Genomic DNA, 72,089 nt, shown 5'->3' on the forward strand with positions numbered 1-72,089 from the left:
GAATATTGAAGAAACTAGATATTGCCTCTTTGAGAATAAGTATAGTTTGATGCAAGCCGTGGATGCACTGACTTGCTTTGATGCAAACTTGCTTCTCGCGAATTATGCAACTGCTCCTGGCAACTATCTGTAGCTGAATTTATATGCTCTGTTAAACATCCAATCACCAAGACAGCTACTGCTACCCCTGCCATCAGAAAACTATATTTCCCTCTCCTTATATTTAGTATGTGCTTTAAAACCTCACATTTATTCAAGCTTGCTCAGGCCAAGTTTTATATTTCCTCTTAGTGCTGTGCTGATTATTCACCCATGTAACTACGCTCAGAATTAGCATCAAAATGGAGATATGAGGACCAACCATAATAAAGATGTTATGAATACTCAAATCTTCAGATCTGAAACTTTCTGCTTTAAGAGTCTAGCACATAAATGTCAGAGAAAAGCACTAACCTTTGGATTTATGAAGAGAACTCTGATGCCATCCTGTGGGCAGTTAAGGAAACTCTCAAGTTTTCCTTTTACTAGGGCAGCTATATTTAGTAGCATGCAGACTGAAAAGGTCACAAATGCATCTTCTCTAAGAAACAAACTTCTACATGTACAAACGTAGTCTAAACAATATATATTTCAAATGACAGTCATTATTAAGGTATACAGCTCTCTCTCTCTCTTCAACCACAGCCAAGGACCACTCTCCAAATTGGGTCTTTGAATTCCTGGGATAATTTGAAAGATGACAAACAAGTTTGAGTCTAAAATTAGTGTCATTCTGGGAAGAGGGGTTGGGATGGTCAAGCCTATTCCTGGATAAATACTGTGACATAGGCTTAAGATAAGAAGAGATAAATTCCTCTTTCTTTGTATTACAATCCCCTTCCAGTTTCCACAGTCTCCACCCCCAACCCATACTCTAAATGTGATAAGGTTTGGATAAATCACTGTTGAAGGAAATCAACCTCCCAAGTGATCTAGCTTTCAATTCAAAGATCTTTACTTTGGAAAAAGCTACTTTTTAATTGTGTAATAAATTCTTTTTGTGAACTATCAGTGTCATAAAGTGTTTACGTTGAACCTGGATACCTGAATTGTTCTGTGAAGAGAGGTATCAATAGATGAAAATTGCCAGAAAAGGAGGAAATGCATCCTTTGAATAACTCCCAGGGTAGGGCTGAACTAACCACTAAGTCATCTAAAAAAAAAAAAAGAAAAGAAAAAGGAAAAAAAGAAATCAGTAATATATTTTCTATTTTCAACAAAGAGAATAGATTCCTAATTTGAACAGAAGAGAATGGTATCAAGATTCTTAAACTTTTCAGGCTAGCTATATGAATTAGTCTAGAAATTTTACACAAGGGACACAAACCCATCTCATGGAAAGGGAGAGATTTATAGGCCCTTACAATCCAAGAAAGATTAACAGCCTGCTTGGTAAAGTACAGACATGCAGCTCAACCTCAGAAACTCACGGAACAAGGATATTCAATGCTGTCAGAACCCTCTACATCTGTCTACCTTTGTATATTATTTCATCACAAAACTGATTTTTTTCTACAAAGTGAGGAACAATGGCCACCAATTGCTCCTGAATCTCAAACCGACAGCAATCATCAGTGGAAAAAGACTGACTTTCTCAATTCCAATTTAAAAAAATCACAGGCATATGTAATGTTCTCAGGCTTTGTCAGTTGGGTTTTAGATTTTGTAAAAATTCAGGATTTGGGTTAGAGTAGCTGATGTCAAATCCTAGAGGCAACACTAGAGTTACCTTAGCTGAGTTACTTAATTATTGTTTTCTCAGGTTCCTTATCTATAAAGTAGACACCTCTGCCTTATATACTTACAGCACTCTGAAAATTAAAAAGCACCATGGAAATGAATAACATTGTTACTAGTATTAAATGTTAAAGAGATAGAAATTATTAATGTTTTGTGCATTACCCTTCCTTGCTTTTCAAGGGGTCCTTCTAAAGAGTGTGTCTTCATCATGTCTGAGGACTACCAATATAGTCATGTCTAAGTAATTAATGGGACATTTTAGTTCAACTCAACAATTGTTAACTGTCTGTATGCAAAGATGTAGAAGGCCCAGTAAGTAGTAATACTAAGGAAATACTTACAGGTTAGTGTTACCCTTTCAAGGTGTCTCTTTAGGAGGCCCCATGTTCATCATTTCAGCCATGCTGCTAATATTCCAAATATTTCTGGTACTTCTGTTTGGAACTATATTCAGTCAGTTTACAAACCAATACAAAAATTATAGTTTATATTATGATATATTGTATTATTTTATATTAAAGTTTATAGTTAGTACACACACACACACACACACACACACACAAAAGAGTGTGTCTTGGCCCAAAGCTGTGGAAACTTTAGACAGCTGGAAAAGAAATCTTGACCTTTTAGTACTTTTATATTGTGTCTAGAGGAAATTTCTTATAACCCTGTATGAAACCCTGTCTTTCGTTATGGTTTCTGAGGCAAAGTCTATATACTTTACTAATACGGAAGCTCAATTATGTAGAATTTTAGACTTTTAAATGAAAAAAATCTAAAAGCCAAAATGAAGACATATTATGAACCTCCCAGGAAACATATATTCAGATATTAATTAACTGGTTCTTTAAAGCACTTGTCAATTGCATCAATTCAATAATTCTTTCAAAGCCCTTTTGGAAACATAAAAGGAATAGTCAGTAAAGATGTGTCCAGAATGTCATTTGAATTTCATTATATTTGTAAATATGTGTGAATGTGTGTGTGTGTAATGTAGACACTAAAATCAGATACAAGAATCACTGTAAAGTGGATAATGGATCTGTCAAGGAAACCTAGAGGTCTATTGTGCATTCAGTCATATGGTGGGCATGGATTACATACAGCTAGAACAACAAAAGGCCTGCACGGCCATTAAGCCATAACCTAGAGTCCAACATGGAACCCAGGGGCCAGCACTAAATAACCATCCAGGGTTGTAGCAAGGACAGGTTATACCCACCATCATGAACTCAATGGCCAGGAATAGAACAACATAAGCATCATCATAAGAGGCAAGATAAGTCAAATTTTTCCATTATCTGCCAAGCTGTAGTCCACCTAAACCTGGAGTCCTGAGTGATTTTAGTATTAATAGGTGCTTCTAGAAAATTTTATTTATCCATTTATATGTTAATATGTTACTGTGCCTATTACCTATTTTACTTTAAGCACCTTTCATTTTGGAGATTATCTATTAATATATCAAGGGATATGAATGTTCTGTGGAACATAGTTTAAGATTGTTACCTATCAGATTTAGAGGTCAGCTTAACACATTTTGTGTTCTTTTTCTCATGTTTGAGTTGTTCTGAGATTAGGGGAGAAGGGGTAAGAGGTGAGATAGGTGGAGTAAGTGCCAGGAAAATATTATGCCTGATACTATGAAACTAAGGAAACTGAGGCAAGAACAATGAAAAAGTGAATCATTGGTTACTTACACATGACAGTGAGTTTTTCTAATCAGATAAAAGAATAAAAATTTAAAGCATGAGAAATGGAAGTTTCAAAATAAGTTACTAGGACTATTTTGAACAAAACTATGAGCAACTGAGAACAACAAAGAGTTTTGGGTATCTCGTGGATGTATATCATGGTGGAGCAGAGGGCAACCATGAAGATGTGAACTGTCAAGTCTGTTCTTTTGAAATTTTGTTTAGCAATATTCTTGGTGGTAACAACCCTAGTGTGTCCCTGGGGGGAAAAAATAATCTGTTTTCTTTGGCTCACTTTCTCCAACTGTCAGTGAGTAACGCCTGTTATGTTTTGGGAAGGTACAGATGAAACATTACTTACCCTCTATAAAACTTTTATACATGAATTGGTAACTACAAATCATTAATAGTTTTAGCTCTAAGTTACACAAATCAGGATCCTCCACATTGGAAATCAATTAAATTTTAGATTTTCACAGGCTTTACCAACATTACAATTGCACTTTTCTCCTTTCCCATTGGGGGTCCTATAAGTGAACATGATATACAATGTAATTATATACATGTCTCTATATGCCCATGCATATAAGATGGGGTCAATAGTTGAATGAAGCATAGTCACTGGAATATCAATACTGTATTTCTAAATGTAAGTTGAAAGATTGATTCTCAGATCACAAGACCCAAAATGTAGGGGTAGACTGAATTTAGAAAGATCCTCTCTTTGTTTCCCTCTCCCTCTCTCGCTGTTAATCCTGTGTACATTCTCCTTGTCTGTAAAAGTCAGAACCTAACCACTGCCACAGAGGTTCAGGTCTTTTGTAGCCTGCTCCTCAGCTACCCATTAAATCAATGGATTTACCCAGATCAAATCGTATGTTGTATACCTTAAACTTATAAAATGTTACATGCCAATTATGTCTCAGTAAAATAGGGGAAAAAAACTTAAAAAAATTAATCTACGTATACAAATAGACACTTGGGAATGGAGGGGTCATCCACCCACAAGTTCTTCCCTTAGTACCCTAACTCTATAGCCCTGTATAACTGTAACCATCTATATCTCTACGTAGCTAATTACCTGTGTTGAAGGGATTGCATTTACCGACTAGAATTTTATGTCACCTCTTTTAATTTTGAAGAGTGGTGATTTTTTTAATTTGTTAGTTTAAATAAAAATTCTAATGATATAATAATCAACTATTAAACTTTCTAATGTGAAGTTGCACACATAAGACAAATGCATAAAGCATGAATATATAGTTTGATTTGTGATTATATACCAAAGTTCATGTAACCAACATGCAGGTCAAGAGATTAAGATTGACAGCATCCTACGAGCCCCACATGTGTCCCTTCCTGATACCTGTCTCCCAACTAGAGATAACTGTCGCTTCCTTTTGTAGGTTTACAACCTAGGTATGCATTGTTAAGTATTAAGGGTTTTTTTCTTTCCCCCCTACTTAAACTTAATAAAAATTTACTTAATCTCTTTGTGGATTTTTTTACTTACTATTCATGTTTTTGTGATCCATCCAAGATGTTATATGCATAAAAATTAGGAAGATTAATTATTTAATACATGTTATTTCTTTGTAAAATAATTTTGAAAATGGAAGCTAACTATAGAAAAAAAGACTGTGGTTGCCCTTGGCAACTGTATGAGAGGATGTTGGTCTTTTTTTTCTCTCTACATTAATCTTCCAAACCAGAATATAGTCTACTTCCATATACTAGTTGGCTTGCACAGCTCACATGTCCTTTCCCCCTTTTTGTTATCCTTTGAGGATGAGGGCCATATTCTAGGTCTTGTGCAGCCAACTGGCTTCTGGTACAACTCACTGGCAAGAACGAATACCATGGAACACAAGCCTAGAAACAAACTTTGAAGTAGGTCTCTTAGCTCTGAAAGGTAAAAATCAAAGCTGGCTTGGTTGGTAACCCAGAAACAAAGAATTTCACCAAGGTTCTCACATAAGGATGAGAGTCTATTTTATTTTGATATCTAATATCTCCTACCTTGGTCTGAGAGAAAAGGAGAAATATTGCAATCAATATTATCAGCATAAAAATATTTTAGTATTTGTAAACAGTGGAAGTAAAAATTAAAAATAGATTTCATATTCTCTCTCTGATAATAAGTCCCAGGTGTTTGATTTTTTTAAGATGTATTCATTTATTTGAGGGGGGGGGATGGGGAGAAGGAGGGCGGTGCAGAGGGAGAGGGAGAGAGAGAGAATCCTAGGCAAGCTCCATGCTCAGCACAGAGCCCAATGCAGGGCTCATCTCAGGACTCCGAGATCATGACCTGAGCCAAATTCAAGAGTTTGACGCTTCACCAGCTGAGCCACCCGGGCGCCCCAGTCCCCAGGTGTTTTGATGACAATTTTGATACAGTAAACAAATGGTCTATGAGATTCAGCCAAGTAAAATGTTTTGTACTATGAAAAATCTGTACTGTAAGTATTTCTGGACCAATATTATGGACACAAGACAGAGCATGAGACAGTCAATTTGTCTTACTTTTCTAATGAATATGCACATGAGGTATGTGTATATAGGTATCTGAATCAGGAAGATAAGTCAGCTTTAAGTTTGCTCTGAGTTGTTTCTTTTCTGGTTTTGCCTCATGTCTTATTTCCCTTTTCAAAAGGAGCAATCCATTAAAAGTAATCCTCATTTCTGCAGGCATGCAGTAAGTTTTTTGTTCATCTTTAGCTAAGTGTGTGATGACTAAGTAAAAGAGAAAAAACAGCTAAACCTATTGAGGGATGAAGCAAAAACATGCAGATAATTAAAATACTATCACTGGGCAATACATTTTGAATGTGTAGTTTTAAAGAGAAAGGTATTGTTAACTTGAAATCATAATGCACTTCTAAATCTTGAAATATATGCTCTCAAGTTTGCACTGGGTTTTGCATATATTTTAATAACATTTCCTTAATGCATTAGCATTAGTTCATTTTTTCCTTTGGCCCTACTCACATGTACAATAAAAATAAAGTTTTCAAGCTATCATTAATTTATTATTTACAAAGGAATTTCCTATGCACATTTCTTTTGATCTCCCAAACAACCCTATCACTTGGAGATTTAGTCAACAAACATTTACTGGATATTCTCCAACTGTATATTTCACAATCTGGCAGAGAGCTGGTACAGTGTGTAAGCAAACACAGTCCATGTTCTCATGAAGTTTGCCCTTTGGGGGAAGCCAAAGGACAAATTATTCCAATTAATTATAAGTGACTGGATAATTATAAGTGTCAAATATTGTAAAGGAGAAGACTGCTGTCACATGGTGGAGAAAGGGAAAAGAACTTCTACCAAGTTTTGAAAGTAATATGTTGGGCGCCTGGGTGGCTCAGTTGGTTAAGCAACTGCCTTCGGCTCAGGTCATGATCCTGGAGTCCCGGGATCGAGTCCCGCATCGGGCTCCCTGCTCGGCAGGGAGTCTGCTTCTCCCTCTGACCCTCCTCCCTCTCATGCTCTCTGTCTCTCATTCTCTCTGTCTCTCATTCTCTCTGTCTCAAATAAATAAATAAAATCTTTAAAAAAAAAAAAAAAGAAAGAAAGTAATATGTCTCTTTTCCTTCCTTCTTTCAACCTCTCCACTGTGTTGTTATTTTTGGATACATGTTATACTTTCTTCTTTTTTCCTAAAAGTCATACCATCTTCCCCTCTTTCGAGACAATTTTGTAATTTTTATAAGAACAGGTTAGATTTTTTTCACTTGTTGTATTCACAGATAGTTTAAACCACCCAAGAAAGTGGCATATAGCTTTCTCAACAATGTCTTCAACGACTATATAATAATGTTATTTTGTGTTTTTTTTGTCATTGATGTCATCATTGTTTTCCTAGTTCTCCCCCTCACCCCAAGAATAAGGAAAGGAATATTGGAGTCATAATGATTTTAATCTTTTGAGCCTTCAGGGGATTTATAAAAGCTTATTATTCTCTCCTTATCCACTGTGACATTTATCTCATGGGTTTAATTATCATGGTTTTTTTTGTTGGTTTGTTTTGTGCTTAAAGGGGAGTGAAGTTGTGAATGTAGGCTTCTCTAATTTTTGAAGAAAAGAGAGGAACAAATTTAAGCATAACATCCAGTAATTGCTAACCAAACCTAATAGCCTGCTTTGAGCCCTATATAGAGGAACCATTCTCAGTAGATAAAATTGAAAGTTTGAGCCCATCTTGATAGTGTTGATAAAAAGTTGCATTAAGTGTTCTAGCTCATTATAATTTTCACATGAAGTTTTATCATCTGATCATCTTGATTTCATATGAAACAAATGTATTACCACCCTACATTAAATGAGTATCTGAGGCTCTCAGTTTCTGTGGCTTGTCCAAGGACAATGAATGGTGAACATGATACATCAAAGAGGCAGACGAGCAAAGCAAAAAATACTTAGAGGGATGATTTTAAATTCTAAAGTTTTCTTCCTACCAATGAGAGAACCATATATTAGGAGAGCAAGAAATCTCATATGAAAGCATACAGCAACCACTGATGTTTTAACTGAATCAAGGAAATTTTCATTATGTATTTTGCAGTAGAATCTAAGGACATTCACCTTTATATGCATACCTTACTTCCTTAAGGTAGCAATGCTCGTTGATTGCTGCAGTTAATGGAAAAGCTTGCCAGGATGTCCAGGGGCCTTCAGAGCTGCACTGTTTCCTAAGAGAAAAATGTACAGTGGTACAGAGAAGATAGTAACCTGTTGGAATAAAAAGTCACAGCACACTGTCATTTATCCCATAGTTACTTATACCAAGAATGGGAGGCTTCCTTAGGACTAAATCTATGGCTGTGGCTTGGAACAATAAAGGAAAGATCTAAGAGGTCAGAGTCACAAGAGAAAATATCTCTATATTACAGAACTGAAGAATTCCATTTTTATCCACAATAGCTGATGCTGTCCAGAAACCTCTCAGGCAAGCCAGAAAAGGAAAAAAAAAAAAAAAAAAAGTCAAGCTGGCTACAGATGTCCAGAATATGCACCTTCATTTATTGTGCAGTCACATAAGAGAAATGACCTCTCCAGAGGGTGCAATATGAATGATTAAAGCTTCCTTTAATGCTCCAAACTACTTCCAAAGCTCAGTGGGAACTCTACATTATATTTCTGAAAAAAAAATTGAGTAAATATAAATACACCATTTTTCTTCCTTAGACCTTATCCCTGACTTTTTCCTTTATATTTTCTCCAGTATAGAAAAGACTATTTTATTTCCTTTCTTCTCCCAAATATTATAGATGTTATAGCTATATAATTTAAAACAATGAGTGCTCAGTTTTAATTGTATAATAGCATTTCACCTATTCTAAATATACAGTGTATTGGCTTTGTTAGTGGAAAGTAGTGGAAAGCAGAATTTTTTTGTTGCTGTTAAATTAAATATATCTTTAGCTAAATGAATTCTGTTGCCTTTCCTGTACTGCATCAAAACTAAGTGTAAGAATTGCTCAGGATAGGGACACCTGAGCGGCTCAGTCAGTTAAGTGTCTGCCTTCAGCTCAGGTCATGATCCTAAGATCCTGGGATTGAGCCCCACTGTGGGCTCCTTATTCAGTGGGGAGCCTGCTTCTTCCCCTGCCTGCCGCTCCCCCTGCTTGCTCAGTCTCTCTCTCTCTCTCTCTGACTAATAAATAAATAAAATATTAAAAAAAATAATTGCTCAGGATAAATAAACTTTAAGAACATCTTTGAGAGTGAAGTGGTTAGTCTCTTTTCTAGAAGATGAACACCAGAAAAAAATTTTATCCAAAGAACTGAAAGTAAATGCATGACATGAAAGCCAACTCTGAAAAGTTTGAGAAGTTGGATAAAACCAGTGAATATTTGAGGTTATATACTTATCATGGAATAAAATAATGATACCTGGGGATAAGGACAAGGAATGAAAAAACAAAAAAATTTGAGTACTTATGAATATAAAAATACACTATCCCAAGCATGAAGTTTTTCTCAATTAAAGCAAATTCTTTTATTTGAATGTTATTTTCATAGTGATCACCTAACTCACTATAGACAGTCAATAAATAATTATGGAGAGAGAGGAGGAGGGTATGGGGAGAGAGTGAGACAGAAATGAAATTTTATTTTTTTAAATTTTTTTTAAAGATTTTATTTATTTATTTGACAGAGAGATAGAGAGCACAAGCAGGCAGAATGTCAGGCAGAGGGAGAGGGAGAAGCAGGCTCTCCGCTGAGCAGGGAGCCCGATGCGGGGCTCGATCCCAGGACCCTGGGATCATGACCTGAGCCAAAGGCAGACACTTAACCAACTGAGCCACCCAGGTGCCCCAGAAATGAAATTTTGAATTGAATTGAATTAAAATTAAATCTCCATCTTCTCCCACTTATATTTGTCCATCTTCTTGTAAAGTACTCCAAGTTGGACAATTCAGTAAAGAATAAATTCTTGTTTATTTCTGACCAGGTCTAAGGCAGAAGCCATCGATAGACTTTATGACCCTCCTACTTTGCAAATGAAGAGGTAACAACTATATTTCCAGGTAATTTAACCAGGTCATACAATGAATAGAGGAAGTGTCCCTTATGAATGGAAGCACTGAACTAAGAAAAGATCTCAAGAACTGAGAGATTTTTTTTTTTGGTAGTTATCAAATTATAACTCTTAATCAATAGAGAGCCAAACTCTAATATGAGTAAAATTCCAGAAACAAATCTGATTGTATATCATATCTAGTCAATGGATCCAGTGACAGAGTAATGAGTCACCATGCTGGTGTCCTCCATAAAGAACTTTCATAGACACCATGCTGGTGTCTTTCATAAAGAACTTTTTTGTTTTTGTTTTTTTCCAAGAGAAGGGGCTTCCATGTTAAAATTTTCTTTCTGATAAGCCAGGATGAAATTATTTTTATGGTCTAGAGAGATAAGCTACTCAAGAGCCATAATATTCATAGGATTGAGTGTGAAAATCTTGTCATCTTATGACCCTGTGAATGATTTATATATAATTCAGATCCCTGAACCAGCAGTTTGTTGTCTACTAGTCAGTTTCATCTAGCAGAGCCATACCTCCACACCCTTAATTAGCAATTGCTAAAGAAGACAGATACCCAGTGCTCTCTAAGACATGAACCACCTTAAGAAAAGGTGAACTGAGTGCATTAGCTTGCTATGAATTTAGGCTTCCTCTAAAGAAAATTGGAGAACTTGTTATGCCCTCTTTGACTTACCCATCTATATGGCCATAGGCAGAAGCAATGTTTACTCATAGCAGATAGAAAGAACAGACATTCATATTAATTTGTATCAGGTTCTGTTCTATGCAATAATTCAGTATATATGCATGACAATCTAATTCTAACAGCAACCATGAAAAAATTTTTTGCAAAAGAAAAATACTTCACAAAGTTAGTAATTTTCCTATGATCACATAATTAAAGATTTGAACTCAGCTCTGTTTGATTCAAAATCTCATGCTATTTCAATGCTAGCATACCATGAGTGTTTTTGTTTTTTGGTTTTTGTTTTTTTTGCATACAGAATGTTGTAAATACTATATACAACTTGATGAGTTTGGAAATAAATATATGTCTGTGAAATGATCACCATAATCTATGTTATAAACCTGTCCATTATATCCAAAAGTTTATTTCTGCTCCCTTATTTTATCATCTGCAACAGTAGTAGTCATAAGAATATTTAACATAAGATCTATTCTCATAGCAAAAATTTTAGTATACAATACAGTATTGTTAATTATAGACACTATATTGTACAATAGATCTCTAGAAATTACTTACCTTGTAAAACCATAACAGTATCCTTTGACTAATACCTGCTTATACCCCCCTTCCTCTGGTCCCTGGCAACCACCATTCCCCTCTCTATTTCCATGAGTTTTACTATTTTAGATTGCTCATATAAATGGTACCATGGCATATTTGCTCTTCTGGATTATTTTAGCATGTCCTCCAGGTTCAACCATGTTGTAGCAAATAAAAGGATTCCCTTTTTTAAACCTAGATAATATTCCATTTTATGTATATACCACATTTTCTTTATCCATTCATCCATTGATGAATATTTAGGGTGCTTCTATGTCTTAACTATTTTGAATAATGCTGTAATAAATATGAAAGTGCAGACAACTCTTCTAGATATTAATTTAAATTCCTTTGGCTCTATATACAAAATTCGTATTGCTAGATCATATGACAGTTCTATTTTTAGTTTTTTGAGGAATCTCCATACCCTTTTCCATAGTGGCTGAATCAACATTCCCACCAACAGTGTATGAAAGTTCCATTTCTCCACATCTTCTTTATAACATTTTTAATCTTTTTCTTTTTAATGAAAGCCATTCTAATAAGTTTGAGCTAATATTGCATTGTGGTTTTGATTTTCATGTCCCTGATGATTAGTAATTTTTTTTTCCATATACCTATTGTACATTTGTATCACTTTGGAGAAATGTATATTTAGCTCCTTCGACCATTTTTTAAATCAGATCATTTTGTTTTTGATATTCAGTTGTATGAGTTTCTTATGTGTTTTGGGCATTAACCCTTTATGAGACATATGGTTTGCAAACATTTTCTCCTATTCTGTTGATTGTCTTTTCATTTTGTCGGTGGTTTCCTCTGCTGGACAGAAGGGTTTTTTGGTGTGAGGCAGTCCCAGTTGTTTATTTTTGCTTTTGTTACATTTGTTTTTGGTGTCATATCCAAATATTTATTGCCAAGAAAATGTCAAGAGGTTTTTTCTCTGTTTTCTTCTAGAGTTTTATGATTTCTTATCGTACACTTAAATCTTTAATTCACTTTGATTTGATTTTTATGTGTCCGATTTCATTCTTTTGTATGTAAATATCCAGTGTTCTCAGCATCATTTATTAAAGAGACATTGCATATTCTTGACTCGTCTGTCATAAATTAATTGTCCATATTTTCAGGGTTAATTTCTGGGCTTTCTTTTTTTTTTTTTTTATGTTATGTTAGTCACCATACAATACATCATTAGTTTTTGATGTAGTGATCCACGATTCATTGTTTTCATATAACACCCAGTGCCCCATGCAGTACGTGCCCTCCTTAATATCTTATACACTAACAACACAACTATGGAAAGAGAAATTAGAGAAACGATCCATTTACAATAGCACCAAAAACCATAAGATACCTCGGAATAAACCTAACCAAAGATATAAAGGATCTATACTCTAGGAACTAAAGAACACTCATGAAAGAAATTGAGGAAGACACAAAAAGATGGAAAAACATTCCATGCTCATGGATCGGAGGAATAAACATTGTTAAAATGTCTATGCTCATACCCTCCTCAATGTCATTCTATGGTGAGCGCTGTGAATTGTGTAAGACTGTTGAATCACAGACCTGTACCTCTGAAACAAATAATACAGCATATGTTATTAAAAAAAAAAAAAAAAGAAGCTAGTAGGAAGGGTAAAATGAAGGGGGGGAAATTGGAGGGAGAGAAGAACCATGAGAGACTATGGACTCTAAAAAACAAACTGAGGGTTCTAGAGGAGAGGGGTATGGGAGGATGGGTTAGCCTGGTGATGGGTATTAAAGAGGGCATGTTCTGCATGGAGCACTGGGTATTATGCACAAACAATGAATCATGGAACACTACATCAAAAACTAATAATGTAATGTATGATGATTAACATAACATAATAAAAAAAAGAAAACAAAAAACAAAAAACTAATGATGTGATGTATGGTGATTAACATAATAAAATAAAATAAAATAAAATAAAATAAAATAAAATAAAATAAAATAAATGTCTATGCTACCCAGAGAAAACTATACCTTCAATGCCATCCCGATCAAAATTCCAATGACATTTTTCAAAGTGCTGGACAACAATCCTAAAATCTGTATGGAATCAGAAAAGACCCCGAATTGCCAAGGAAAAGTTGAAAAAGAAAAACAAAGCTGGAGGCATCATGTTGCCGGATTTCAAGCTATATTACAAAGCCGTGATCACCAAGACAGCATGGTAGGTGTCACAAAAACAGACATATAGACCAATGGAACAGAATAGAGAGCCCAGATATGGACCATAACTCTATGGTCAAATAATCTTTGACAAAGCAGGAAAAAATATGCAATGGAAAAAAAGACAGTCTCTTCAATAAGTGGTGCTGGGAAAATGGGACAGCTATATACAGAAGAATGAAACTGGACTATTCTCTAACACCATACACAAAGATAAACTCAAAATGGATGAAAAGCCTCAGTGCGAGACAGGAATCCATCAAAATCCTAAAGAAGAATATAGGCAGTAACCTCTTTAACATTGGCCATAGCAACTTGTTTCAAGATACATCTCCAAAGGCTAGTGAAACAAAAGCAAAAATGAACTTTTAGGACTTCATCAAGATAAAAAGCTTCTGCACAGCAAAGGAAACAGTCAACAAAACAAAGAGACAACCCACGGAATGGGAGAAGGTATTTGCAAATGATATTACAGATAAAGGGATGGTATCCAATTTCTGGGCTTTCTATTTTGTTCCATTGGTCTGTATATCTGTTTTCATGCCAATATCACAGTGGTTTCATTACTATGGCTTTGTAATATATTTTTAAACAAGAAACTGTGATGCCTTCAGCTTTGTTCTTTTTTGCTCTAAACTACATTAGCTTTTTGGGATATTTTGTGGTTCTACATACATTTTAGAATTGTTGTTGTTCTTTTTTTTCTATTTATATCAAAATTGACACAGCGAATTTGATAGAGATTGCATTGAATTTGTAAATCACTTTGGGTAGTACGGATATTTTAACAATATTAATTCTTCCAAGCCATGAACATGGAATGTCTTTCCTTTTATTTGTGTCTGCTTTAACCCCCTTCATCACTGTTTTATAGTTTTCAGCATACATTCATTGGCTAAGTTTATTCTTAAGTGTTTTTTGATGCTATTATAAATTGAATGTTTTCTTAAGTTCTTTTCCAGATAAATTGTTGGTGTATACAAGTTCAACTGGTGATTGCATGTTGATTTTGTATCTTGCAACTTTGCTGAACTCATTTATTTTTTCTAATAGTTTTTTGGTTTTTCGTTTTGTTTTGTGTTTGTTTTGTGGAAACTTTAAGGAATATATATAAGAGCATGTCATCTGCAAACAGAGATAATTTTACTCCTTTCCCAATTTGGATGCCTTTTAATTCCTTTTCTTGCCTAATTGCTCTGGCAAGGACTTCCAGTACAATGATTGAATAAAAGTTGAAAGAGTAAGCATCCTTGCTTTGTTTCAGATCTTACAGGAAAAGTTTTCAGTATTTCATCCTTGAGTATAATGTTAGCTGTGGGCTTTTCATATATGGCCTCTATCACATTAAAGTAAGGTCCTTCATTCCTAATTTTTTGAAAATTTTTATTATGAAAGGATATTGGATTTTGTAAAATGCTTTTTCTACATCTATTAAAATAATAATGTTATTTTATTCTTCATTCTCTTAATGTCATATATCACATTAATTGATTTGCATATGTTGGACCATTCTTGCATTTCAGGGATAAATCCCACTTGATCATGGTGTATGATCCTTTTAATGTGTTACTGAATTTAATTTGCTAATATCTTATTGAGGATTTTTGCATCCATGTTCATTAGGTATATATGCCTATAGTTTGTTTGTTTGTTTATTTTTCTCATGGTGTCCTTTTCTGGCTTTGATATCAGGGTGATGCTGGCCTCACAGAAAGAGAGTGGGCATGTTCCCTCTTCTATTTTTTAAGAGTTCCCTCTTCTATTTTTTAAAAGAGTTTAATATTAATTCTTTAAATGTTTGGTAGAACTCACCTGTAAAGTCATTTGGTCCTAGTTTTTCTTTGTTGGAAAGCTTCTGATTACTGACTCTATTTTGATCATACTGTCTTTATCCAGAAAAGAAATATGGTTTGAAGTACTGTGAAGAATGTATCTATCTACCATTCTATTAAATATCAACTAAGGACAGAACAGTATACAATCATTAAATTTTATGAAGAGAAATGCAGTCATTTTTTCTAATTTAAGAGAGAATACACTCGTGCTTGCTTTGGCAGCACATATACTAAAAAAAAAAGAGATAATACACTAAATAAAATTTTTAAAACAATCTATTTTTTTATAATTCATTCATTCAGCAAGTATGTGTGGGTTTTTAAGATTTTTTTTTTTTTTTAGAGAGAGAGAGAGCACAAGCAGGAGGGGCAGAGGGAGAGAGAATCCCAAGTAGACTCTGTGCTGAGCATGGAGCTGGATGCAGGGCTCAATCTCACAACCCTGAGATCAAAACATGAGCCAAAACCAAGAGTGAGACGCTCACCCGACTGCACCACCCAGGTGCCCCAGCAAGTATGTATTTAGTATTACTAAATGCTAGGTTCTGTTCTAGGGACCAGGGATGGAGCTATATGCAAAGCAAACCAAGTCCTTCTTTGTCATCATGGAGCTTACCCTCAATTTTATTTTTTTGTGAATATTTTTGTATTGCCCACAAATGCCAAGAAGTGATTTACAAATAGATATTTGTAGGAAAAGAGTGAAAGATAAGGCAGATAAAAGGTTTAGGTAAACCATAACAAACCAGAAATTTAACAACATATAATGATCATTTAAGCCCTAGTCACATAATGCAAACTAATAAGAAAAATATTTATTTTAGGCCAATCCAGTTTTGCTTAGGTTTGGAAACTTCAGGACTCATTTTTGCTTTGTGTAAAAATAACATGCTTGTCTTTAGCTTCACCAGTTTGGGGTGCAAATAACATATTTGAATCACACTGGTCTGCTAGCCCAGTCTAGCATAATATTTAAACTCAACCTACATCTCTCAGTATATCCTCAACAATTTGGAGGATTTCAGAGAGGGTTTCTAAAATGCACACATGTACTTATATTTTTCAACTAATACACCCCTCTTTTCTAGGTCTGCAACCTTCCTGAGAGGAGACCTATGTTGTTTCAAAACACAACTTCTCTCCCCACAGGTGCTCAACACCAATCTTGTGAGAGTCAGGGACAACTGTCATACCTGTCCCTTCATTTTCATTTCTCCCTTCCTCCTTCCAAGCATCTGTGCAACTATGTTCTCCTGCTTCCTTCAAAATTGGTCTCCCTAACTACTTTCTCACTTTTCTGATTCTCCTTATTCTTTCTTAAAAAATAAAATATCAAAACCCTTATGCATATCACCTCATGCCAATAGATGCTTGGAACCAGGATGTGTCACCAGATTACACACACAGTCTCCTAAATGAAATTTAATTTTCCATAACAAGATTGCAACAGTCACTGAACTTTTCTAGGCATCACATCCTTCATCTTTTAAATCTCTGTGGTTTTTCTCCATACTCTTCAACATAATCTTAAAAAAAAAATCATAAAAAGTCCTGGTTTTTCTTAGAAAAAGAAAATTAAATGAGTGTTTTAGAGAGTCTACTTTTGTTTCCAATTTTTAAAAATATTTTTAAAATGTTAAATCTTATTTCTACTTATAAATCTCCTTATGATTTCTCTCAAAGTGTTTATATTGCATGAATATTTAATCTGTAAGCAGGACTAAGATAATAGTATCCTATTATAAAGTATCCTTGTAGAATGATATAGATAGAGAAGGTATTCTGGAAAATAAAGAAAATATATGTATGTCAAGGCTATACATTTAGAGAAAGCAAATATCTCCTCACACATTTATGAGTTCCCCCCCGCCAAGGAAGATTGCTGTTCTTGTCCAAGGAAGCAAAATAACTGGCATATTTACTAAAAAATTAATTTGTCACTGGGGCAAATGGGGCTGTGAATGCTGGAAATGAAACAATATTTATGTAACTAAAATATGAAGTATACAACTAAGAAAAACAATAAAGAACTACTAATCATCATGAAACTTTGTCCTTAAATATTTATTTCTAAGAAGCTATGACCACTTCTGTGGTCCCATGCAATGCCACCCACTCATGGACCCTTAGAAATACCATGTAGAAATCTAGTACTCTACCCTATAGAACAGACTTAAAAAATGTTCTTTGATCAAATCTCATGGTACATCTATACTTCCTTGAAACTCTAATTTATTGTTTTTAGGCCAGTAAAAATTTATGGCCTCTAGTCATTATTCAAACAAAAATATAAGCCTATATATATATATTTTTTTTCAAATTGAAAAAAAAAAGTTTGGTTTCTGTTTTATCCATTTAATTTTACTAATAAAATTCCAGTGGGATGGTAAGCTGTAAACAACCACAATTTCAGGTTTTTCCCCTTGGATGCTACATTGTTTTATTGCTTTTCCAATAAAAGAGAACAAAATATATTTAACATATTTTGTAAATATATTTTCAAGTTAAATTTATCAAAATTCCAATTAACTTATTATCTTGAAAGTGAATAAACATTATAGAGAATAAATGCCTTATCTTTGTAAATATTCATACATCTAAAGAAATTAGAAACTACTGAATGAAATATAATAGGTTATATTATTGTCTGCAGCTTCGGGCAGTCACATATTTTCTTTTTCTTCCTTTACCATTACTGCTTATTGTCAAAAGGAAATCAGTTATGTATCATTGGAAAACATGTGAAATAAGAAAGATCATGTAATGCGAAAGGAGATGCTGGAGTCTATGCTATTTGAGAGGTTAGTGCACATGAAACACCTTTAGGGGCTTTTTTTAACAGCTCTGTGATGCCGTGGCACATCATTCTGGGGTATTATTCTGTGGGTGGGTTATCTGACTATCAGAGTAGACTTTAAAGTGGAGCTCTGTCAGATGGAGGAGCTTGTGTAGAAAGAAATATCCCTCGAGCAACCCTTCACACCTTCTACCACCACCATACTGGGTCATCTTCATTCTGTGACTGAAGACATGCCTCAAAATCCTCTATAGGAAAGGATGAGCAGGTAATTGTAGCAGAAAATTTCAAAGTGAAATATTTTATAAATATATTGATCCTATGCTTTATAAAGAAAAATAGCTCCCAAATTTGATGTGATTTCTGCATGTTTTTCTCATTATTAATTTTTGGTGTACCATTTATAAAATCATGAACAATGTCTTTAACTGTTGAAGACAGAGACAAAGTAATAGTTAGCATTTTGGTTGTAAATATTAAGTACCATATATGGAAGAATAGTCTAATATAGTACAAAGTATAAGTAAATTACTAATAAATGTTATTTTAATTTTTGGATTATTAAATACAGCATATATTTATTCCAATTTCAAAATCAGAGCATCTTGTCTATTATGTTGGTAACATGACTGATTTTTTTAAACATTTGAGTTGATAAACATGATTTTTCTCGTTAGATAAATTAATAAACCATATTAAAACATTTCCTAATTTTGTGTTACCCTTGCATTTCTGAAATAACACCCATTGTTTAAAAATATATTACTATATTACTGTTTTAATCTACTTCTGGAGGCTGATACTTCATTTAGTGTTTTTACTTTCATATTCATAAGTAAGCTGTAGTTTTAATTTTTGTGAAAAATTGATTTTATACCCACATAATAGAAAGAATTAGAAATTTTCTTTCTTTTTTGATACTCTAGGAGAATTTTTAAATCATTTAAGTATTTTCTTTAAAAGATGGTAAAATTTCTCTGAAACACTCCATGTATTCTGCTTTGATTAAAGTAAAGGAATTGTTCTGAAACTTTCTTTGAAGTCATTCAGTTCAGATATTCTATTTCTAGTCCCTGTTTTTATAAATTATATATTCCTAGCTAAATAACTTTTTAATGATGTTTTCAAATTTACTTACATAAAGGTGATTCAAAAGGTCTCTTATTATTTTCTTAATTTACTAGCTTATCTCTTAGCTTTCACTATCCTGGATTAATTTTCCTTTTTTTTTTTTGCCCTTTAAAAATGTAGTTTCACATCTTCTACTTCAGAAAAGTTGCATTGAACCATATTAAATCATATTATTTAACTTTTGCTTTATATGACTACTGTGGTTTTCTCCTTTGAGGGGATGAATTATGCCATATTGACTGTTGTATTTGCTGTGATGTGCTGTCTCTCAGGAAGGTCAGTAGTTGATAGATCTCAGCAGTCAGTCCTCTCTGGGAATTTGCTTGGCTGAAAAGAGGTCCTTTACCCAAGCTTCATGCACCCATCCCAGTGTATCTTATCTCCGATTACTTGTGGATGCCAGTAAAGGTTTGATCCCCCACTCAAATTGTTCATTAATTTTGAATGGATATCCCAATTTCAGATTGCTCTATTGGTTCATCTGAAGCTTTCTTATGATTGCACCACAGGACAAATTCTCCTTTTGTTTGTTCCTGTTTCTTTTCCTTCTGTCCATAAGCTGATATCTTGACAGCACTCTCCAATAAACTTCCTGCATTCTAATCTCTATGTAAGGCTCAGTTTAGGACTGGCCAAAGTAAGCAGACACTACAATTTTTATCCTAGTCATGAATCACTGTATTAGTCATCAATTTCTGCATAACAAGTTACTCCAAAACTTGGCAGTTTGTAACAACAACAACAACAAAAATTGTTATCTCGCACAAATTCTGAGTGTTAGGAATCCAGAATCATCTTAGCAATGTAGTTCTGGATTAGAGTTATCTCCTAAGGTTGCAGTTGAGCTCTCAGGCAGGACTTCATTTATCTAGTCTTCACAGAGGCTAATGGATCTGCTTCCAAGTTTTGCCACATGCTTGTTGGCAGGCTTCAGTTCCTCAGTTCCTCACCACATGGGCCACTCCACAGACCTGCCTCAAGAAATGGCACCTAGTTCCCCCCTAAGCAAATGATCCAAGAGAGTGAGAGCTCAAGACCAAAGCCACACTCCTTTAAGAACATAATCTCAGAAGTGACATACTCAAAATTTCTGCCATAGGATATATAGATCCACAGTATATATGGATCTCTGAGAGCAATCCTCATACAATATGGAGGGGACTACACAAGGGTGTGAATAATAGAAGGTAGGGTTCATTTGGGGCCATCTTGTAGGCTGGCTATAACAATCGCTCACCACAGGGCGGGTGCATTAGTTGCATGTTGCTGTGCAACAAATTACCCCAAAACGTAGTGGCTTAAACAACTTTTATTATCTCACTGTTTCTGGTCAAGAATTCGGGCCCAGCTTAGCTGGATCTTCAGCCTCTGAGTCTCTTAAAAGTTCAAAGTTATCTCAAAGCTCTACTGGACAGGATTTGTTTCCTAGATCACTCACATGGCTGTTGGCAGGATTTAGTTCCTCACGGCTTATTGAACTAAGGTCTCAGTTCCTCGTAAACTGTTGGCTGGGATCCTTTCTTATTTCTGTGCCATGAGGGGGCTTCTCCATAGAATAGCTTGCTATTGGCATCACAGCAAGCGAAAGGGAAGGACGGAAAGAATGCCAGCAAAAGTCACAGTCTTCTGTAACTCAGTCATGGAAGTGACATCCCATCATCTTGCCATATTCTATTAGAAGCAATCAGTAGGTTTATCCCAACCTCAAGGGAAGGGGATTATACAAGTATAAATACCAGAGATGGGGATCTTTGGGAACCACACTACAGCTGGCAATGTATTACCCTATTAGAGCGGACGGGTGAAATAAAGTCAGCTACAAGCCCAAGGTAGTTGTAAAATTACAAAAACTCACTGCTGGTGAACTAGAAGGTATACCTGTAGAAGGTATAGACAATTATAAATCAGTCATTTGAAAAATACGGAAGATACAATAATAAAGATATGGAAATGAATGATCATTGCTGGAGACAACTGATACTTGGAAGAGAGACAATGTAAGGCTGAAAATGATTAACTGTCCATTAAAGACTATATATAGGAGCTGGTGGGCCTGCCTAGCAGCATATAAATCATATCTCCTGCAGCTAGAGGGCAAAGAAAATTGAGGGTCAGCTCTGTAACTTAAATCATAGCAGTAACAGAGCTCCAAAGATAGTCAAATACCCAACCTATACAGGCTTGTTAAGGGAACTTGAGGGGAAATAACTGAACCCTTTAACATGGGAGACGGTTATCTGGGTTGAATAACATTTGAGGATGTGTCTTTAAGCAAGTAATGTTGAGAGCCTGGATGTAACTGGAGGGATTTCTGAGCAGTGTCTCCCACAGAGTAGCAATCCCATTGCCTGCCATGTCAGCAGTAGGTCTTTAATACTATCAGCATCAAGTTGTCTTTTCCAATGCAGTGTCTCCAGGTGGTGTGCCATCTTCAGTAAGTCCTAGTCAGCAAGCATCACATTTAATAGTAAAAGCTTAGGAGTGATTGGCATGTCACCAGCTAAGAACAAGATAATATTCTCAAGAAGGAAATGGAGCAGGAATTCAAGGAGGAAAATGGGGTTATATTGAAGACAAACTATGTCAATCTTCTTCCCAATTTCACTAGCCATTACTGACAACCAGGGGCTGAGCAATGTCTAACAGGAAGTTCAGAAACTGGTTCAAATGTCACCATTGCCAAGTAATTGTATTTTTCTGGGTCTCAGTGACCTTGTCTATGAATCAGGATATTGTTTTCACCATGAACATTCTCAGAGGTTCAGAAAACCATTTGTTTAGTATAAAAGTTAGAGTCTTAGTATAGGAACAAAGAAAACTTGCTCAAATGTTCACTTACAGAAAATGGGGGCATGTGTCAGAGAAAGAGCGCAGTATCTGAGACAAGTTTTGGAACATGTTAAAATAAAGGTGAGCAAAGGTTACAGAAGAATGAACACAGGAACACTCTGAAGACCACCAGTGTTAACATTTTCTACCTGCTCACTAGGAGGATGCATTCACGTTTAAGAAACTTATTTGTACTGCCTTCATATTTTGTTGTAATAGAAGGAAAACATGCATAGAAACATAAGCTCCAAATAATCACTAGCTGCCTGCCCCCAGAAGCAGGCCCCAGAGCAATTCTCTAACCCTCTCCATTGAGCTGGGCAATGAGGCCCCATGATACTCATCTGTTCACTCTTATCAGGTCAGAAAGTCTTAACCTCACCAGAGAGTCTTTCCCCTAGGCTTCTCCTCAAGTTTCCTGGTCCAGGCATCCACAAAGTTGCACCTCTGGTCACCCAGCTCCTTCTCTTTCCTATCTCACTGGACTGCACAGTTATTCCCTAAACTTTTTCCACTCTCGTTATATACCATTAAATATTTCCTGCAAAGTAAATCTACTCGTAAAGGAAGCATTTCACCTTTTTTTGTAGTGTGGTGGTAAAAAAAAAAAAAAAAAAGGAAAGAAAAGAAAAGAAAAAGAAAGTGAGAAAAGAAAATTGACAGTTTCTGTAGTAGAAGGATCTGAATCACCCAGAACTATAGTAACTATTCTAATCAGAGCCATTAATTATGATAGATTATAAATGAATTCATCTGGCCTTGCACCTCTAAAGAGCTCTTAGAACCCCTAGGAATAAATCACTGGGGTTTAAAGAAACAAATACTTCTGAAAGAACATTCGTAATTTGTACCATTCCCTTTTTATTTCCAGAGAGTACAAGATGGAAGCCACCATCTTAATATCAAGTTCTTCCAAGGGTGAGGAGCCAATTTCTGGTTGAATCCCTCTTTGAAGGCTTCCCTTTTGGTGATTGTATTAGTTTGCTAGAGATGTCATAATAAAATACCTCAAATTGAGTGTCTTCGACAACAAAAACTTACGGTCTCAGAGTTCTGGAGGCTGGAAACCCAAAATCAAGGTGTCAGCAATGTTGGTATCCTCTGATGGCTATGAGAGAAAAATCTATTCCTGTGGATGTATAGATATGTATATCTCCCTGTAGATGTGTGATTTAATTTTTGAAAGTATCTGTCTACACAATAGATAAAACAATATCCATTTACTGTGGTGAGACAGACCTATGGCTGTAATAGAAAAAGATATTCAACAGGGCAAATGAAACTTCTGATTTTAATAGCTGAAACCTCATGAATACTCTGTTCTTTCGATATAACACATGAAAAATTATAAATTACTTTTATTAACTATTATTTTTTACTTTCATCAACCATTTGTTTAGATCAACTGATCAAGAGCCTATAGTGTTCTTCCTTTCTCACTGGCTTAATTAAACCAGTGAATTATGTGGATGCCACAAAATCATGCAAACCGAATGTATACATATATATTTAAAAGTAAAGCCTGCTTAGAAATTCAGTTTAATAAACAAAGCCATCCCCTTACATTTACACCCGCTTCATGTAAATTACCTAAAGAACAAAGTCAGGAACTGACTAATAGACGTCCAACTGATGAGTGTGTAACACATGAATTAAAGTTTTGATTTCAACTTAGGTGATACTCTGAGAATGCTGATAACACTGTGTTAAAAGTACTGGTAAATTAGATATTATTTTAAGATAGGAAAGTATAAGGGAATTCAATATAAGATGCGATCAAATTTAATTAATAAGAGGGTCCACTTTTAGCCACCGATTCTATTTGTTAAAATTTATCCTGATATTTAAATGTATAAAGCAAAACCTAGTATTTACTTTCCTCACTTCTCAGTTACACACATTTGTTCATTTAAATATTTAATATTTAAATATTTAAATATTTCATTCAACGTATTTGCTAGAGTGTGCTCTCTAACTTAATGGCAAAATGAGGTCAAACCTCATTTTTAAAAAAATTTTTAAAGATTTTATTTATTTGAGAGAGAGAGAAAGCACAAGCAAGGGAGGGGCAGAGGCAGACACAGACTTCCCACCGAGCAGGGAACCCGATGTGGGACTCAATCCCAGGACCTTGGGATCATGACCTGAGCTGAAGGCAGTCACTTAATCAACTGAGCCCCCCAGGCAACCCAAACTTCCTCTTTTTTACGTGGGCTCAAATAAACTGTTGCTTAAACTACATGCTCCCTAAACTACATTTCATAAACACCTGATTATTAATGAGGATATATTCTGTCTTATTCTTTTCCCTTAACACCATAGTTATAGAAGGATGCTACAACATTAAGAGTTATAGCTCTCATATGTAAAGTGGCTATTTTATCCTTGGAACAACCCTATCAGTTTAGGCTCTTGAATTAAAAGCAACAACTTAAATATTAGATGTCTTTAAAAAAACAAATAATAAGATAGTTGGTTTATGTAAACAAAAGTCCAGACATAGGTGTGAAAGTTTTGATCTGAAGATTAATAGTCATCAAGGAATCAAATGTAGTTTTTGTGGTTCTCTCATTTCTATACTTTTTCATGTGTTGGTCTCATTCACCCACTGGTCCTACTCAGCTTAACAAACACCAGTGTGGACTCCTTAGGCCTTATGTCTAGGCAAGTTATCCTCAACCCCATTATCTAGAGGCCTAGTGGACATCTCTTTTCACAACATCTATGGAAAAGAAAAGAAACTTTATTCCCAGATGTTCTGACACTGTCTCCTTATGCTTTATTGGCCAAATACAATCATCTACCCTTCTCCTACTGGCATAGTCTGGTTGGTTTAAAGTAGTCTGAGTTAGCCACACAACTAAAACTAGAGTCCATTTTGTCCAAACAACTTTTCTGAGAACAGAGGAGAGGATCTCAGGAGAAATCCAACAGCATCAGAATGAGTAAATGGATACTGAGTATGAAAACTATGAACATCTACTCACAGCAGGTATCATCACCTTCATTTAATAGATGAAAAAATGGAGATGTGGAGAGATTAAAGCTATCCTTGTAACTAGATATTAGCTAGTAAGTGACAATAGACTATGGTTTTGTAGCTGAAGATCTCTTCTAGAGAGATCTTTCTAGATTTTCAGCTACAAAACCACAATCTTACAAGAGGCTTAGAAATATTAAAGCTTATGAGACAGGAGGGCATGTGTTGTGATGAGCACTGGTTGTTATATGCAACTAAGGAATCGTTGAACACTACATAAAAAATTTAATTAATTATTGACTCTTATATGGTGCTGATAGTGGCCCAAATTAAGTATTTATGCCCAGACTACACAAAAGCACTACCATGATCATCATCCGACACCAGAAGCCAGGTACCAATTTCTGAATGTATTCAACATACACAGTATTTGTCATTTGTTACCAAGAACTTCAATCTGATAGTATAATGGTTCCACATAGGTTATATTCCTTAAAATGTTCTCTGCTGAAGTTTAGATGCATATGTGAAAATAACACAATTATGCTAAGAGAATATGTAGTCTTGTATATTTCATACGATGGCATCTTATGCTCCTTTTGTTAATAATTCTGCCATTATGGGCTCTACGTCATCCAGTTCCAAGTGATTCTACTAAAAGTTTCTACCATAAGCACCACTTTCATATCTTCACGAATTTAAAAAACTAAAATTTTTAGCCTCGTTGCCTCTGGAAACCCTGGGATTACAACACACTGGGTAGGAAGTCTGTTAGAAACACAGATGAGAGATTTACCTCACATAAAGCTTTCTGGTAAAGCAACATGAAATCAGAAGCACATTCTTTTAAGGTATCAGTTAATTACAACCCCTCTCCCCTTAGTATTCTGAAGCAACTGAGAAATTGACACAGGAACCACCTGGAAAGAAAAAAAAAAAAAAAAAAACTCCTTGATTAAAAGTAATCACATTGCAGAATGCAGCTTAAAACCAAGATTAAGATGTAACTTCTTGTGCCCAGTTCCCTTCTTTAATAATTGAAAAGCTGGAATTACAGTTTGGGGTCAACTAGACTTGCCCAACCAGCCACAGACAGAAAAAGCTTGAGGGTTCCTGTCTAGCAGAAGCAAGCTCTAACTCAGCTGCATAAAACATGGAGGAAACTGTCAAGAGGAACTCCCCTGGCTTTTTTTATGACCACGTATCAGGAAAGGGAAAGAGCTGAGAACAAACAGAAGAGACTCGTCCCCAAGTCTCATAACGAACAAGGGAGAAAAAGTTTTCTTTCTGAGAAGGGAAAAATCCCCTCCCCCTCTTTAAAAACAAAAACACGTGCCATCCCAAACTGCTACTTGTATCAGATCACCGAGAAAGTCTCTTGAGAAAGGCCTCCTGTGTAGGTCTTGCTTTCTGGAGATAGGAGTGTGACCACTAAGAGACCAGCTACAGGACCAAACTGTTCCTTTCTGTGTCTGGCGTCTGCCACTTATCAGCTATGTCACACTGAGCAAATAAACTGTCCATTCCTCAGTTTCCTCATCTGTAAAATGTTCATAGTCATAATACCTCCTTCACAGATTTGTTGGACTATTTAAACGAAGTAATCTGTGTAAGGCACATACTGGCATTACCTGTCAAGAGTAAACGCTCCAGAAATGTTGACTGTCTTCATTAATATAATACTCCTGTGGGTTCTATCAAAGAAAAACAAGTCAGGACTTAGTAAGGAGACAATTTTCTTCAAAAGGATTATTGCAAGGAAGAAAAGGGACTATTGCAGTGGGGAGATCACTGTGCCTACAATTCTGCAACTATCTCAAACCAAACCGAACATTTTTAATTTAAGAGGATAAAGAAAAAGCAGACATATGTAAGCAGAATCTTTGGAGGGGAAACTGAATAAACAAGGGGAAATGACCATTGGGGTCTGACAAGAAAAGGGTGTCTCTGTGTGGTTAGTTGACTCCCAGGGAAAGCTGATTAGAAGGCACTTAGTTCAGACAGCAATAACAAACTATCGTAGATGAGTACCTTAAACAAGAAACAAGTATTTTTCATAATTCTGGACGCTGGGAAGTCCAAGATTAAGGTGTCAAAAGATCCATTGTCTGGTGAGGAACCACTTCCTGGCTTGTAGATGGCTGTCTTCATGTTGTATCCTTACGTGGTAGAAAGCAGAGAGTGAGAGCAAGCTCTCAAGTCTCTTTTTATATGACATTAATCCCATTCATGAGGGCTCCATCCTCATGACTAATCACCTCCCAAAGGCTTCACCTCCTGTTACCGCCACACTGGGGATTAGAATTTCAATATATGAAGTGAGGGAGGGGGTTGGAAAAACCATTCAGTCCATAGCAGGCACCTTCTACTTTTTTGTGCAGAGTTCAGGACCTGTAGGAAAGAGAAGCCTAACTAAAATTTCATCAAGCAAAGCAGAGGATTAGAAATCATCCACTGTAATACTTGGTCAGCTCTAAGTTATCCAGTTCCAAGTGATTCTATTCATTCCGGCTTTATAACCTAAGCCTTTCTATTGTTCAGTTTGGGTACCCCCTTTGTATTGTAGAAGCTTTGTGCTTGTTTCTAGGACAAGCTGGGTATCCACTGGTTTTGTCCACGATTGTGGCAGCCATGTTGAAAACATTCTCCACTGGGTTTCCTACTGGATTGTGAACAACACACCTATACATGGCATACAAGTCATTTTCTGTCTTGACCATCCCACTGGAACTATATCCCTGCGCTTGTGGAATGATTATCTTCAGTGAGGTGTTCTATTTCAGTTCTAGTTTTGTGAGAAGTGAAGAAGTAACTTCGACTTGTCATACCCCAAAAGAGCATTGCAATAAATTAGGTTCTTCTCAGTTTTCTCTGAGTAGTCCCCTAGTGTTACATCTTTACTCTCTCTCAACTGGGATTCTCCTGCATATTCCACAGGATGAATGGAAGAGACAGCTTAGTGGAATATACATGTTCATAACACACACTTCATCTTTTCTTTGCCCTAATGTTGCAATCTCTTACTTTAGCCAGACACGTCAGTGTTCTTGTGAGAAACTAAATATACAAGTAGATAATGGCCAGACCATACATGGCAACAGAACTCTGACTCACAACTTTTCCAGCAATTAGTCCAGAAAATCAAACCATACCTCTGCAGCAATGTGCCCAAATGATAAGGATTTGGTCAATGACTGTCATCTTCCCTAATTTTTGCTTCCAACTCAGGACCAACGAGAGAAAACCAAATATACTCTTCAGACTAATCACATAGAATGTCCTAGCTTCTAGTTAGACTGCCTCCAGCTTCCTCAGTCTGTAAAGGAAAACCTGCACCAGACACTAGTTAAAATGTCAAGGAAGAATTTATTCAAGACTATTTCAATAGAGGTCAAGACTATTGAGAGAGAGGAGAGAGATTGAACTGAACTGTTGAAACAAAAGGTGTGAGGATTTTTAAATGGTAGAATGAGCTACAGGAAAAATATTGGAGGAATTGAATGGAACGTAGGCCAATGTGATTAGTCCATCTGTGTTTACTAATTCTTATCAAAGATAAGATCCTACTCTCCCACAGAAACTAGGAGATGGGGGCCCTGTCTTTCTTGATGATGATATTTAGAAGTGTTGGATCCCAGGTCTTTGAGAAAGACATTCTTGGGTTGTAGAAGATTTACATCTTAAAGAAGCAGAAAATTTACAATTCCAAGTTTTCTTTAAAAAAAGAAATGCTCTACAAAAAGAGAAGTTAGGAGCCTACAATCTGAAAGAATCCTCTCTAAAATGCAATCAAGCTGAAGGGAACTTGACCATGCTGGTCTTTGCCAACAACCTCCAATCAGAACATATCTAAAGTCTTCCCTATTTTTTACTTATTAAGCTTTCTCACTTCTGTGCTTGATTTTCAGTCTCTGCCAAACACAAGTGATGGTGCCTAGCTCCTTTACTATATAACAAGCTCCAAATAAAGAGCCTCTGTTTGTTTTCATTTGGGTTGTTTTCATTTATTTCCACATTTGAAAATAGGAAAATCTACCATAATGGAGATCTGGATTCTCAGACATTTTCATATATAGTGACTATTGGGATTTTTTTAAAGTTGGATCTAAGGACAATGACATGTCTTCATATTTAAATTTAATAGAAAAGGCATTCTACTGACGTATATTTAGGAATATGATTTCCATTTTTATCAGACTACTGTGATTGTTTATGGGTATCTACATCTTGGCTCACCAAAAAAAAAAAAAAAAAAAATCCTGCAAAATAAGTAAGCTATATAATATGTTATGAGTCAATAAATGCAAAATTATGGAAAACAGGGTAAGAAAAATCCAGAGTGCTGCAAGGGTAGTTTTAAGTAGGGTGGTCAGCATACATTTCATTGAGAAAATAAATTTGAGCAAAGACTTAAGGAAATTTAGTCAGTGCAGCTATCTGGGTGAATAATATCCCAACCTTGCCATTGAGGTCTGTGTTTGAGGGAAATAGCAAGGAGGCCAGCACTGTTGGAACACGGTGATTTTAAGGGAGTCGAAGGGAGAGGGGATAAGGTGAAAGGCAACAGAATGAGCTGTCACATGACATAGCAATATGATCTATAAAGGCAAATGGCTTTTCCTCTGAAGGAAATGAGGGGCCCTGGGGGATTTTGAGCAAAATTACTGTTTAACTAATTTCATGTGATAAAGAAGGAACACTACGGAAGTCAGCACCTGGCCTCTTGGTCCCTCTCAAATGCTGGTTCTGCCACAAGCATGGAAAAAGTCCCTCTAACCAGACACTATATATATTTGTTTTTACTAGTTTGGGTTTTGTTGTTGTTGTTGTTGTTGTTTGTTTGTTTTTTTATCTGAGTATAGTAGGCAATGTTACCTTAGTTTCAGGTGTATAGCATGGTGATTCCACTTCTCTATGGACTACCCTATGCTCACAGTAAGTTACTGCCACCATTGTAACTATAGTCCTTATGCTGTACTTACTTATTCCCTAACTGGAAACTTCTATCTCCCACTCCCTTTCAGCAATTTTGCCCATCCCCCAAACCCCCTTCCCTCTGACAAACCATTAGTTTGTTCTTTGTATTTATAGATCTGATTCTACTGTGGTTTCTTTACTGGTTAAGTTGGGCTAGGCCACAGTGTATGATCTCTTACCACTCAAATCACCTTCGCTAGTGGGAAAAACTCTGTTAAGCCGGAGAAGACCCAGTTCCTTAAATGAGTGCAGATTGACTAATGGAAAGGCCTAATGTTATGGCAGTCGAAAAAAAGGCCCAATGCCTCTCTTCTCTGGTATGTTTCCCTCATCTTGCCACATTTCAACAATCTTTCTTTCTTTCTTTTTTTTAAGCTTGATTCTGACTAAAGTTTCTATGCATCAGGAAAGAGCTGCCACGGGGAAAACTGTTCCAAAGAAAACACTTTGTGCAGGAATATTTCCAGATGGTAATGTAGACTTCCCTAGAAAAGACAAGATCAAAATTCTCCAGAAGCCTGTGGTACTAAAACCATTCTCCCATTTTATGTGCTACCATTAACTTAAAGTCAGTCAATGCATTTTGGTCAATAACCCTCTCAACTATTAACAGGGAAAAACAGCTTCTAAGTGACATCTTGAGCTAGATAAGGTGCTCATCATAATGAGAGGAACAGTTTGCATTTTAGCAGGAGGAAATATGATAGAGCTTTTTAAAATGTGGCTCTCTCTTCATTCTTATACTGAACTTGATTATAAAGGATGGCATTATTGCCTCTTTTCTGTAACTTGCATTTAATAATTTCCCCACCAGTTTCTACTAAAAGCCAGATATAGAGAATAGAAATTCCAAAAACTAACCAAAAGTTGTCTTCAATTTTGCATTTTGTCAGTTTTCTACAATATACATTGGAGGAGTGTGTGCTTCTCTCTTACCCTGGGGGGTGGGAACTCCTGTTTCAAATCAGTGAAGTCTCAAAGGTGGTTGATAAACTATAATTCCAAGAAAAGAGACTACTGTAAGGGCTTAAAGCCCACATGCAAAGGTTGTGTTAAAATAATGTCACAGCATATAGAACAGATTCGTTACAACATGCCACCTGTCTCCCAAGTAAAAAGTAATTCTAATCGATTCAAAGACAAAGGAAGAGAGAGGGAGAAAAAGAAAAAGAAAAGCAGGAATGGCCATTGCTCTTTATAATAAGGAGCTTAATTTTATACTATTATCTGTTTGATGGTTTAAGTGGAATAAAGGGACACCGACATGGAAATGTGAGAATGAGGCAGAACAAGAGAGTGTTTGTAAGAGGAATAATTTCAGACACCCCTGGGGCTTCATATAAAACTCATTTGCACATAGACAGGGCTCTCTTCTGGATAATGGATAAATGTAATTCCTAGCTACCCATGTATTTCTTTTTATACTAGTAAGACAGAAGAATGAAATCCAGGCTAAAATTGCTTCAAAAATTAGAGCAGTTTCTAAATGAATTGCATTTCTAAATGATTAGATAGTGACAGTATTGACAGTTCCCTCAGGTCACTAATGCAGAGACTCTTATCAGTGGTTCCTGTAATATTCAGTATTCTTAAACAATATTGCCCAATGAAGAAAAAAAAAGTGAAAATAGGCTGTGAGTTTTAATCAATACATGAAAGCCTTCAATTACATTTTACATGAGAGGAAACATATATGAACTTTAATCTTTCAAGCAAAAGCTTCCTGGAAAGAAGAGATGAAGGGAAAAATTTGAAACAAGAAAGATCAAAGCTGATTAAAAATCTCCGAGCGCCATCTGGTGTCAGAAATAAAAATAATCGCAGCCTTTGACGGTCAAATAAACTCCCCTTTTGTGGGTTGATCCCAGTGTGTTAGGGCTTATGGTATATTCAAACAGTGATTCTTGAAATGTAATTCACTTTATGTCTAATACCCAGATGCAACTATTTACCTTTTGGTTTATAACTCAGTGAATCTAGGGAAGTTAGGTTGATTTAGTCAGCCAGAAGTATTAATCATATATTCAAATACTTCTGGCAAAAAATTTATGTTTTTAACTCAAGAATCCATATAATTGCTGCAGTTTTCCACTCTGATATACTTAAGTAAACTTTCCCTGGAATAGGAAAAGTATATCTATATTTCAAAAGCAATGGCCTCTTTAGAAATACAGAAGCAGCAGATGGGTAGCATATTTTTAAAGAAACTTTGAGACTCATAATGCTAATGTGCCAAGATAAATTTAGCAGTGCATTTAAAAAAAAGAAATATAAGTAGTGGTATTTGACTGTCTTAGAAATTTATGCATGTTATCTATTAATAGAACTTGAAAAATACCCTGCACTTCATCTTTTTCTGCAACTGGTTTTTACTACATCTGTACATTAAAAATAATAACTCACCCTGTTTGCTTATATTTCCGGTATACTCTGAGCTGCAGAGGCCTTTGACAACTTCAAAGACTGACAGAGTATTTCACAAATAAGAATACTTGCTACTCAAGAACTGTCAGCCCCCTGACATCAAGCAATCCTTAGGTATGTTCTCTGTGGTTTAGTTGTGTTAATGAGTCCTAAATAATACGAGTGTTTTTTTCTCTGAATAATTCATCCTGCAAGATTTTAGTGATGCTTTCTTCCTACAGATAGCTAGGTAACATGTAGTACAAAACAGTGATAAAGAACATGAAGATATAAGTTATACATCTCTTGTCACACAGAATAAGAGATTTGAATAAGATAATCTGTTTAGTTATTAAAAAAACTAGACTTTCATTAAAGGGCAAAAATATTTAAATGGTGAAAAATCGGGTCATTAGAATCATGTCTTTTAGATAACAGAGACCTGAGATTATTGCTTCAAAAGTGATTTCACAAGATTACAACTAGACATTGACACCTAATTTTCAAGCAATGGTGAGAAGTTTCATGTGCTCTCCACCCGCAACCCCAAGCAATTATCCCTTCCAGAAAAGAACTGGACCAAGAGACACGAGGGGAGCTGGCCATACATGCCTGCCTTGTATCCCACAAGAGAACTGAGGGATGTGGCAGAAGATAGAACCAACTGCTGAGACTAATGTCTTAGCACCCAGCAACTTGTCCTGACCTTAGGGCTATGGTTGGGGAGCGGCAAAAAGCAGGAGGGGGTCTAAATATAATACAGACATCCAAAAAGTTTCCAGAGAAATGACACTATTCACACCAAGTAATGAAGATTAAAAGTTGTTCACAGGGAACTTAACTTTTGACTTAAAGCAAAATCAGTAATTCAGTACCATAATCATAAATGTCAACTGTGTACTAGGAATTGCTCAGGAATGAAAAAGTTATGTTGCTTGCATAAAAATAAAACTCACTTAATTCAAGACTGATTCCCTTATATTAATAAATATAAAAGGGAAAGTATCTTCTTGGAGTACATAAATCTGCAAATGTGTTTTTTGCTTTGAAACATGCATTTACTATTTAATAAAATTTTGATGGGCAAATTTTCTTTTCATTTTTTCTCAAATATCAGGAATTCTCTGTGCCCTAATACACAAAAAATAAGATGTCTTAGAGGCATACTATGTTAGTTTCCATTTTGCAGTCTTATTATGAATATTTTTTCCAATTTCTCCATGATTTGCCCTTGAATATAGATTGATTTTTGCAAACTTAAAGGTACATGCCTTAGGGCTTGAGGAAAAAAAATCTAGCATTACCTCTAACTTTTAGGAGCACTATCTCCTAAATTAACATTTTGACTTTGTGGTAGTTTGGCATTTTTCTTAGAGATTTTTTCTTGAATTTCTGATTTTATTTCTGTTAATTCCAAAGTTACTAGTTTTAGATGCTTTTGTCAGCACTAATGATACCATATGAATTTTAAACATCAGGATGAAATTATTATACAATATAAAAAATACCTTAAATTATAAGAATAATAATTACAAAATATCTTGAGGAAATACTATTGTATATCATCAATAGTAAGGTTCATAGGATACTAACCAATAACAGTAGATATTTCTATTTACCAGTTAAAGCTATGTTATCTTATAACAAGAACAACAACCAACAATACACTGGCCATAAAGAAGAGTTGCAGCTCTTCAAATTTTATTCATAAAGTGGGAATATTAATGTAGCTCTATCCCACAATTTGAAGTTCACATAATCTAAGTTAGATAAATGTGACCTACATAGCACTCAACACTTTATAAACATTAACTCAGTTAAATTGACAATAGCTCTGTGAAGCAAATGACATTATGCCTATTGATGGATGAGGAAACTAAAACTCATAGCTTAAATAAGATCTGCAAGTTGAAACAGTTAGTAACTGACAGATCCATGATTTGCACCTACTTCTCTCTGCTCATTCCACTACTCAATATGGAGTTTTAATACCTGGCCACACTATTGGTTCATTGCATGTGTTCCACCTGAGCTACATATGATCAAAGAGACAGGAGAAACAGACAAAAGGGAAGTTCTTTAAGAAGACTTATCACCCTCAAGATATAAACATAACACATACACACACACACACAGGATAGGATGTACTTTAGCATGTTGCATGTTGGTGTGTGGTGTTGGCTATTAACATTAGATGTAGAGGAGTAAGAGCTAATTAGCTGAAGTAACTGACATCAGTCTAATGAGGGAGAAACAAAAACTAATATTAAAATATAATGCCTAGTAATGAAAACTTTGATAAAGTTTCATAGAGGATCTTAGAGGATCTTATAAAAGCACAAAAGAAGCAATTAATGTAGCCTTAGGTTTGGGGTACATTTTTTGGAAACATCCCCCAGGATGAAATACTTGAGAACAACTTTGAAGGTCAAGTAGGAATTGTGCAGATGAATAAAATGGAGGTGTTAAAGGCAGTGTGGGCAGAGAAAATAGCATATGAAAAGTTTTAGCAGTGAGACAGCAAGGGATAGTTGGTGAAAGTACAACTTAGGTCATGGCAACTGATAGACATGGTGTGTGTTAGAGTTGCATGGGATGAAACAAGATGGAAGCAGGGAAAAGCCAAGAAGGGTCTTCTATATTTAAGATGATTTGGAGGCATGGAATATTTTAGACCAAGGTACTGATGGATCAGTTTGACAATATAGGAGCAGATTAGAAGGTGTTGGCACATGAGGTGCCTGGGCAGCTCAGTCGGTTAAGCGTCTGACTCTTGGTTTCAGCTCAGGTCTTGATCTCAAGGTCATGAGATCAAGCCTCCAGGTGGGCTCTGCGCTTAGCACAGAATCTGCTAGAGAGCCTCCCCCTTTCCTTACATCCCTCCCCCCACTCGTGCTCTCTCTCCCTCTCTCACACACACTCTCTCAAATAAATAAGTAAAATCTTAAAAAAAAAATGTGTTGGCACAAAAGCAGAGGAAACAGATCAGGATTTTTTAAGATAGTGAAGAAAATGATGAGCCTTTAATCATGACTAAAGACAAAAAATGTTCAATATATATGACAAACATTGGTACAAAATGATCCATTAATGATAATTGTTGAGTGAGAGAGCCGTATAATTAGTTATTTTATTTTGTCTGAAATTTCCCATAATAAAAAGAGTATCTAAATACCACCTAAAATAAAATAAATTGGTAACATGGTATTCACTGTGTTGTGATAAAAACTTATTACACAAAAATATGAAAAGATGCTTTAGATGAGAAACACCAGCTGATTTCTAAAATCCAATACAACTATAAATTTCTGCATTACAACCTTTTTATAGCTCTATGAGAAACAGTCACAGACTCTCTTTAAATGGGTTTGTTTAATTATATAGTTAACAAAGAACATGTGGAAAGAAAAGTGAAAATTTCATGTCTCAAAAATAAACAAGATTTAGAAATGAAGCGTATTAAAATTTTCTCCAACTGGGATGCCTGAGTGGCTCAGTTGGCTAAGCATGTGCCTTCAGCTCAAGTCATGATCCCATAGTCCTGGGATCAAGTCCCGCGTCAGGCTCCATGCTCAGCGGGGAGCCTGCTTCTCCCTCTGCCTGCCGCTCCCCCTGCTTGTGCTCTCTCTCTCTCTCTCCCTCTCTCTGACAAAGAATAAATAAAATCGTAAAAAAAAAAAAAAACTTATTTTTTTTTCTCCAACTAATGAACAAAAGCAAATAAAGAATGATGCATAAATAAACCACTTTCACATTTGATGATTCTACAATGTTCTGGATTTTAAGAAAATGTACAATTTTCTTATATTTTAATGTGTTTTGTACCTGTCCTTTTGAAAACATTTACTTTGTATCACTCTCTTGCTTTTCTGCAGTTTTATTTTAGAAATTATCAAAAACACTATCCGATAAAATTCTGATGTCATTTCTTGTAGAAAGAAGTTGTTAATATTTATAATATGGGAAATAATATATTTTATTCTACTGAACTGTGATAAAATTCTGGCAATGTATAAGAAATCAAAAATGTAAAAGCCTAGAATAAAAATTCAAAAAGTCTTTACTTAACAGTGTATGACAGGGTTGACTGCTGAAGGCACAAAGATTCATGAGACATGACAATGCATAGGCTTTGGGAAAGGGAGTCACAAAAAAGTAAATTCTTGGGCGCCTGGGTGGCTCAGTTGGTTAAGCGACTGCCTTCGGCTCAGGTCATGATCCTGGAGTCCCTGGATCGAGTCCCGCATCGGGCTCCCTGCTCGGCAGGGAGTCTGCTTCTCCCTCTCCCACTCCCCGTTTGTGTTCCCTCTCTCGCTGTGTCTTTCTCTGTCAAATAAATAAATAAAATCTTTAAAAAAAATAAAAAATAAAAAATAAATAAAAAGTAAAAAAAAGTAAATTCTCTATGTTGTGTAGGGGAGAAGTAAATTCCAAGATCATTGGATTCACATTAATAATAGAGATTAAAAACACAATGGTTTAAACAATTTTTATTCTTTTAGCTTTAAGGATATAGGTAAAAACATATAAAATAATAGCACTGGAGGAGCCTGCAAGAAAACAAAGAAACTACAGAATGTTCAAGAAGGAACTTTTCTTAGGTTTACACAGCAAAACTTATGCCACTCTAATTCTGTGGGGCAATAAGTGATGCCAAGCAAGGTAACATAAAGTTACAAATCCAGGGGCACTTGAGTGGCTCAGTTGGTTGAGTGTCCAACTTGGCTCAGGTCATGATCTCAAGTGCACGTCGGTCTCCACACTCAGCAGGGAGTCTGCTTGAGATTCTCTCTCTCCCTCTCCCTCTGACCCTGCCCCCTCCCTGCTCTCTCTCTCTAAAATAAATAAATAAATCTTTACTTGAAAAAAGTTACATATCCAGCTTTAACTATAAATGTAATTATTAGGTATATAGCTATTTGGACACATGACTACTAATGTGCAACTATCATGGTAAGTATATGTAAGAATTATATAGAAGATGATTCTATAGGAGCACAGTAGAATGGGACATATATTCTGATATATTAAACACTCTGGGAGTGTAGACATGACATATTTGTGATAAATCCTGAAGGAAGAGTTTGAGTTTGATGAAAGAAGATGTAAGGGGTTAGGTTATTCACTAAAAATAATAATAATGATGATGATGATGATGATGATGATGATGATGATACAAATTAATGAAATTAAAAATAACAATGATGGTATTCTTTCAAACCAGTGAAATAAACCAATTTTTTAAAAATCTCCAGGGGCGCCTGGGTAACTCAGTCGGTTAAGCACCCGACTCTTGGTTTCAGCTCAAGTCATATCTCCGGGTCGTGAGGTCGAGCCCCAAGTCCAGCCCCACATCAGGCTCTGCACTGGGTGGGAAGTTTGCTTGAGATTCTCTCTCTCCCTCTCCCTCTGCCCCTCCCCTCATTCATGCACTGCCTCTCTCTCTCTCAAACAAATAAATTCTTTAAAGAAATTTAAAAAATTAAAATCTCCCTGTAAACATGAGAGTTTTGGTTTGTTTGTTTACTACTGCATCCTACCAGAACATGAGTATAGAAAGATAATGAAATTTCTTAATTTAATAAGGCACAGGTACTAGAAATCTAAAAATCATCTTTAATGAAAACATTTGAATGTCAAAAACAACTCAAAGATGACCACAAATGCTGCAGCTTTACAGCATTACGCTAAATGTCCTAGTGATCGAATAGGAAACATACATTATATATATGTAATTCTGGAACCTGGAAGTCCAAGATCAGGGTGCTAGCCTAGTCAGGTTCTGGTGAAGATCCTCTTCAGGGTTGCAGATTGCCAATCTCTGTTATATCCTTACATGGCCAATGGAGGTCTGGCTAGTTCTCCCACCTCTTCTAAGGACATTAATCTCATTCAGGAGAGCTCCACTCTCATGACCTACTTACCTCCCACAGACCCCACCCCTAAGTACCATCACACTGAGATTTGAGTTTCAACATATGAATTTGCAGGGAGAGGAGACAAAAGCATCTGCTTCATGGCAATGATCAATTCAAAATAATTAATAATCCAGAAATAGACCCATGGATGTAAGGGAGTTTGGTATATAATAAAGGTCACATTTAAAATAAAAATAGGAAGGATAGGCTTTTCAATTTTTAACAATAATTTATTAACCATATATAAGTAAGAACTTTAAAAGTAGGTGAAAGGATTTACAACATATACAAAAATACATTTTAGGTGATTAAAAACTTAAGTGTCAAGGGAAAAAAAGACATTAGAAAGAAATACAGAATAACATTGTAATTTTGGTATGAGGACAGTATTTCCTAAACCACATGTACCCAAGAAGCCATAGAGAAAAAGAATGACAGATTTGACCAAAAGAAAAAAAATGAAAATTACCTTAACAGAACTATAAATTATGAGACTTCTGATATATTAAAGAGTCAAAAACTGTGGTATGTTATGATTGGTAGAAATATTTGCTAATGGTATACCTTAATGGATTCTTATCCAAACTATTTGAAAAGTCCCAACTAATCAATGACAAAAATGTAAACCTAAGAGAGCCTAATAGAAATTCATCATAGTATTGCAAAATAGTTGAGTTTTCAGATTATAGTTACTATATCCTATAATCTCTTCAATAGTCAAATATGAGAGAAATAGAAAATAAAAGTTAAAATATTTTATGCTCTAGATTGGTGTTGACCAAAATATGAGCCACAAAAGTGGTTTAAAAAATTCTAGTAATTTAAAAAGTTAAAAATACACAGGTGAGTTTAATTTCAATTTTACTTCATTTATGATTAAAATTAATTTCAACAATATATTTTATTAAACCAAAATATCATCATTTACTTTTAATCAATATAAAAATTATCAGTGATATACTTACACTCCTTTTTCTTACTATGTCTTCAAAATCTGATATGTGATTTACAAATACAGCGCATCTCAATTAGGACCAACCACATTGCAAGTCCTCACGAGGCTACTGTCCACCATATTCTACAGTGGATCTCTACCCTGCATGGGTCAGACATGATTTTCTCCAATGCTTCCTTGAGATCAGTGCTCTGCACACAGGCTTGCGACGCATACCTGTGACAAAGACTCCACAGCGTCAGAAGGTCTGCTGCGCTCCCATTAATGCATATTTAGTACAAAGACCTGAGTGACACCAACATTACAAACTGGCTTTTTGAATGAAAGCTTAATGAAGCTTAATGAAAGAAGAGCTAAAGTTTGTGATCAATAAGTATCCATTGAATGAATGTTGAATGAAAGGGACTGGATTTTAGGAACCATAGCCCAATTATGCGATTAAAAGTTGTGTGGTCTTTGTCAAAGCATTTCGTATCTCTCAACCTCAGGGTTCGCAGCTTTAGAATACCTACTCAACAAGACAGTAAAGCTGTTGTGTGGAATCAATAGGATAATTTTCTGAATTTCTTAATTTATGCTATGATCTCCTAATGTGAATCAGTGAACAACTTAAAGACATATATAGAGTTCAAACAATATAAGCAGATATTTTATATATAATATATATATAATATATATATATATTTATTGAAGATATTTGGCAAAGGGAAATTAAGATAGAAAAATAAAATGATAGTGGGGCTAGAATCAGAGCACAATGTGCCACCATAAGATTCGTCATGTTTATATAAATTTTGACCCCCCAAAAATTGACTTAGTGGTATTTTGTGCAGCCAGGGCAATGGAAAAACAAATAAACAAACACATAATTTGGTTAACAAAGCTGTATCTGTGGGGGATAGAGGTATTTGCTCATGTCAAACTGAAAATGAATCTTGTGCACACTATTTTCTAGATTTGTGACATTGGGCCTATCTGCACCTCAGTTTCTTCATATTAAAAAAAAAGAGAGAGAGAGATAATAATAGCATTTACCTTGTAGGGTTTGGTTTTTTTTTTAAGATTTTATTTATTTATTTGACAGAGAGAGACATAGTGAGAGAGGGAACACAAGCAGGGGGAGTGGGAGAGGGAGAAGCAGGCTTCCTGCTGAGCAGGGAGCCCAGTGCGGGGCTCCATCCCAGGACCCTGGGATCATGACCTGAGCCAAAGGTAGATGCTTAATGACTGAGCCTCCCAGGCGCCCCTACCTTGTAGGGTTTTGAGAGGATTAAATGATACATCACATGTAAAGTTCTTAGTTGAATGCCTAACACTTATTTTTTTTTTAAAGATTTTATTTATTTGAGAGAGAGGAGAGAGCGTGAGAGACAGAGAGCATGGGGGGAGGGTCAGAGGGAGAAGCAGACTCCCCACTGAACAGGGAGCCCCAAACGTGGGGTTCGATTCCAGGACCCTGGGATGATGACCTGAACCAAAGGCAGATGTTGAATGGACTGAGTCTCCCAGGCGCCCCTGCCTGACACTTACTAAGTGTCACATAAATGTTAGCTGGAATTATTTCTTTAGCCACAAGATTAAAATGCAGAGATAATGCATGTATAGCACCCAGCAAAATGCCTGGCATATATATAGTTTATATATATATATACACACACACATATATATATTTATATATATGTATATGTATACATATATATAAATATATATATTTATTATATATGTTATATAAATATATATATTATATGCTACTATATATTTTTATATATAACATATATAGTTATTTAATATGTATTATATGTATTTTATATATAGCATATATAGTATATACAATATATAGTTATTTAATATATGTTATTTTATATATTTACATATATAAAAATTTATATCTATAAAAATAACATAAATATTTAATACCTATTATATTTTTAATCTCAATCAAAGCTGCATTCAGCACATTTTAATAAATACTGGAACATAAATCTTGGTGCTCCCTAGCGCCTCTGACCTAGAGAGACTCTGAGCAGCTCCCCCATGGTTTGGCAGAGTTCTAGGGCTGGATCTTTTATAATCTAGTTGCTCTTCTAAACCTTGTTTGTATGTGTGTGTGTGTGTGTGTGTGTGTGTGTGTGCGCCCAGGCTATTTGGGCTAGGGGCTGGGGCTAGCTGAAAGTCATTGCTAGAGTAGAGAACAGAAAAGAAGTTCTCTAACAGAGATTAAGTCAATCTTTCTGTAAGAGGTTTGGATTGCTACCACTGTTGATTCTGCTGATGCTGCAGCCATTATCCCTTCGTAAATGAGCACATAAAGAAAAATCCCAATGAGTGGTACCTAACAGGGGCTCTAAAGTGTGAATACGGAAATGGTATTAACACTTTGAGCAAATTCTGTCCTTTCAGTAAGTGACCATTATAAAATAGTGCCATATTGTCAAGGGTGATTATCATTCTTGAAGTCCTTTTCTTTGTTATGCTACATAAAATTCTTTCCTACAGCATTCCCCCACTCTGCAATTTAACTGCCAACTTAGTTGTGCTATCAACTTAGACACACTCAATAAAGAACTATGCATTGAATGGAATTTACATATGCAGATTGTCAAAGTCCATCACGAAGTACCAGCTAAAGGAAAAAAAGAACCATTTGTAATAACTGGCATATTTTTACATAAAAACTATTAGAAAAATCAACTTCTCTGTCCTTTCCAAAGGACAAATTGCCCTTGTATGAAAATTTAATTAATATGTGTTGATGAATAATTCAGACAGTAATGATCTTAGACTCTCAAGTTTATATGACAGGCTTCCATGTCACATATAAATGTTTGCACATAAAAAGCATGTGATTTAGAAATAGAGTGTGGAGTTCTCTTACACCAATTCCCATTTGTAAGTAGAACTTGTAGGAGAGATCTTTGATAGAATTATGCACTCTTTTCATTTTCCTAGCTCATTAAAAATCTCCATCTTTAAATGTAATTCCCCTTGAGGCTTTGCTGGGCTCTCACTGTAATTTGCCCACACATATGTTCTGTGCTTGAACCCTTTACAGTGTCTCATAAAACCGGGAGTAACCGCTTTTCTCTTGGAAAGGGAGAATGAGGCTGATTGGTTTGTGCTCTCAGGAGCATTGGGAGTGTTTCTAATCAGAGAAATAGCTCCGTGTTGTCCCCAAAATTCCTCTCCTTTAGGGGAAAAACAAATAGAAACAACCCCTAACAAATTTTACCCTTTCCTTAGTTTCCTTTCTTTTTTTTTTTAAGATTACTTAATTTATTTGAAAGAGAGAGAAGGGGAAACATGGTGGGGGAGGGGCAGAAGAGAGGGAGAGAGAAAATCTCAAGCAGACTCCCTGCTGAGCATGCAGCTGAGGCGGGGCTCGATCCCAGAACCCTGAGATCATGACCTGAGGCGAAATCAAGAGTCAGATGCTTAACCGACTGAGGCACCCAGGTGCCCCTACCCATTCCTTAATTTCATTCTTGAATTTTATATTCCCCAAATTTTAGGGAACTTTTTCATTTTTAAAACCTTTTAAAATCAATTATTGTCTTCCATTTGTTATTCACTACTTTTTTTATTCACTGATTTTTCTGCAGTGCATTTCAGTATGCTAATGTGGACACACACATTACACACATTTTCTGAACGGAAATTTGAAAATATACACTGAAGTCTTTAAACCATGCATAGCCCCATCATGCAGTGATTCTACGTTTGGTGCCCCAAATCATTTATAAGCATAGAGATTTATGTAATGCAAAAAAATATACATCCCAAATTATTTGTATATATGGAGATTAGTCAAAGTGTTCTCTGTAATTGCTCCCTGTGAGATGCCAAATACATATGCAGAAAGAGGGATTGATTTAAAAAATTATAATATATATATTAAAAATATATCTCTTTAAAAATACTGTAGAAAGATGCATACACATATGAAAAATGCCATAAAATTTAAAAGATGATGCACATTATAAAAATATAACCCTGAACATATACAAAAAGAGAAAAATATGACTACACACAAAATTTTAGTAGTGGTTATTTCTGACTGGTTGGTTACAGATCATTTTTATTTCATTTGTGATATTTAGTATTTTCTGAATCTCCTATCATAAGGAAGTTTTTCTCTGAGGTTATAAAAAAAATTAACACTATCCAGAGGAGAGAAATGATGCAGTGAAGAATATGTTTCCAATATTTTGGTAAGCACATTATAACACTTCTTGCAATATGTATATTCACAAAACCCAAAGCAAATTACTTATTTCATTTGTACTGTGACTCTTTAACTTAGTTCAAATCTTGTAACTTTAGGCAAAGCTAGAAGGCAAAATCATGCTCTGTAATCTCCATGTCGCCTGGTGGTGACAAGGATCCCTAACTCTCCTAGCCATTCTTGCACGTATATACTCAGCATTTCCGTTTGTCCTAGTTTCACTTTACTTTTATAGCTTCAAAATGATGAAAGCTTGCAATCAGGCGTCCCCACCCACCCTAGACTTTAACCAATAGGGATAAAATAAATCACAACAGTTTTGCACTCGATTGAAAATTAATATTCATTGCCCGAGTAATGAAGAAAAGGTATGATAATATCATGCAAGTCTTTGGTCTGTGGATGTCACTTCTGTGCCATCTAAATTATAACATTATCATTTCTCTGTCCTTAGTGGGTCTTATAATGGATGCTACAAACAATATTTCAGAGCTTCCCAGAAGCTTGGTGGATGCTGAGAACTATGGTAAAGGACTCAAAAAGTCCTTGATACTTAATTTCATCAAGGGCAAGGGAGTATTTGGGAGAGTTAATGCAACAGAATAAAGACAGGTTGGCAGGCTTTCTGCCATCTGAAAGTTATAAGGAAGAACAAAACCTATTTCTGCACTCCTTTAAGAGACTGAATGAGCGGGCGCCTGGGTGGCTCAGTCGGTTAAGCGACTGCCTTCGGCTCAGGTCATGATCTCAGGGTCCTGGGATTGAGCCCCGCATCGGGCTCCCTGCTCAGCGGGAAGCCTGCTTCTCCCTCTCCCTCTCCTACTCCCCCTGCTTGTGTTCCCTCTCTCGCTGTGTCTCTCTCTGTCAAATAAATAAATAAATAAAATCTTTAAAAAAAGAGAGAGAGACTGAATGAGCAAAACAAACTATAATCATCTCTCCCTAAAAAGCCATTTTACTGTTCACTCTCCTCAAAATGCAAAGTCCCAAACACATAATTAACTTGTAGAGGGCTTTTGTTTTGTCTTTTTTTTTTTTTTCCTAGAAAGTGTGGTTTAACTGCCATGCACATTTAACATAAGCCTTGCCTTAAACTGGTTTCTCTGACCCTGAAATGGTCAACCTGCATCTACATCTGAAATGAGATTAAGATTATAATGTAATAAGGAACTTCCTAATGTCTTGCTAGGAATTGGGATGCAATGTCCTAATTACACCACACAAAAGGAATTACAAATCTTCTAAGGTTATTCTCACTTTTACTCTCTGTGAAAGGAGTTTCATAGAGAAAACAGATTCACCCCCCATCTTTTTCTAGCCCTAACCCCCTTCCTTGATAGAGTGGATACCCTTCCTCACTAAACATTTTCAGAAGCTGTTCATAATTACCGACAGGCGAACTCTGGTCTTGCCCACTCTCCCTCTGTCATCTCACCTTTTGATATAATTGCTAATAAGCAATGAAAAGGCAGAAGTTAGATGACAGAAAGTCAGAGAAGCAATTCCTATTTTTTAAACAGGGGCATCGGAACAAGGGATGTGGCACCCAACATGCACAGAGGTTTTACTGTAACACGCTGGTGCTCTCACGGGCGCGTTCACATGGATTACTTCATGGAATGATGGTAATACGGAAATAATGATGCCAACTAGGTACTGTTCCGCATGCTAGAAACTGGATAATGATTAAAGATAATGATATGATAATTACATTGTGCATATGTAATTATGTCTGCATTCAAAGTGCTTTACCTACGTATCTGTGCTGATTTTACATAAAGCACCTTAAACCACATATCCATATGTATTATATCATGGAATCCTAAAACATCCTAAGAAGATGAGACTTTCATTTTCATAAATTTACCAATGGAAAAACTGAGGTTTCAGAGGCTGTGAATAACTTCTCCAGAAAAAAATAATTGGTAGAGTCATGTAGGAATTAGAATTCAGGTCTATCTTACTCCAGGGTGCTCTTCACAATGCCACAAAGTCCATGCATGCAGCCTTGAAAACTAAAGAGAGAGTATGGAGTCACTTCAGAAATAGGAGCTTGCTTCCATGTAAGTTGGTCTGGGAAATAGTTTTGTGGAAACAAACTATAAACCAGGTTGAATGATAGAAACAACTAGAAGTAGATTGTGGTGCCTGGGTGGCTCAGTTGGTTAAGCATCTGCCTTCAGCTCAGGTCATGATCCCAGGGTCCCCACATCTGGGGCTCCCTGCTCAGTGGGGAGTCTGCTTGTCCCTCTGCCCCTCTCCCTGCTCGTGTGCACTCTCTCTCTCAAATAAATAAATAAAATCTTTAAAAAAGAGAATCGGAAGTAGATTTGAATATGAAGGAGCCCATATAGAATTATTAATGAACAGATGAAAGAAGAGACAAACAGCCAAGTGCAAAAATCTGGGGAGAGGAAATCCCAGGTGCTCTCAGAGGAAGAATGATTAGGGTTGAGAATCCACACGTAGCAAGTAGAGAGGTGCCCATATTTATCAGGAATTCAAGACTAAATTCCAGAAGAGATATTAAGGATGTAATGGAAAAATAAAATATGATTTAGAAGAGAGTCAAAATTTTGTAAATAAAAAAGAACACTGTTGGGTGTTAGGAAGCTTAATGATGACGGAGGAATTTTAAAAAGGAAAGTTTGAACAGCAATACCATATGACATAGAGAAAGCACGATTAATGATGTTATAACATCCTAGCATGTCTCCTACTTAGTTCTTTCTTTCATGGTATTTGTCTACCTACTATTTGTTTCAAACATTCTGTGTGTGTGTGTGTTTAAATATTCAAAATTTAAGCCCCAGGATGTTTCCTTTACCTATCCATACAGTTTCTGCAGGGATAATCTTTCTTGAAGTCTCACTCTTTATTATGCTATATAATCATTTAATCAGTTTCCTCATTTAATTCTCCACTATGGGCCTTGTACTACCCTAAGGGTTCTAGGTGGATAGATAGATTGGTCAACACATAATAGAGAGATGTGTGTGAGTATGTATGCATATATTTGCATATACACATATATATTCTAGATAGACACATATATATTCTATTTATACACACTATATATGTAGTATATATGGAGTTCAATGAAAGCTAGTACCATCACACTTACAGCCCTCTCCCCGTCACAAGCATCCATCCTCTGCATTCCTTTTCACACTGCAGCTTCAATCATATGTTTGCTTAACTTGCTTCTCATATTAGAGTAAAAGCTGTTTTATCAGCAGCCTGTCAACTAGAAAAAAATCTCTATTTATGGGTACTCTTGTTCACTTGCAGGGCTCAGTCCCTCTCCAAGTTAGGAAATGTGAATATCCCATATATACAAATAACCATTTGCACGACACTAGCTCCTCTTCCTGCTCACCCAAGCCTGTTCCATCACAGCCACAATTCAAACTGCTCCAACCTGAAAACAATATGCAGCAATTCACCACCTTGAATGGCGACATCTTTCTGAGAACTGTCAATCCCCACTGAGGTGTGCTGTGTGTCAGGCTCTGTGTTTGGTATGCTGCAGGCATTACTGCTTTCAAAACACAAAGGAACATGGGAGGTAGGGATTTTCACCTCTATTTGTCGGTGGACAGACATAGGGGTCAGAGAGAAAATACAAACTGTTCAAGGTCACATGTTCAAGGTCACATGCCTCTGGGAGCGGACCTGGTATGTGAATGAGGTTCTGCCTGGAGACTGCTGCATAACTGAAGGTGTTTTGATTTATTAGGCTCTACAGATTGAAAAGCCCTAATATAGGACAAAAAACCCAAAATACCAGGGCCTTTGCTGATTGATACTTTCTTTAAATGCAAGTAGATAATTTTAATAAATTGGGTCATTCTAATAAGATACCCAGAAATGTCATTTTTTTATTTCCTGAAAAAAAAAATAATTCAAAATCATTTTCATTAAATGCAGCTTTCTGTAATTATTTCACCATTTATTTTCTTTTTTTCCCCCCAGGAATACATAAAAGGTCACCTGCCATTCCTTTACTTTGGCTGACTTATAAAAGTTCCTTTCATTTCAAGCATGCTTGAATTTTAATTGCTCATAATTTCATGTCTCTGTGTAAATGGAGTTCTATTCAAAAATCTTCTGCAGTGATCCTCATTTATTTTTACTCTGTTGTCACTGAAATCACATTATCTTAGGTCTGCTTATTGGTCTTACTTACATATTTGTCATAAATCTATAAGAAAAATATTTAAATAGGTTTTCAAATGAAGGTGAAGCATCTGATACTTTATTAAAAATATTGAAAAGTATATTTTTGCCAAGGAGATAGGAATAAGATAAATTAAGTAAACAAATAAGCATTCTTTATTTATAGGGCTTTGAGGTATTTTCCATCAAGCAAATGAATGTCATAATTTATTCATTAAAGATTTTCTTTAGCAAAAAATACTTGCAAAAAAGCACCCAGCAACTCGGAAGACTCAAACACAGAAACAGAAAGAAGACTATAGGAGTGGGCAGTGAAACATAACAGAAAAAATTTAAAAACTTCCTCAGAAAGGAAAAGCAAAAGACGAGGACTGCTTTAGTAGCAAATACAGTTTTTGCCTGCTTATTTCTTCGAAACAGTGTCATTTGAGTTTGCATTTGGGAGAAAATTGTTGGAGTAAATGAATCTCCCCCCTCTTTCCAAGACTCGCTTTGACTAATAGAACTTTTCTATTCAGAGTTTATTGAAAATAAATAGATGTCCTTTAGGATCTCTGAGTGGTATGATGAGATCTGCAGAATGCCTGGCTTCAGAGACCATCCCGTCTGGGACACAAATAGATAATTATGATCAACCCCGATCAATGCTTTTTTTTTTTTAAGATTTTATTTATTTATTTGAGAGAGAGAGAATGAGAGAGAGAGAGCACAAGAGAGGGGAGAGTCAGAGGGAGAAGCAGACTCCCTGCTGAGCAGGAGGTATGTCCAAGACACTGTTAATAGATCCGTATGGCAGAGTAGTGGTCTTAAAAGTGGTTTTTGTTTTGTTTGAATAGTTATGAAGCTGTGGGACTCTTTCTTTAAAGAAATCCTCCTGTGAACTCTCTCCCTTTCCCGCATAGGTAGCTAGTCTGATTGAATGTGAGGTTGTGAAGCAATCCTGAAGTCTGGTTCTGCCCCAAGGCTTCAGCACCCTTCAACACAAACTCACAAGATACAAAGACACACAGGCAGCACACACACATTCAATAGCCTATGGAAGTGCTTTGTAGAGGTCTGGCATTCTTTGGTGCATGGTTTTCAGGCCACTGAGCTAGAGTGTGATGGAAAAGACAAAAGGAAGGGAGATTAACTAGCAGATGGACCATGAAGGACTTTGTAAATTATCTTTGAAGTTCATCTGCGAGCTCATCTTTGACATTACCTGTGAGTTTAAAACTCATCTCGAAGGCAACAAAGAGACTAACTGTAACTGCAGAATGCAGACTGTTACAGGGGGATGGTGGTGGTGTTGAGTGATCACATAATGCTTTAAAAAGATTACTTTCACCCTCGTGGCAGGGAGCCAGTTATGAGGCCCTCGAGACAACCAGGTGAGAAATGACAAGCCTGAGCTAAGGTAATGGCAAAGGGGATGAGTGAGCAGAAGTAAATACACTCGAGAGATGTTTAGGAGGAAAAACTGACAGACACAGTGATAGTTGGGTGGGACCGGTTGTTAGGAAATGAATGTATATTACCCCCTCTCCAAATGTTGATGTTGAAATCCGAATCCCCAATGTAGTGGTATGAGGGTGATGATTAGACCAAGAGGGTGGAGCCCTGATGAATGGGATTGGTACACTCATCAAGGAGACCAGAAAGAGCTCTCTCGGCTGGCTCTCTACCACATGAGGATACAAGAAGGCAGCTCCCCGCAAATCAGACAGCACATCCTAGCCAGAAGCTGCCCAGGCTGGCAACCTGACCTCAGACTTCCAGCCATCAGAACGAGGAGTAATAAATGTCTACTGTTTATAAGACACTCAAATCTGTGGTTCTTTGTTACAGCAGCCCGAACTAACTAAAATGGTAGTCAAAGAGGAAAAGGTTTCTTCCTCGATCAACCATATGGACAGTAGCACAACTTACTGAAATAAGGAACACAGAAGGAAGAACAGTGAAAGGCAACGAATACACTTAAATGCGGAAATGTTGCGTCTGTGCTGTTTGTGTGATATTCATTTTATTTGGTTTCTTTAATAATGTCAACTTAGTGGAGTTAATGGAGATATAGATTTTGTAAATGTGAATAACAACTTTACTTTCCAGCATCCCACTTTTCCATTTTCTTTACAATAATGAGAAGTGAGTGAAGATGACAGGCAACCTAAAGGTCTCAATTAATACCTGTTTTTTTTCTGGGTATCTTCAATATGTTTTAGAGTTATTTCCTGTTCAAGTCTTCTCCTCTTTGAATAATCAAAGCTTCCCTGCCTTGCTTAGCTCAGGCTGTACTATATAAGGTTACTTTTTGAAAAAGTAACCTTATAAAGAAACTTACTTTCTACCTTCTTTCTTATTGCCCCAGAGGCTGCATGTATGAGGAGACCCACTTAAATGCATAAAGGTTCCTGGGTGGGTGTGGGAAGCCGTATTACTATCTGTGGTTATCGCCCTGCTGACTCCAAATGCTGGGTATCAAAGTCTGACCTACTTTTATGGTGGCTACCTCTCTTCTCTATTTTAGAATCTGTTTTGTGGTCACAGGGGACCGAGCAGATTCTTACCACAGGCTTAATATTAGAGATCATGCAGGAGAAATGTGGCTGCTTCCCTTAACTAACGCCAGGCTGACTCTGTACATCCTCATGATGCTCTTCAGTCTTTGTTGCACTGGACAGTCTTGGGTGGGGATGGGAAGGCTAACAGCCAGGCCCTGCTTTCAGCTCCTTTTTTTCACTTCCCTGAGCCCACAGAACACATAGGTTTGGCTCTTCAGAAAACTCCGGTGAGCAGTATTTGCCCTTTCCCAAATTGCTATGCTGCTCTGCCCTCTTCCTTGCTTCTTCTTGTTCTGACAGCTTTGAGGTGACTCAGAAACAACCAGATAGGAAATAAAATGCTGACCCTTCCAGTTTCACAAGGATTTAAGACACTCTCAAATTTGAGGTGAGCAGATTAAATATATCCCCTTCTATACCCACAAGTTAAAGGCTGAGGGAAGGAGAAAGAAATGGTCTCCATTTTTATGAACTCATCTCTCCCCTCAGGTACCAAGCAACCCCCACCACCCTTCTTCTTCATTCTGTTCGTGGGAAGGCAGAGGACTAGGAATTGCCTGTACAGACTCTGCAGGAATGCTACCTCTCCCCAAACCTGGAGGTGGTTTATCTAGCATAGCAGTAAGGAGGAGATTTGCTTGATTTTACAATACGAAATACACAGACACTTAATTTTCAGCTATGAATTGTCACCAAGATAAACCTTAACACTGGTCAGTAAGCCCAGAGATTTAAAAAAGGATACCAGCTCTTCCTCTAAATTCTAAGGAGAAGCAGACTACTACAGATATGTAGATAGGGAGCTCTATCATCTCCAACTCTAGCAAGAAACTCGTTGGCTGCTCTTGAGGGGATATGCATCTGATCATGGCTATTGCCCCATTCCTGTCTAGTTATTTCATACTATCTTATTTCCAATATTCTTCTGGGAATATTTCAACCCAAGGCCACTAGTGACATTAATGTATGCTTGTGTGTATCAGTAGTGTTTGTATGTTTTGTGCATATGTTTGTAAGGCTCAAAGAAAGATTTTTACTTTATAGGGAGAAGCTAAGAAGGAGAGCTCCTGAGGGAAGGAAACTAACATTTTATTTTTTTTCCAGCCAGTATTGGAATTCAATTCCAAATAGAAGCAAAAATACTTACTGTATGCAGACCATAGTAACAGCTAGAAAAAAAAATGTTAATTCATTTTTCTCACAGCCATCCTTCCCGGCTCCAATAAAGTAAACATTGATCTTTGAGTTTTTACACAATACCAATTTGGGAATTTGGAGACATTCATCCCTGTATGGAAGCTGAAGGAAACTCTGAGGCCAGAGGAATAACAAAGTTAGTAAAAAAAATCAAATTTTTGGACATCTGATGCTGCGCTACATCTACCAGATGGTCATGCTACCTCATTCAGCCTGCCACCCTCTAAAATATTACCTGCATGCCAATTCCATCATGTTTCGTTCATTCCCTTATCCCAAGGGACCAAAGAAAATACTAGCTGCTATGTTTTCCCCCGTTTAAGTTACCTTTTTGTGTTTCTCACTAAAGCAAAGCACCTGCAAGGAAGAATTCAGAACCTTCTGTGAAATACAGCCAGGAGTTGCTGCCAACAGGCTGAAAAGAGCTAGGGAGGGAGTGTGAAACATCATTAAGTTTACAAGAAATGGCAAGACCAGGAACAAAAGGAAGAGAGAAAAAGTTAAAACAATCCCAACAGCCACTCCCAGCACACACACACACACACACACACACACACACTCTGTAAATGCAGCCCATCATGAAATGTAATGCTTAAATCTAACCAGATCATTTATAACAATTTATGGTTCTGCAGCACTTCATATTTTCAAAGCATTTTTACATATTATGCCATTTGATCTTCACAACTTACATAAGGAAGTCAGAATGACTATTTTTCCTGCTGTTTTGAAGATGGAGAAAGAAATGCCAATGCATAATCAAGACAAACTTATGTATAGAAATTCATTTTCTTGTAAGGAGCCTAAATTTTTTCTTTCTCTTTTTAAAGTTTTATTGAGATACAATTGGCACAAAATTAAAACCATATGCATTTAAAATATACAATTTGGTTAAGTTTTCCCCCGTGTACACACACATGGAAACCATCATGAAAATCAAAATAATTGATTATCTACATTATACATTACCCACAGGGGTTTCTTCATGTCCCTTTGTAATTCCTTCCCAGGGATTGGTTTTCTGTCACTGTACTTCAGTTTGTATTTTTTTAGAGCCTCATATAAATTGAATCAGATAATATGTACTTACTCTTGTCTGGATTTGTTCACTCAGAATAAATATTTTGAAATTTATCCATGCCATACTGTGTATCAATTATCCATTACTTTTAATTACTACAGTTTATTTATCCATTCACCTGATGATGGGCATTTGGATTATTTCCAACTTATGGATATTACATATAAAACTGCAGTGAACATTCATGTATAAGCCATCTATCGATGTGGGCCTGGAGTTGTCTTTGTGGGATGATTTCACTTACAAAATTAATTTCATTAGTAAATATATGGATATGCAAGTTATTTCTTATTGGCATCTTTTCATCTCTTATTGGCATCTTTGGTAATTGTGTACCTCTCTCTCTCTCTCTTTTTTTTTTTTTTTTTAGAGGGGGAAAAGGCAGAGGGGGAGGAAAAATCTTAAGCAGGCTACTCCCCCAGCAGAGCCCAGCACAGGGCTCAATCTGACAACCCTGGGATTATGACCCTGAGATCATGACCTGAGCTGAAATAAAGAGTGGGATGCTTAACTGACTAAGCCACGCAGGCGCCCTGGTGATTGTGTTTCAATGACTCTAAAGACCTGAACTTATTAAGAAGCTAGAGGTAAAGCAAGTTAAACCCAAAGGAAGCAGTACACAGGGAATAAGGATAAAAGCAATAATCAATGAAATGGAAAACAGAAAAGTTATAGTAAAAATAAATGAAATTAAATAAAGGGGGGTTTTTTGTTTGTTTATTTTAAACAGAGCTTGTCAACTTTTGGACTTTTCTCACAAACATTCGATCGAACAATCAATCAATAGGAGATCTGAATTACTATTATCAGGAAAATGTCATTAATGAACCAATAGAGATAGAAAGAATAGTGCTGTAAGACTTTTAATGCCAGTTATTTTTACAAATTAGGTGACACAGAATATTCTTTTAAGGCATGATATGCTGAAGCTTAATCATGAAAAAATTATAATATCTGTAACTTCAGATGTACCTAAAAATCATATTCATAGTTGAAAGCTTCCCATGAAACAAACTTCAAACTCAGATAGGTTCAGTAGCAAACTTGACTAAAAGGATAAGAAGAAAATAATGCAAATTCTGCATAAGCCCTTCCACATTCTTAACTCATTTTATGATGCTGGGGTTACCTTGACACCAGAACCAGAAAATCATCGCAGTAAAAGAAACACACAGAACATAATGTCTCATAGAACCAGACACAAAACTCTTGAATATTACAAACTAAATTTAAAATATGTTAAAAGTATAATACATCATAACAAGGTAGAGAAATTTTCCCATAGAGCATGGTTTAACATTTGAAAATCAAGCTATATAATTTACCACATCAACAAACTAGCAAAGAAAATCCATATGATAATCTCAATAGATGCAAAAAAGCATTTGGCACTGGTTAAATATTTACTATGATGAAAGCAATAATAATATATACAATAAAGGAAGAATGTTTTAGAAAATACAACTAATAAAATTGCTAAAAGAAAAAAAAAAACAATGAAAATCTTAAGCCACAGATTAGATCTTGCTGAAGACATAATTGATGAATGAGAGTGCTGACCTAGAAAAACAACTTTAAGTTCAAATTAGAGATGTAAAAAGATGATAAGTTAAAAAAATATATAAAAATGTAACCTATTTGTGAAGAGAGCATGGAGAGAATGAGGAAAAAAAAAATTCAAAGAGACAATGATTATGATTTCTTATGGAATTCAGACAAAAAACCCTGCATATCACACCAAATTTCAGAGTGATTCCTAAACAGAGTAACTAGAAAGGAATGAGCACCCATCCACTCATAGGGTAATCAAACTGCAGAACACTAAACACAAGGAGAAATCAAAAGTGAAATGACAGAATAGACAGTAGTAAATCATTCTAAAGTCTGTGTGTATTGTTCTCATGTGCAATCCATGCCATATTAATAACAAGCTAGAGGCATTTTAATTGAAGTATGCATGAGATAATGCAATGCTAACTCTTAAACAATATAACAGAATTACAACTAAACCAATAAAGGAAACAAAATAAACTGAATAAAACTTAACTGATTCAAGAAAAACAGCAATGGAGAAAAATGAAGCTAAGAAAAAAAACGTAAGCAGAAAATACTAACATGTTAGAAAAAAATCAAAGATAACAGTAATCACAGTAAATGTAACAGAATAAATAAATATAAAATAGATTCTTTGATTGCATAATAACACGAGAATCCAGTTTTAAAAGATGCCTCTAGAATATAAGGAAACCAAACCAGCACTAAGAAATGTTGAGGACGCTGGGACCCATGGAAACTAGAGTTGAGTTTCATCTTCATCCCTTCCATTAACCTGTTTGTTAGGTAACTTGAGTCTCTGGGGTCATTAGTCCTGTCACTGCACATGTGGTAATATACAGTAATGTATAATATTATATGTAATATTATATATTGTATAGTAATATATATATATAGCCTTTAAAATTGATTAATTAGTTCTTGGAGTATATATTTATATATATATATATGGAATATATATTCAGTATAAATATTGAAGTGATAAATACCGAGGGAAAAAACAAGGGGCAATATGATACAAACAACATGAATAACTAATGTACATTTTAGAAACCCACAAAAAATAATCTGTAGTATTTTTGAGACATTTGTATGCTATAAAAATATTCTTTTTAATTTGACAAGATTATATGTATATACACATATATGTGTGTGTGTATTTGTGTGTATGCTTCTAGATAATAGTTGCCTCCAATAAAAGTGACGAATTGAATAGAGAGAGTAGGCCTCATATTTTATTTCCTAAGAAAATCTGACACAAATACCATAAAATATTGCAATTAATAAACTCTGCTTGTTGGTTAAATAGGTTTATGGTATATTTCTCTGTTTATTTTTGCATGTTCATATATATATATATATATAATTAACAGTTTTAAGAGAAAAAAAGGACAATGCAAAGATGAAGGCAATATACAAATCCATTTGCTAAAATTTAAACTATTTGGTTGACCTTGTTTAACAAGAATGACAAGAAAGTATGTAGAAGTTTGAAGTGTTTAGTTACTTTCAATGATATTCCCCATGAGCTGGGATTACAAGTGGACGTAGTTATTTCAATTCAGACAAAATTTATGAGAAGATAAAGAATAGCTGGGTATGTAATCCAAAATGTGATCAGAAACTATTCAAAGAAGGATTATCCATAACATATTGCCACACATTCAGAAAGGTTTGTCTTTATTCTTGCATTTAGTAACAACATGTTTGAATATTTTGTTTACTTAATATTGTGCTAACTTTGAATAATTCTCCCTCTTTATATCAGAGAATGATTAAGAGTCACAAAAGGAATTTAAACAATACCAAACTACTCTTTTTGAGATCCCCAAAGGAAAACATTACCATTTGGAGTGGGTTTTGCCAAGGTAGTTACTGAAAGGTGCTGCTCAAATACCTATCTAACTTACTTAAAGGACAAGGCCAAATCCTTAGTATAGGAGAAATATATTTTTTTAAGATTTGAGATTAATGTGGTGTTTAAGGAAAATAAAAATAGCTTTTGAAGGTATGCTTATCTAAGAGGAGAACCTAACAGTAGGCACCAGCAATCCTATAGTGTCCACTGATGGGGACTGACCTGGATTTGAAGGTCTCTTCTTCACTGGCTGCATGGAGAGAGGCTGGTCTTCTCTCAGAATCTACAGGGCAGGACCCAAAGCAGCACTGGTATTCGTCTGTCTAAAGCCTGGCTAGGAGCTGGATTTCAGAGTGCATGGAGAAATAGGGTGAAATATTTAAAGTGAAACCCCTTCTCTGGAAATAGGATAGACTTTTTCTGCAATGACTAGGTATTTAACGTTGAAAGATTTTAAAGATTTTATTTATTTATTTGACATACAGAGAGAAAGCACAAGTAGGCAGAGAGGCAGGCAGAGAGAGAGGCAGAAGCAGGCTCTCCACTGAGCAGGGAGCCCGATGTGGGACTCGATCCCGGGACTCCAGGATCATGTCCTGAGCCGAAGGCAGTCGCCTAACCAACTGAGCCACCCAGGCGCCCCTAACGTTGAAAGATTTTAAAAAAGGTTTATATGGGGTGATGGTGGTGGGGGTGGTAGAGGCAGTAGGACCAGCATTACTGGAAAACATGGGGAGGATAAAAGTGCAAAGAGTCCACCAAAACTGCTGTCTTTGAAAAAGAAATGAAACCTTTCATTTCCTAGGTCGTTCAAAAGACAGTCTATGACAACTGGAATTAAAGCTATAGATATAAATATAGAATATATATACTATGCACTATAGTACCCCTTAGAGAGCTATCAATGGAGATTACCTCACCCTGTGGTTATTTGATGGCATAGTTCCCAAGTGGAAAGGAAAAGATCATTAGCTTTGGGGGTAGGTTGGAATGTAGATCCCCTAGTGATTTATTACATATCTGAGCGAATCAGGCATGAAAGACATCAAGAACAATTTTTTTTTTTTTTATTGCTTCAGTGGTTTTAAAAAAGATACTCACCCAAAACTGCAATGTGATAGGGGCGCCTGGGTGGCTCAGTTGTTAAGCGTCTGCCTTTGGCTCAGGTCATGATGCCAGGGTCCTGGGATCGAGCCCCGCATCAGGCTCCCTGCTCAGCAGGAAGCCTGCTTCTCCCTCACCCTCTGCTTGCTTCTCTGCCTACTTGTGCTCTCCCTCTCTCTCTCTTTGTCAAGTAAATAAATAAAATCTTTAAAAAAAAAGAGCAATGTGATTGACCTACCAATATTTGGGTTTGGTATATATTTATATACACACTATATATATATATATGTATATATGTATATTATTCCCAAAATTGTTATTTTGGTATGACTAAACATGTACAATTTATATCACTTCCTAGGAGTTAAGATATTTATCCTCACAACACCTGTTTGTAACTTTTAAGTTCACATAAGTTTTCCCATTCCCATTTTATCTTCTAATTGGTTTTAATATTTATTTTAAAATGCTGGCATTTAAATCCATAGAATTCCATTCTAAGCTCTTATTTGTTCACATTCTCCTTAAATACTTTGGAAGAAATCTTGACTATCCTCATGTCTTCCTAGGGAGAGAGGGAACATCCAGGGGAGGAGGAACATTTAAGATAAATATGGTTTATCTGAAAAATAGGACATGTGTCTGCAGACACAAGCAAAGCAGAATTACTCAACAGCAAAACTGGTCAAACAACAGCCCAACCTATTCCCTGAAAGCCAGGGGTTAAACCTAGACATTGCTTCAAGATTTGAGATTTTATATAGCCCAGGGTATGACAAGATAACTCCTTTTGCTTATCTTAAGAGATTGCTGTTAAATTTCAACAATGGGCAAATACTCTGACATGGATATTTCTTTAAATCCTTGTGATTCTATCACAGGGAATAGCCCTCTTCTGGAAAGCACTATGTCAGCTAAAGTTACAGTATATCACAAAACCTGCATTTTACACTAGCGGATGAATTCTAAAAAACAAATAGCAAATATGATGTTTTACTTTGTTTTGTTTTCCTAGGAGAAATCAGCATAATCTCTTTCTTTATCTCTGAGATAAAGAACTTCCTGGGGTGGGGGGCAGGGAGACTCAGAATAAGAATGCCTGTTTCAGCATTTCGTAGAGAAAGCAAAGTATTTCACGTGTGATTTTTTTTTAGAAAGTGTCTTGAATTAATTTGACATTAATTATTCACTTGATAGTCCAAATTACATATTTTCTTTGCATGAAAACCAGGTATGCCTCAAATACCCAAAGCATCTGCTATCTTTTTTTTTAAATTATTTTATATTAACATATAATGTATTATTTGTTTCAGGGGTACAGGTCTGTGATTCATCAGTCTTACACAATTCATAGCACTCACCATAGCACATACCCTCCCCAATGTCCATCCTTCAGCCACCCCACCCCTCCCACCCCCCACCACTCCAGCAACCTTCAGTTTGTTTCCTGAGATTGAGTCTCTTATGGTTTGTCTCTCTCTCTGGTTTCCTTTTGTTTCATTTTCCCTCCCTTCCCCTATGGTCTTCTGTCTTGTTTCTCAAATTACTCATATCAGTGAGATCATATGATACTTGTTTTTCTCTGATTGACTTATTTCGCTTAGCATAATACCCTCTAGTTCCATCCACATCGTTGCAAATGGCAAGATTTTATTTTTGATGGCTGCATAATATTCAATTGTATATATATACCACATCTTCTTTATCCAAGCATCCACTATCTCTTGCACACAAGACAAAAGAGGGTAACACTGTTAACTCTTGCAATGGCATAACAAAAGGCACTGAATAAGACCCTTTTCTCTCTTTTACTTTGAAATGGAATATGTACTTTTGGTACTACACCGAACCATACCAAATTTAGTGAAGATACATAGGATAGTAACGTAAAACATCAAAAATTTTCATTTTCATTTTAGTCACAAAGAAATCCAAAATAATGTCAGGTTTAACATCATATTTTTTGCCATGGGCTATTAAAAAGGGCATGTTAATAATCATGTCCTAAGGAGGATTACCGTCCTTTTGGAAAGAATTACAAGTTTATAATCGTTTAAAGACATGAGCCCTTGAGATGAGCTCAGTTGGAATGATTAATCAGTGAAGTCATCCAAAATGTCAGTTTTGCTGTAGAAAGCTTTATGTGTTTAAAGCCCAAAGTCTAGGAATACCATTAAATGATAGGAACCTCCATGAAAAGCTTGGATGAAGCAATGAAGAGCTTGCCTGGCCTACGTTTGCAATGAAGATTGGGTGCATTTGTCTTGCTCTTTTCACTTAAACTAAATGGGACAAAATATTTGGTATGGTGTGGCCACTTCAGTAATTCCACAAAATAAAGTAGGTTTCACACTATCCACAGCAGGCTTTTCCCTTTCCCAATATTGTAATTAGTCTCTTTTGCACTTTCTGGGAGATCAGCATTTAACAAGAAGAAATAAAATGTATATCCATGCATCCATAGGTCATATGATTTCAATTTAGGCAAGGAATAAGCAAAATGATTCTTCTTTCCAAAGTGATAAGGGGAATACTTTCCTGAAAAAAAAAAAAAAAAATCAAACAATGGATATTGTTTTCACCTGCCCAAAAATTGCTTAAAATAACTGGTAGATGACCAACTTTTCCTTTTTTATCCTTTTTTTTTTGTTCTTTCTTTTTTTTTTTTTTATATTTCCATTGTGGGTTAGGTTTCAAAATAGATATTACGTTTTGATGATGATAGCATATTGTATTTTTTTTCCTCATATTTGGCCCATTTTCAGCCTTTCTGAAGCAAAGGAAATTTGATGAAGGTTGAATGTGCACTTTTAGAGAAGAAAAAAAATTGAAAATTCACAATATTTGTTGCTTAAAATATATCACAAAACTAGTTAATGTTAAAAAAAAAAAAAGTATAGATTTCAAATGTGGAGAGTAGTCACTTTTAAGTGAGTTTGACCGACACAGTAAGAAACCCTAGTTCTCACAATCCCGCTCTCAATAAACTCTAAAGATAATTCTAAGAAACACATTCTTCTTTTTTAATTATTATTATGTTATGTTAGTCACCATACAGTACATTTGTTTTTGATGTAGTGTTCCAATATGCATTGTTTTTGCATAACACCCAGTGCTCCATGCAGTACCTGCCCTCTTTAATACCCATCACCAGGCTAACCCATCCCCCCACCCGTCTCCCCTCTAAAACCCTCAGTTTGTTTCTTGGAGTCCATAGCTTCTCATGGTTCATCTCCCCCTCTGATATACCCCCTTCATTTTTCCCTTCCTTCTTCTAATGTCCTCCATGTTATTCCTTATGTTCCACAAATAAGTGAAACCATATAATTGACTTTCTCTGCTTGACTTATTTCATTTAGCATAATCTCCTCCAGTCCCATCCATGTTGATGTAAAAGTTCAGTATTCATCCTTTCTGATGGCTGAGTAATACTCGATTGTATATATGGACCACATTTTCTTTATCCATTCATCCATTGAAGGGCATCTCGGCTCTTTCCACAGTTTGGCTACTGTGGACATTGCTGCTATGAACTTTGGGGTGCATATGACCCTTCTTGTCACCATATCTGTGTCTTTGGGGTAAATACCCAGGAGTGCAATTGCTGGGTCCTAGGGTAGCTCTATTTTTAATTTTTTGAGGAACCTCCACTGTTTTCCAAAATGGCTGTACCAACTTGCCTTCCCACCAATAGTGTAAGAGGGTTCCCCTTTCTCTCCAACCTCTCCAACATTTGTTGTTTCTTACCTTGTCAATTTTTTCCATCCTAACTGGTGTAAGGTGGTATCTCAATGTGGTTTTGATTTGAATTTCCTTGATGGCTCATGATGAACATTTTTTTATGTGTCTGTTAGCCATTTGTATGTCTTCTTTGGAGAAGTGTCTGTTCATGTCTTCTGCCCATTTTTTTGACTTGATTATTTGTTTTTTGGTGTTGAGTTTGAGAAGTTCTTTATAGATCTTGGATATCAGCCCTTTATCTCTAGTGTCATTTGCAAATATCTTCTCGCATTCCATGGGTTGCTTCTTTGTTTTGTTGACTGTTTCCTTTCCTGTGTAGAAGCTTTGTATCTTGATGAAGTCCGAAAAGTTTATTTTCACTTTTGTTTCCCTTGCCTTTGGAGACATATCTTGAAAGAAGCTGTTGTGGCCGATGTCAAAGAGGTTACTGCCTATGTTCTCCTCTAGGATTTTGATGGATTCCTGTCTCACATTTAGGTCTTTCATCCATTTTGAGTTTATCTTTGTGTATGGTGTTAGAGAATGGTCGAGTTTCTTTCTTCTGTATATAGCTGTCCAATTTTCCCAGCACCATTTATTGAAGAGACTGTCTTTTTTTTCCATTGCATATTTTTTTCCTGCTTTGTCGAAGATTATTTGACCATAGAGTTGAGGGTCCATATCTGGGCTCTCTATTCTGTTCCACTGGTCTATATGTCTGTTTTTGTGCCACCTACCATGCTGTCTTGGTGATCACAGCTTTGAAATATGGCTTGAAATCAGGCAACATGATGCCCTTAGCTTTGTTTTCTTTTTCAACATTTCCTTGGTGATTCGGGGTCTTTTCTGATTCCATACAAATTTTATGATTGTTTGTTCTAGCACTTTGAAAAATGCTGTTGGTATTTTGATCAGGATGGCATTGAAAGTATAGATTGCTCTGGGCAGCATATACATTTTAACAATGTTTATTCTTCCAATCCGTGAGCATGGAATCTTTTTTCGTCTTTTTGTGTCTTCTTCAATTTCTTTCATGAGTGTTCTGTAGTTCCTAGAGTATAGATCCTTTACTTCTTTGTTTAGGTTTATTCCGAGGTATCTTATGGGTTTTGGTGCTATTGTAAATGGAATCAATTCTCTAATTTCTCTTTCTACAGTTACATTGTTAGTGTATAAGAAAGCAACTGATTTCTGTGCATTGATTTTGTATCCCGCCACATTACTGAATTGCTGTATGAGTTCTAGCAATTTGGGGGTAGAGTCTTTTGGGTTTTCCACATAAAGTATCATGTCGTCTGCGAAGAGAGAGAGTTTGACTTCTTCTTTGTCAAGTGGAATACTTTTATTTCTTTTGTTGTCTGATTGCTATTGCTAGGACTTCTAATACTATGTTGAACAATAGTGGCGAGAGTGGACATCTTTGTTGTGTTCCTGATCTTAAGGGAAAGGCTCTTAGCTTTTCCCCATTGAGGATGATATTTGCTGTGGGTTTTCCATAGATGGATTTTATGAACTTGAGGAATATTCCCTCTATCCCTATACTCTGAAGAGTTTTAATTACGAAAGGATGCTGTGTTTTGTCTAATGCTTTTTCTGCATCAATTGAGAGAACCATATGGTTCTTCTCTCTCCTCTTATTAATGTGTTCTATCAAATTGATTGATTTGCGAATGTTGAACCACCCTTGCATCACAGGGATAAATCCCACTTGGTTGTGGTGGATGATCTTTTTAATGGACTGTTGGATCATATTAGCTAGGATTTTGTTGAGAATTTTGGCATCCATATTCATCAGGGATATTGATCTGAAATTCTCCTTTTTGATGGGGTCTTTGCCTGGCTTGGCCTCATAGAATATTGGCCTTATAGAATGAGTCTGGAAGCATTCCTTCTGTTTCTATTTTTTGAAACAGCTTCAGGAGAATGGATATTATTTCTTCTTTAAATGTTTGGTAGAATTCCTCAGGGAATCCATCAGGCCCTGGACTCTTGTTTTTTGGGAGGTTTTTGATCACTTCTTCAATCTCGTTACTGGTTATTCGGTTATTCAGGTTGTTTATTTCTTCCTGTTTCAGTGTTGGCAGTTTATAGGTTTCCAGAAAGGCATCCATTTCTTCCAGGTTGCTTAATTTATTGGCATATAGTTGTTGATAATAATTTCTAATAATTGTTTCTATTTCCTTAGTATTAGTTGTGATCTCTCCCCTTTCATTCATAATTTTATTAATTTGGGTCCTTTCTCTTTTCTTTTGGGATAAGTCTGGCCAGTGGTTTATCGATCTTATGAATTCTTTCAAAGAACCAGCTTCTAGTTTCAGTGCTGTGCTCTACTGAATTTCTGGCTTCTAATTCATTGATCTCTGCTCTAATCTTAATTATTTCTCTTCTAATGTGTGCCTTAGGCATCGTTCTTCTTTTTTTTTTTTTTTTTTTTCTCCAGTTCTTTAAGGTGTAAAGTTAATTGGTGAATTCGGGATTTTTCTATTTTTTCGAGTAAGGTTTGGATGGCTACGTATTTCCCCCTTAGGACCGCCTTTGCAGTATCCCATAGGTTTTTGGACTGATGTATTTTCATTCTCATTGGTTTCCATGAATTGTTTAAGTTATTCTTTGATTTCCTGGTTGACCCAAACATTCTTAAGCAGAGTGGTCTTTAGCTTCCAAGTGTTTGAATTTCTTCCAAATTTTTTCTTGTGATTTAGTTCCAGTTTTAAAGCATTATGGTCTGAGAATATGCATGGAATAATCACAGTCTTTTGGTATTGGTTGAGACCTGATTTGCAACCCAGTATGTGATCTATTCTGAAGAAAGTTCCATGTGTGTTCGAGAAGAATGAGCATTCTGTTGTTTTAGGGTGGAATGTTCTGTCTCTATCTATGAGGTCCATCTGGTCCAGTGTGTCATTCAAAGCTCTTGTTTCTTTGTTGATCTGTCTATTACTGAGAGTGGAGTGTTGAGGTCTCCCACTATTAATGTATTATTATCAATATGTCTCTTTATTTTGGTTAACAGTTGGCTTGTGTAGTTGGCTGCTCCCCTGTTGGGGCATAGATATTTACAATTGTTAGATCTTCCTGTTGGCTAGGCCCTTTAAGAATGACATAGTCTCCTTCTGTATTTCTAACTACAGTCTTTAACTTAAAATCTAATTTGTCTGATATGAGAATTGCTACCCCAGCTTTCTTTTAAGGTCCAATGGCATGAAAGGTGGTTCTCCATTCCTTCACTTTTAGTCTGGATGTATCTTTAGGTTCAAAATGAGTCTCTTGTAGACAGTATATGGATGGGTCCTGTCTTTTTGTCCAATCTGCAATCCTCTGCTGTTTTATGGGAGCATTTAGGCCGTTCACGTTGAGAGTGATTTTTGAAAGATATGATTTTATTGTCATCATGTTGCCTGTGAAGTCCTTGTTTCTATAGATTGTCTGTAAATTTCTGTTCTATATCACTCTTGGGGTTTTTTTTCTTTGTTTAGAACCCCCCTTAATATTTCTTGCAGGGCTGGCTTAGTGGTCACATATTCTTTCAGTTTCTGCCAATCCTGGAAGCTCTGTATCTCTCCATCCATTCTAAATGACAGCCTTCCCAGATAAAGTATTCTTGGCTGCATGTTCTTCTCATTTAATACCCTGAATATGTCTTGCCAGCCCTTTCTGGCTTGCCAGGTCTCTGTGGATAGGTCTGACGTTATTCTGATGTTCCTTCCTCTGTATGTAAGGAGTCTCTTCCCCCTAACTGCCCTTAAGATGGTTTCCTTGGTTCTAAGATTTGCGAGTTTTTCTATTATATGCCAGGGCATTGGTCTATTCTCCTTGATCTTGGGAGGGGTCCTCTCTGCCTCTAGGACACAAATGCTTGTTTCATTCCCCAGATTAGGGAAGTTCTCAGCTATGATTTGTTCAAATATATCTTCTAGTCCTCTCTCTCTCTCCACCCCATCAGGGACCCCAATAATTCTGACATTGGAACATTTCATGGTGTCACTTATTTCTCTAATTCTGTTTTCATGGATTTTAAGCTGTTTCTCCCAGGCCTCCTCTTTTTCCTTCTTTTCTACCAGTTTGCCTTCTAGATCACTAATTCATTCTTCTGCCTCGTTTACCCTAGCTATTAGAGTATCTAGATTAGATTGGATCTCATTGTTAGCATTTTTACGTTCTGCCAGATCAGTTCTCATTTCTGCCCTTAGAGACTATGTTGCCATTAATCTTTTTCTCCATCCTAGCTGTCATCTTCATGACTGTTACCCTGAGGTCTATTTCTGGCATCTTGCTTATATCGATATCCATTTGTTCTGTGGCAGAAGTCACAGTCTCTGAGTCTTTCCTATTTTGGGGGTTCCTCCTCTTAGTCAATCTGTTGAGGGGTGGTTGAGGGAATGTACAGAGTCCAAATTATTGACCACAATCCAAGCAAGATGCACCTCTTTTATAGGGATCTTAGGATTATGGCCTCTTGTTCTTCCAGCCTGTCTTCTGTTACTCAGGCAACCTTGTTTGAATATTTTATGAAAAGTAATTTGATACATGGGAACTAAGGGATAATCAAAAACTACATTAATTTCTGTAACCCAAGGAGACATACACTGTTGACCTTCACATCATTCAAAATGCCCAACATCCCGAATCACCAATTTCATGAATACATTGCAGTATAATATGCTTTTTTTTAAACTTGTATTTCCATTATCAGATTCAAAGTATTAAAAAATAATGCTGATCTTAAGGTATGCATTGAAAAGAGATGACAGTGCTATGTATTATATTTTGGCATTTACCTATTTTATTTTACTATTCTGTCTTTAGTTCATTGAGTAGAGCTGTGGTTCTTTGCAAATCTAAGTCATGAGCTAAGAGTATATATGAAGTATTTAAAAGGAACATATTCACACAAATAACTATAAGAAAGTATTTTAGCTCACATAAATATGACTATGACACATGATTTTGTTTAACTATTAGAAGCATGTCAAAATTCTGTCTTTGTAGTTTCGCAAGATAGACGATTAATAACATTCATGATAATCGTATTTTGGGTTGTTGTCCCTAACTTTTCCTCTCACACAAAAATCTTTCTGTTTCAACTTTTTATTTTAATTTGGGAATTTGCCATTAAAAAATGAGAATAATACCTTTCTATTTTAAGAGAGAAAATCAAGATTCAGAGAGATAAACTGGTTTATTCAAAGTAGCAGAGAAGTTGAGGTAGAGTACACATCTAACTCCTATTCCAAACCTCCTCCCACTTGACTAATTTTTTTCTCTATATTTTAAATTCCTTCTCATCTCTCTTTTAAGATTTAATGTAAGAGTTCACTGCTTTTGGAAGACTTTTCTGACTCTTCACTATTGTGATGATCAGTCTTGGCTTATCCTTCCTTCCACTATAATCTCCTAGCACTTTTAGCAGCTTTCATAATGGTATTTACTCCGCTGTATCACATCATCCCCTAAAGGGTAGGGCATGAACAACCTGGGAGGAGGTATCACTTCACACTTCTCCCAAATCCCTATCAGACTTGAGTCCACAGTCTCAAAAGGCACTCAAGAAATATGAAAGCAATCAAATTGACAGCATTTTAATTTTAAAATAGTTTCATGGTTAAAACAGAAACCACAGTCTAAAGAGGGATGAATACAATACCTGCACATTTCTCCTCACATGTAAAACAAGCAAACTAATGATCACCACCGCTTTTTCAGTCCTGTTTCTGAGGAGCCACAATTCCAGGAAGTGCTTCCTCAGAAACATGGCATGCCCAGCAATGACTTTTCAATGCCAGAAATGCTAATTTTACCAGGGCTGTATCATCAATTGTCGAAGCACTTCTCTTAGGAGTGATATCACGGCCCGGCAAGTCGGCAATTATTTGAGGAGTTATTTCAATAACTGCACAGCTCTTTGTCTGATTAATGAAACTGCCAATGGATTTACAACTCCTGTTATGGAAATGTATCATTGGAGATTTGCTGAATGGTGTGTCATAAATTCTAGACACCTGAGAAATTACGACAGAATTTGATTAGAATGGCTACTTTCATCTTCCCTTTTTCACTAAATTCACTTCTCATTAACGACTCCTACCACTGCTCTATGAGATAGGAAGATAGCTATTTGTGACAAAATATTCTGTTTGTAGAAGGCATTTGTTCTTTCACTGTCTACACTATCTACAATTCCTTGTGGACAGTATTTAAACATGCAAAAGCAGATTTCAAATAGGAATATTGTCAGCGAAGAAAGTTTCCTTGGAGTCTATAATGTTTCTGGTGACTGAAGGCAGGTTCAAAAAATATTGATAAACAAAGCAGTAAGACTCAGCAGACTATAAGTTATGGGCCAAATACTTTATTCACTGTTAGGAGGGAGGCCTCAAGCTGAGTGTCATTAGATGCATAGGGCAAGAATTACTGTTCTATAATTCAAACCTCAAGATATCCAGAAATGATTGCAAAAGCACAAATATGTTTGTTGTTTCTCTTAAAGAATATTGTATTTTTAAAGATGAGTGCAAAAAGCACTACTTTAATACGCCAAAATAATTACAAACTTCTACTTCCATTAGCATGATGAAATGAACTATGTTGAAAACACCTAAAATTACCAAAAGTTGTCTTAAATCTTAGATATATCATATATAAATACATTGTATCATGAGCTAATATTTATTTCAAAAAGTGATCAATTCTAAATATGTTTTTTCTCTCCTAATATGAAAATTCATTTTGGCCTAAATAAGAGGTCATTTAGATTAGTTACCAGTAAGTGATTCGTAAAAACAAAGTAATACAATAATAGGAATCCAAAGATGACCAGCCTTTACAATGTGGTTCCCTTAATACAAACCAAATAAAACCCCCCTGAAAATCTGAAAACTTGACCTGGTACAAAGGAAACAAAGTGAATGAATCCCAACATATAGCAATGGAAGCAGATTATCCAAAGAATCTGTTTCATCATATTTAGAAATGAACAAGAATAGAAACAGATGCCAGAGATGAATTGAGTTCCTCTCTTTCCACTCAAATCATACAGTATGCCTCTAAGAATTATGATGCAAGTTAGAATACATATTTTAGTGAGCATCAGAGATAGCCCTAAAATATGCAGGAGAGAAACGGAGCAGGGAGCTATGACTCATTTTCAGTAAGGGTACTAACTCAAGACTTCCACCAAACCTCCTGTGTTAGTAGCCAAAATAGTATTTACCAGATGCCAGGTACTCTTCTATTCACTTCACATGTATCAGTCCATTTGCTTCTTACAGCAGTTCTAGGAGTCAAGTCCTAACAGCATCTTCATTTTCTAGTTGAGAAAACTGATACACACAAAGATTGCACAGTTGATACTTCATAGCCCAGGGACTTACAGCCTAACAATCTGGCTTCAGAGTCCATGCTCTTCTCTACCTGAGATACAATGCTTCAACAGCATTATCCTTCAGAACAGCTTGTGCAGAAGTCACTCAATAATGTATCTCACTTAAATTTTCTCCAGCATCCATTTCATTCCTTACAGTTACAGGAACTGACCTCTCCTTGATGTTCCAGACCACTTTCCTTTCTTTTTCATTTCTCTACCTACCCTTCTCTTCTTTTATCCCCATTTTCAAATTCAAAAGTTGGGGGAAAATGTTGCTTTTTAAGATGTAAGAATAGATCTCTGAGAATTTCAGGATTATTCCAAGTAAGAAAAGGAAACTATCCCATCATTGATATTTGTGTGGCTCATCTGAGGACAAATTGAACAATATCCTTTTTGTCACATCCCTTAACTGGAATAGGTACTGGTTACTTAAGAAATCAGCTGAAAATAAATGAATGAATAAATAAATTGGCTGAGAACCTTTCATTTCAATGTTTTGTGACCTAAAAGAGGAAAACATGAAATTATAAAAAAAGTATTAGTGGGGGGGCGGAGCAAGATGGCGGAGGAGTAGGAGACCTGGATTTTGTCTCCTCTCAGGAATTCAGCTGGATAGGGATCAAACCATTCTGAACACCTACAAACCCAACAGGAGATGGAAGAAAAGAAGAGCAACAACTCTCTCATCAGAAAAGCGACCACTTTCTGGAAGGTAGGACGTGCGGAGAAGTGAATCCGAGGCGATATTCGGGAGGATAGACGGCGGGGGAGGGGCCTCCGTCGGCCACTTCTGGCAAGTGATAGAGCCGCGGAGCACAAAATCGGAACTTTTAAAAGTCTGCTCCGCCGAGGGAAGTCACTCTGGTAGCTAAGCGGGGGGTGTAACCCTCTGGGACAGTGGGGTCTCAGGACCCTCGGGGTCACAGAAAGACCGGGGGTGCCTGAGTGCGGCAAAGCTCCCAGGTAACGAAGAAGGGAAGCCGGCTGCAGAGGCGGAGCCCAGGTGCGGGCTCTCAGCTCGGGGTGGCCATAAACCGTGATCCGCGGCACAGTCGGGCCCCTGCTCCTCCAGCAGGGACCCAACAAGTGGCAGATCCGGGGACACTCACCTTCCTCCCCCGGGAGGAGCCATGCGGGAGCGCACTGCGGGGATCTGCTGCGTTTGGAGACTCCACCCGGGGTCGGGTGCCAGAGATAGAGGCGCGCGGTCGCAGGCCGGGTGAGCACGGAGTGCGGCCGGAGACCGGGGAGACGGGAGTGACTGAGGGCTTTTCTCTGGGGGCTCACTGAGAAGCGGAGCCCTGAGTTCTCGGCCCCTCAGGGGCCGAGAGATTGGGAGGCCGCCATTTTCACTCTCCGCCTCCAAAGCTGTACGGAAAGCTCGCAGGGAACAAAAGCCCCGGAGAGCAAATGCGAGCAGATTACTTAGCCGGGAGGGGGCAAGGGCGGGGCAATTCCACAACCGGCAGAGACATTTGGAAACCACGGCAACAGGCCCCTCCCCAGAAGATCAGCGAGAACAGCCAGCCAAGACCAAGTTTACCGATCAATGAGAACAGCAGAACTCCAGCGCTAGGGGAATACTGCACATAGAATTCACGGCTATTTTACCATGATTCCTTAGTCTTTTAAAGTTAATTTTTTTAACTGTCTTTTTGTCTTCTTATTTCTTTTTGAATTTTTCGTTTTCCCTTTTTCAAACAACATCTTATCAATCCCTTTTCTTAAAAAAAAATTTTTATTTTTCATTTTTAGAGTCATATTCTATCCCTTCATAGTAGTTACCCATATTTTTGGCTTATATATATAAGTTGTTCTCTCTTTAAAATTTTGAGATAGTTTCTTCTAACAGATTAAAATATACCCTAAATCTCTAGTATATGCTGTTTTCTATTCCCCTGCCTGATCACATCCTCTCCCTTTTTTTTTCTTTTTCTTTTTTCTGTTTTTAAATCCTCTTCTTTCTTTTTTCAAACAATTTCTTATCAATTCCTTTTATAAAATTTTTTATAATTTCCATTTTTACAGTCATTTCCATCCCTTCATCATATCAACCCTTATTTTTGTACATATATAAGTTTTTCTTTCTTTAAAATTTTGGGAGACACTTTCTTCTACAAGACCAAAATACACCCCAAATCTAGTGTGTGGCACTGATCTATATACCATATAGATCATATTTGATCACATTCTGGTTTTTCTTTTGTTGTTGTTGTTTTGTTTTGTTTGTTTTTGTTTTTATCTTTATCTTTTTCTTTTTTTTCTTTTTCTTTTTTCTCTCTTTCCCCTTCTTATCCCACTGCTTCAGGTCTTTTCTGATTTGTTTAGAGTATATTTTCTGGGGACGAGGTTACTCTGCTAGCATTTTGTTCTCTCATTAATCTATTCTCCTCTGCACAAAATGACAAGATGGAAAAAATCACCTCAACAAAAAGAACAAGAGGCACTACTGACTGCCAGGGACCTACTCAATACGGACATTAGTACGATGTCAGATCTAGAGTTCAGAATCATCACTTTAAAGATACTAGCTGGGCTTGAAAAAAATATGGAAGTTATTAGAGAAACTCTTTCTGGAGAAGTAAAAGAACTAAAATCCAACCAAGTAGAAATCAAAAAGGCTATTAATGAGGTGCAATCAAAAATGGGGGCTCTAACTGCTAGAATAAATGAGGCAGAAGAGAGAATCAGTAATATAGAAGACCAAGTGATGGAAAATAAAGAAGCTGAGAAAAAGAGAGATAAACAACTACTGGATCACGAGGGCAGAATTCGAGAGATAAGCGATACATAAGACGAAACAACATTAGAAAAATTGGGATCCCAGAAGAAGAAGAAAGAGAGAGAGGGCCAGAAGGTATAATGGAGCACATTATAGCAGAGAACTTCCCTAATTTGGGGAAAGAAACGGGCATGAAAATCTAGGAAGCACAGAGAACCCCTCTCAAAATCAATAAAAATAGGTCAACTCCCCGACATCTAATAGTAAAACTTACGAGTCTCATAGACAAAGAGAAAATCCTGAAAGCAGCTCGGGAGAAGAGATATGTAACCTACAAGGGTAGAAACATCAGATTGGCAACAGACCTATCCACAGAGACCTGGCAGGCCAGAAAGGACTGGCAGGATATATTAAGAGCACTAAATGAGAAAAATATGCAGCCAAGAATACTCTATCCAGCTAGGCTGTCATTGAAAATTGAAGGAGAGATAAAAAGCTTCCAGGACAAACAAAAACTAAAGGAATTTGCAAACACAAAACCAGCCGTACAGGAAATCTTGAAAGGGGTCCTCTAAGCCAAGAGAGACCCTAAAAGCAACATAGACCAGAAAGAAACACAGACAATATACGGTAACAGTCACCTTACAGGCAATACAATGGCACTAAATTCCTATCTTTCAATAGTTACCTTGAATGTAAATGGGCTAAATGCCCCAATCAAAAGACACAGGCTAACAGACTGGATTAAAAAACAAGATCCATCGATATGCTGTCTGCAAGAGACTCATTTTAGACCCAAAGACACCCCCAGATTGAAAGTGAGGGGGTGGAAAACAATTTACCATGCTAATGGACACCAAAAGAAAGCTGGGGTGGCAATCCTTATATCAGACAAATTAGATTTTAAACCAAAGACTGTAATAAGAGATGAGGAAGGACACTATATCCTACTTAAAGGATCTATCCAACAAGAAGATCTAACAATTGTAAATATCTATGCCCCTAACATGGGAGCAGCCAATTATATAAGGCAATTAATAACAAAAGCAAAGAAACACATCGACAATAATACAATAATAGTGGGGGACTTTAACATCCCCCTCATTGAAATGGACAGATCATCTAAGCAAAAGATCAACAAGGAAATAAAGACTTTAAATGACACACTGGACCAAATGGACTTCACAGACATATTCAGAACATTCCACCCCAAAGCATCAGAATACAC

This window comes from Mirounga angustirostris, unplaced genomic scaffold, assembly GCF_029215605.1.
Source record: "Mirounga angustirostris isolate CCGP_5_RB_7025 unplaced genomic scaffold, mMirAng1.0.hap1 SCAF_15, whole genome shotgun sequence".
NCBI classification, from domain to species: domain Eukaryota; kingdom Metazoa; phylum Chordata; class Mammalia; order Carnivora; family Phocidae; genus Mirounga; species Mirounga angustirostris.